The 60948-nt window shown below is 42.4% G+C and overlaps 1 long non-coding RNA gene across 1 annotated transcript; it reads left to right on the forward strand.

Moving 5' to 3' along the window:
* The first annotated feature begins 15343 nt into the window (after positions 1 to 15343).
* Positions 15344 to 56986, forward strand: LOC142140337 (uncharacterized). Its single transcript, XR_012688417.1, has 5 exons — positions 15344 to 15408; positions 32986 to 33015; positions 33092 to 33121; positions 53230 to 53296; positions 56802 to 56986. It is a non-coding gene; the product is annotated as an uncharacterized LOC142140337 (long non-coding RNA).
* Positions 56987 to 60948: the final 3962 nt, after the last annotated feature.

A 60948-nucleotide genomic window follows, 5' to 3' on the forward strand; every position in this document is an offset into this window, starting at 1 on the left:
CCCCCCTTTATCTTTCCTGTTTCAGGTTCTCCAGCATTATGATGCCAACTTTATATTAACAACACTTACCTCTCACGTGTGGTTACATTTGATCACTATATTTTCAATATTTGATTATTCCTTTCAATGGTTTCATCATTAGATCATCTTGATCTATTAGTATGACACATGGGTATTATCTATACTTACCGGAATGTAGATTTATAAATATTTCATATATATTTTTTCCATCACCCACATGATTAGATTTTTTAATAATATAATTATTGCATATAATGGAGTATATAATATGTAAGGGCTCACTATTGTTAACATTCATACATTCATGACTTCACAGGAATAGCTAATCGGTATAAATCCTATTAATTATATGAATGGCATCTCTTTCTTGATAGTTTTTACCTCTGGACTACATCTGATAAAGTTTCTGACAATATTAGCAATCGTAACAGTAAGGATTGCTTCTGTTTACTTTTATTCTTAGTTTCTTCATTATCACTGTATCACGGCAATTTAGGGGCGGAGCCTAACCGCTCTAACTCCCCTCCATTGGTCAATAGACATGTCCATCAATGCCACTCATGCTGTGGCGTGATTGGCTGAACTTTACAGCGTCATTTCAGGGGCTGATCTGATTGACTATTTAAGGCATACGAACAAGAGGCTCTGGTTAGCCTTGATAAAGCTGTTCAGCGAAATGCGCGTTGGCGTTTCTTAGCTCAGTGTTCTAAACATGTACAATCAATAGACAACGCTCCCACCATTCTCCCCTACCTTTGATTTACAAATTAGCTGTTTCAGATATATAGGGCATTTAGGGAGAAACAGTGTAGGTTATTCAGCGTTCCTAACTTCAGGGTCCCCACGCTATTCCCTGAGTTTGTCTATATAGACACACTTTGTTCTCATATTAGACTTCTAGAGACTTATATATTAGAGTCAGTACGATATGATATAGGATAGACCTGAGATTTATTACACCAGCTACCACTAGGGGGACTGCTTTGTAATGTTTATAGGCATCTCTCCAAAGATATTCTTTACCATTTGAAATAAACTATACAATCAGGGGCTCTCTCTGATAGGTCACTCATTATCCCAATATCGTTAACTATGATACATTAGCTAGTCATCATTATAACCTCTACCAAGGGGATTCCTCTGATCTATATTGGCATCTTTTTAGATCCTATATATTGCTTAAGATACCTAGGAGTCATTATTGTTAATAGGGAATCCTTCTCAATAGTGGAATTTACTATTTCGATATCTACTAATATATTATAATAGCGATATCCTCCATTTTTGAGTTTATTATCTATTATATGACCACTGAGCTAAGTTTGCAGTGGATCTGCAAATTTAACAATTATTGTTTTTATTTTTGGTTTTTAATATTTCGCCAGCTTTTGGGTTTAGGATGAAATATTTATTCATAATTTTAAGGTATATCAATAAAAAAAATTTTTATTTTACATACACACTCATCCATCGTCTCTGAATGCCCCTCAGTCACCTACTTTTCTTCTCTCTGATATTTCACTATATTATTGGTATATAGGGTGCACCGCTCAGGATGTTCTGTACTACAATTCAATCATCCTGATTGATAGGCCATAATATTTAGAGCCTATTATTAGACTTTGGTATGAAACTTACCTAGTGCGGATATCTTTTCTCTTCTATAAACTCTGTATATCTGTAAGTGAGAAAAAGTTCATATAGAAAATGCCTACCACAGCTGGGATTCCCAGATGATCTAATTACATACTAAAACCTTATAGAAGCAGGCACATTCAGGATTTAGGCATGCTTAAGGTATTATTTAGAAAATCATGTTCACAACAAAATAAAAGGCTACCACATTCCCCGTATTAAGCTCCCCTATTGGTACTAATATTTCTTGAGTCTGCTTCACTTTTGATAAGAACACTGAGTCACTCTTATAAAATTTGAAGATGGTATGATGAGAGGACCGGAGGGCTGCACTGCAAAACTGGTCCACCAAGACCCCTTGACACAGCCCCTGGGTGACCAACTGAATTGTATAAGCCATGGTCCATGGTTAGGATTACTGATTGGATCAAAGTTTTGATCCAAAGATAGAGACTGAACGGAGACACATAAACCTTCTTATGGACCTTGGAAGTACAAATAGGAAGTCTGACTCCTGCATTGAGGAGAATCATCTGCATGTCACGGGCACTAGGAGTCTTTGCCCAGGATATCACCAGATGATGTACTTACCAGAGTGATATAGTTGGTACTATGGTTCTCTGGTAGCAGGGTGACAACGGAACAGGAGAAACAGCAGATGGTGAGAGAATGCTCGAGGAAAGTCTATGACTAGCAGCACTGGTAATGAGTAGATGAATGTACACGAGGAACCAGATGGACAAGGGAACGTGAGGAAAGTCAGTGGTCTGCGTATAGCAAGTTGTACCACTGCTATAGTGAGGAGGAATGTCCAGGAGTAGCGAGGAGGTAGTGAGAGTCAGCGGTCTGCGTATAGCAAGTTGTACCGCTGTCTATAGTGAAGGAATGGAATCCAGGTGAAAGTAGGTAACGGGGAAGTCAGTGGTCTGCGTATAGCAAGTTGTACCACTGCTTATGTGAGAGGATACTTGAAACTGGTGTCACAGGGAACAGGAGTCAGTGGTCTGCGTCAGCAAGTTGTACCACTGCTATATATATGTGAGGAGGGGCACGAGGAGATGAATGTAAAGCAGAGTATACACGGGGCACACAGAACTTGATCCCACGATGATATCCACAATACAACGATAACTGACAAGCACTGCTTGAATATACAAAGTCACAATAGCTATCCAGGCAATAGGAAACAAAGTCAATGGTAACAATAGCTTCAGTGGATAGGAGGCTCCGGAGGAGAACACAACTCAGTCCAGATGGATATGCAATACACAAGCAAAGTCAATAGAAGTATGCATACCGCGGTTCAGGAGAGCAGGCTGTCAGAGAGACGTGCAGGGATACCTGAACGGCTGAAGGCCGGCAGGAGGAGAGACCACTGGAGGGTGGAAGCGGTAATCAGGTTGGTGCAGCGCACGGCAGGTAATCCAGAATCCACAAAGCAATACTCAGGAAGCAGTAGTAAGTGGAACTGGAAACATGAAGAACACGGGAGAGTTGAGGCTGTCTGGTATCCAGTAGTAGAGGTGGAGGCAGCGGAGAGCTGACACGATAAACCCTGGAGAGTTGAGACGATCAGGAACTCTGTAGTAGTAACGGAGGCAGCGGATAGGAATCAGCTGAGTGCAGGCACGATGAACACAGGAGAGTTGAAGTAAACAGGAACTCTGTAGTAGTAACGGAGGCAGCGGATAGGAATCAGCTGAGTGCAGGCACGATGAACACAGGAGAGTTGAAGTGAACAGGAACTCTGTAGAAGTAACGGAGGCAGCGGATAGGAATCAGCTGAGTGCAGGCACGATGAACACAGGACAGTTGAAGTGAACAGAAACTCTGTAGTAGTAACGGAGGCAGCGGATAGGAGTCAGCTGAGTGCAGGCACGATGAACACAGGAGAGTTGAAGTGAACAGGAACTCTGTAGAAGTAACGGAGGCAGCGGATAGGAATCAGCTGCGTGCAGGCACGAGGAACACAGGAGAGTTGAAGTGGTCTGGAAACCACAATAGAAGTAACGGAGGCAGCGGATAGGAATCAGCTGCGTGCAGGCACGAGGAACACAGGAGAGTTGAAGTGGTCTGGAAACCACAATAGAAGTAAACAGGAATCAGCAGGAGCTGAATACACGAGGAACACAGGAACACCTTCAGAGGCTCATGGGGAATGAGACTCCAAGATCAGACAACGAGGTAATGATCACAGGTGGTTTAAATAGGGAGGGTTGCCTGATCATCCAATCAATTAAAAGCAACAGGTACTGAAGGCTTGATAAGGGCTGCACATGCGCAGACCATCAGGATGGCGGACGGGCACGGTTCCTGAACACACGGGAAATGGCACTCACAGTCCGGTGAGTGACACTGCATGTAATGCACAACATCTAGATGACCTGCTCCTTTCTCATTCTGAGGATGATGGTGCAGAAATGGCAAGACCAACTCTAGGTTAATATGGAGCAACCTTGGAATGAAAGGAAGGCAAGTCCTAAGGACTCATGTTCCTTGAGACATCTGAAGGTAAAGTCCAGGCAGGGCCAGATTAAGGGCCACATGGGCCTGGGGCTGAAAATTATAAAGAGTCTATTGTTGGCCCATCAGAGGTGTGGCCAACTGTGTGTGGGCATGGAAGGCATAGCTGGCACTTCCCTCCAGCCATCTACATCTCCCTCCCATCCTCCCTTATATAAAAAGAGTGCACCACTAACTGGCTTATACAGCATGTTTGTAAAGTGAAGAGTGGAAATACATCCCAGCTGTCCCTCATGTCAGGACAAGCTCCTGGATAATCAGGATAGTACCCTAAAGTCAGGACTTTCCTGATGGAATCGGGACAGTGGAGACGTAAAGGTATGTTATTTTATTGACCATTGAAGACAAAAATGCAAACAATGTTTTTTATTGAGACAAACAAACTGTGCAGTTAATGCGTCAGAACGTGATTATCAGCTGTCAATTTCATGCCACCTAACACCTTAAATGGCCAAAAAGGAATGTATAAGATTTGTTATATATAACTATTCTATACACATGGGCTGTTCACACATGCATATTATATTATATTTTCACATATCCTTTGCTGGGCCTGTTGTCACATATCCCCTGATGTCACATATCCCATGTTAAAAATAAATTGTTCCTACCTGTTGTGTTAAGCGCCACTGACATCTATCTGGGACTGGGTGGAAGTTGGTATAGCACAAGTCTCACACAGCCTCTGTAGGCAGAGCCACCACCCCACTGAGCAGCAGGCAGCCTCGCGATTGTTTGCCTATTGCTCTCCAATGATGGTACCGCCCCCTGGCAACCAGGGAAGCCTCACCCCCCCCCCCACATCGCCCGAACCCTCCTCCCCATGCCAGGTGCCCTCACAAAAAAAACAACATTTTTTTACTCCTGGCTGGCCAGGTCCTTTTTCTGTGGAGAGGCTTGCGGCTGCAGAACCCATCAGGCCCATTGATAATCTGGTCCTGTGTCCAAGCCAGACACAAGAGGGAAAAAATGCAAGCAGATTGTAAAAAGAATCTTGTTCGAAATCTTGTCCCTTACACCAGGAAAAATAGAATTTTCAAATGTCTGTGAAGATGAGGGCTTAATCTTAATGACATATTCAGTGATAAGCTCCCTCCTACAAAATCATGGACTCAATAGCTATGCTGCTAAAACCTGATAGATTCTGAAGAAATATTCTTGCAAAAAAAGATCCAGTCAGAGGTTGAGATTTCAAGGCAAGTTGAGTGATTTAACCAGAATCAATGAACAGCAACTGAATACCATCCAGTTTGACCTTCTGAAATTTCAGAAGAGTCAGAAGGCACAGCTAGATAAATGGAAACAACCAGAGAAATCCAAAGGTGTTGGTGAGACAAGCGGCATGATCTTAGACAGTGAACCCAGACCTAAGCAAGAATACAGAAGTATTCAGAGTGTAGAGACTATGTGCCATTCTATTAATTGGTTACTGCTGCTGCCTTTCTGTTGTCCTCCCCAGAATGTAACTTGCAGAGATAGGTGAGACAAACTGATCCGACCACCTAAAAGTCAAAATTGCCTCGCCCATGGCATAAAAGACTGTGATTGCCTCCATCAGTATGCAGACAGAGGAAGTCACCGTTATGGCATCCTCCATCTGTGTACTGAACTTAAAGTTTCAAGTAAGTGGAGTCCAGGAGCTCAGAGCCAAATAGATGCCCTTAATTCCCAAATATTGATGGTGAAGCAAAACAGTCCCTCACCTACGGAGGCTGGTTTCAGTAGTATTAGTTGTGACTGTGGTACAATTTAGAACCATGCTATTTAGAAAGTGAGATGGCTTCATCACCTTAAGTTGAGAAAGGCTGGAATCAATTGGCAGACGCAAGCTGCCTGTGAGATTTGGTCCATGACAACAATGCATTCTCGCGGTGGCACATAGGGAGATTCACATATGGACTGCCTCCAGCTTTGAAACCGTAGTTTCCACTACCTCCTGTTATGGCAACCAGTGCGGCATAAACTTATAGAACTAGTAGCAGAGGTCTTCACCTTTAGCAGCCGCCTTTCCCGTAGAGACTGGTTATGCTCACAGGTACTCAGATGCCCCCAGGACTTAAACTGAAAGTAGTATAAGTTTATATTCACACAGCCGCATACAGGTACAGGAGGTAGCACACAGGGTGGAGGCAGGCCAGAGATCTGCGGACTGGACGGAGCACCGGAGGAGATGTTAGGTACCCGCAGGTTCACCGGCAAAGGTTCAGAATCTGGGTACAGGCAATAGGTCAGGGTCACAGGCAAGGTTCAGAATCCAGGGACAGGCAGAGGTCATACACAGGCAATCAATCTAAGGTTCAACACCAAACAAAAGTACAGGAGCAGGCAGCAATACAGGGAACAGGACGCTATAACCGGCAGTGAGGTTCAGTCCTCACTGCCTTAAGTACTGCTAAGAACCAATCAGAGCAGAGCCCTGAAAAGCACCTCCAGGATTACTTAATTAATGAATGGCCCTGCCAGCCAATGCAGTGCCCAGCTGCATAGTAATCAGCCAGATGGCTACAACAAAAGTAATCCTCCAATCAGCCAATAGGAGGCTGACCTAACTAACCCTATGCACACGCGCCCGGCTATTTGGCAGCTGGCCGGGCGCGGCGGCAGGGAGATGCATGCGTCCTGGTTGTTCCCTAGGCAGCCAGGAAGCGGAGACCGGAAGTGACGTCCCGGTCATCATAGGGACGCCAGAGAGCAGGGACGGGGAGGCGCGGCGGAGCCCACGTCCGCCGCCGCTCTTGACAGTGCCCCCCCCCCTTGCGGAGGGGTCAAAGAACCCCCACATTTATGCTTCATAGGAAATCTCTTAAAAAATTCCTTAACGAGTTTCTCAGCGTGGAGACGCCTCTGCGGTATCCAACATTGCTCCTCAGGGCCATACCCCTTCCAATGTACAAGAAACTGGACTTGGCCTTGAACTTTCCTTGAGTCAAGGATCTTTTCTATGATGAATTCATGGTTTCTGTCCACAAGCAGAGGCCGAGGTCTGTTAAAAGAAGGCTGGTTGAGCTTGCTAGGAGACACAGCTTTTTTTAGGAGGGAGCAATGGAATGTGCAGGGTATTTTTAAAGAAGGTGGTATTTTAAGCCTGAATGCCACTGGGTTTATCCGTTTCTCAATCGTAAATGGTCCAATGTATCGGGGTCCCAGATTCCTGCAGGGTTGTCTCAATTTGATGTTCTGTGTGGACAACCAGACTCGATTCCCCACTTTCAATAAACACGGACCACAATGACGATCAGCGAATGATTTGGATTTGTGAGAAGCTTGACAGTGCAGAATGCACCTTCTTCCAGACAGACCTTAGCCTAGATGTGAAGGGAGGCGTCCCGGAATTACCAACGGAAACAGTAGAAGAGAGAGAGAGTTAGCTTTCGGGTGGAATCCAAGGTTACAGAAGAACGGGGAAATCTGTGTTGCGGAATGGAATTATTGTATGGAAACTCCGCCCAAGATAAGAGAGAGGACCAGTTATCATGCAACTTGGAGACATAAATGCGCAGGAACTGTTCCAAGGATTGGTTGGTTCTTTCCGTCTTACCATTCGACTAAGGGTGGTAAGCAGAGGACAAACTGATTTTAATTCCGAGGGAATTGCAAAAGGACCTCCAGAATTGTGCAATAAACTGGGACCCTCAATCCGAGACAATGTCTTCAGGAAGGCCGTGGAGACGGAAGATATGTGTAATGAACAAGGTGGCCAAGCTTCTTGCATCTGGCAGTTCGGGTAAGGGTATAAAGTGTGCCATTTTGCTGAATCGGTCCACGACCACCCAAATGGTGTTATGACCCGACAACAATGGGAGATCGACAATAAAGTCCATCGAAATATGGCTCCAAGGCCTGCTTGGAGTCGGCAAGGATAACAATTGACCAGAAGGATGGTTTCTAGAAGATTTATTTCTGGCACTTTCTGGGCAGGCGCGTAGATAGCTTTCTGCATCAAAAGATAAGTGTCATGGCCACCAGTGCGGCATAAACACATAGAACAGGTAAACGAGGTCTTCACCTTTAGCAGCCGCCTTTCCCTTAGAGACTGGTTATGCTCACAGGTACTCAGATGCCCCCAGGTTTTATGCTCAGAGTAGTATGTGTTTATGCTTACACGGTAGCGCACAGGTATAGGAGGCTGCACACGGAGTAGCGACAGGCTAGATGTCAGCGGACTGGGCTGGGCACCAGAGGATATGTCAGGTATAGGCAGAAAGGTCAAGCTCACAGGCACAGGTTCAGGATCCAGGGACAAGCGTAAGATCAGGGTCACTAGTAGAGGTTCAGAATCCGGGTTCAGGCAATAGATCAGGGTCAGAAGCACAGGTTCAGAATCCAGGAACAGGCAAAGGTCATACATGTGGAAGAGCACTCTGGACTCCAACAGATGATCTCCTCTTTTTTCCAATCAATAGTAGGATTATGACTTTGCAGCCAATACCCTGAGATTAAAGGAACAGAGGGACAGGTGATCAGGAAGAAAGAGACCTCAGTATGGAGAGCTCCTACAGACAGATGAACCAATGGAATCTTGGCGAGTATCCTTCCCCCAATCAAGGGGTTTCCATCCAGACCACAGATGGTAATGTTCAACCCCAGTGTGACTTCAGGAATGCCAAGCGTCTTGGCCAGGTGGATGTCCAGAAAGTTACCTGCCGCACTGCTGTCGAGGAAGGCTGTCACCTCCGTGGACTTATCGCGGAAGACTAGACGTCCAGGGACCAACAAAGAGTTTTCTGAAGAGACAACTTGAAGACCTAAGCGCACCTCTTCGCCAGCGCTTAGGTTCTGGCGTTTCCCAACTTGCTAGGACAGGAATGAACTAGGTGGCCTGAATGGCCACAATACAAACAGAGACCTAGTGAGCGTCGTCTGGAACGTTCCTCGGGAGGCAGACGGTAAACGCCCAACTGCATGGATTCAGGGGAATCTAGAAGAGTAGAACCTAGACTTGGGTGGTGAGCAAGGAGGTATAGATGACTCTCGTTCAGTTTTCTTCTCTCTGATTCGACGATCAATCTTGATGACAAGCTGCATCAAATCTTCAAGTGAGGCCGGCACAGGATACTGAACTAGGGAGTTCTTGATTTGCTCTGTAAGACCCAAGCTGAACTGACTCTGCAGCGCTGGTCAGTTGTCCATCGACGGAATTCTGCCGAATACTCCTCAGCAGAACGACGTCCTTGCCTTAATGCCCGAAGATGGGACTCAGCTGAGGCCACTCTGTCTGGGTCGTCGTATAGCAGACCCAAGGCCTGGAAGAAGGCATCCACGGTTTGTAAGGATGGACTCATTGGCGGAAGAGAGAAGGCCCAGGACTGGGGATCACCCTGGAGTAGAGAGATTACAATCCCGACTCTCTCCTGTTCAGAGCCAGAGGAGCGTGGTCTCAGGCGAAAGTATATCCTGCAACTCTCCTTAAAGTTGTGGAAAGCGGACCTGCTTCCCGAGAATCGGTCGGGCAAATTCACTTTTGGCTCTGGAGAGGCACCAGAGGAGACCTGCTGAGGCTGCGGGTTTCTGGAGGCCTCTTCTTGTACTGACAGGCGATGGGATAGACCCTGTACAACTTGAGATATAGGCTGGATCTGATTAGCCAGAACCTGGGCAGGAGAAAGGTTCGGGTAACTGTTATCCATGGCAGGATTACCTCCAATCTTCACTGGTTATAATGTTACGGCAACCAGTGCGCCATAAACTTATAGAACTAGTAGCAGAGGTCTTCACCTTTAGCAGCCGCTTTTCCCATAGAGACTGGTTATGCTCACAGTTACTCAGATGCCCCCAGGACTTAAACTCAAAGTAGGATAAGTTTATACTCACACGGCCGCGTACAGGTACAGGAGGTTGCACACAGAGTGGAGGCAGGCCAGAGATCTGGGGACTGGACGGAGCACTGGAGGAGATGTTATACCCGCATGGTCACCGCCAAAGGTTCAGAGTCCAGGAACAGGCAATAGGTCAGGGTCACAGGCAACGTTTCAGAATCCGGGTACAGGCAATAGGTCAGGGTTACAGGCAAGGTTCAGAATCCAGGGACAGGCAGAGGTCATACAGAGGCAATCAATCTAAGGTTCAACACCAAACAAAATTACAGGAGCAGGCAGCAATACTGGGAACAGGACGCTATAACCGGCAGTGAGGTTCAGTCCTCACTGCCTTAAATACTGCTAAGAACCAATCAGAGCAGAGCCCTGAAAAGCACCCCCATGTTTACTTAGTTAATGAATGGCCCTGCCAGCTAATGCAGTGTCCAGCTGCATAGTAATCAGCCAGATGGCTGCAACAAAAGTAATCCTCCAATCAGCCAATAGGAGGCTGACCTAACTAACCCTGTGCGCGTGTGCCTGGCTGTTTGGCAGCTGGCCGGGTGCGGTGGCAGGGAGATGCAGGCGTCCCGGTTGTTCCCTAGGCAACTGAGACGCAGGGACCAGAAGTGACGTCCTGGTCGTCTTAGCGACAGCCGGGACGCCAGAGAGCAGGGACAGGGAGTCGCGGCGGTACCCGCGACCGCTGCGGCTCCTGACACCTTCAAGCAATACAATAATTTTTTTCAACATTTGTCACACAAGAATTGAGCCATAGCACATTACAAGATACTACTGCATTTGTGGACACCCAAGCCATCAGTCTCCTGGAGCCAGTGACAATTGCTCCTTAGAAGTAGGGCAAAAGCTGCAGGTTCACTCTGGGCATATTATCCTGTAAGCACTACATAAATTGCTTCTCCCACTTGACTGTTGCTTTAGTGACCAAGTCAGTCACAAAGGCCAGTCTGAGGGATGACTTACTAGTAGTGAAGAAGCTTTTGAACTGATCCTCTAGCCTTTTATCTGGTAATGGCAATGATTGGCTTTAAAATCCTGAGCCTAGTGCTGGGCTCAGTCACTCACACATACACTTAAATATTTCTGCTCATCCACTCTGAACACACTCCCACAGCAGCACCAACACATAGACCCAAACACACTCTTTCTACATTCACTGTCACGTCAAGAAACTCTTTATTCTCATCTATTACAGTACCTATACCTACTGTTTCTCTCATTTTTCTTTGTCAGCCACGGAAAGTGAATAAAGAAGCACATGTGGCACACAAACAGTAAATATTAATATCAAAGATAAATAATAAAACATATGAATTGAATGTCTCTTTGCAGCCCAGTGCTTGCTCAGCTGCCGGGAACTGTCATTTCTCGCTTGTGATGGAGATCTGCTGACCAGACCTTAACCTGAGGTCTAGGACCCTGCCACAACTGAACTCAATGAGAGAACCAGCCACTCACTGCACCAGACTGCCCTGGGGATTTCCAGTACTCTCCTTCACTCAACACCAACGGCCTTCTTGGCCTCTACTCTACAGTCCAGACTCTCCATTGCTCCGCCACATCCATTGCAAACACACCACTGTAGACTGTACTTGGTAGGCCTTGGGGCAAACCACCCCTGCTCACACCGCTTCCAGGATCCTGCCAATAGAATGCCATCTGTAGCAGTGAAGCTTATACATCCTGGTCCAGGACAAATTGAGACCCCGGCTGTGGCCTACACCATCTGAAGCTAATCTGTCTCAGCCGTGCCTGTAACCTGCTCTGGGCCCGTGCTGTGTCTGTCTGAATCTCCACACTACGTCTAATCCCCTGCACCATCGTCGCCCCTGCACTTGTACCAGACACCATTTTGACCTCTGTAAATCTAGGCCTCTGTACCAGCTGAACCTTCCAGGACTCTGTACCATCTAGACCTCTGCACCATCATGACCCTATCTAGAATGTAGTATGGTGCATCCTGGCCTCAGCATGTTACAGACCTCAGCACCATAGTAGATGCCACTATGCCTATGGTCCAAATTGTTCCTATTGTCTATTATTACCCCTCCCTTTAGAATATAAGTTCTCACAGGCAGGATCCTTTACACTATGGGGGGAATTCAATTCCCCCAGATTAGCGTTGAGATAACTCTATTAGCGTTATTACGGTAAAATCAACCCGGCTTCCTACTTGCAGCTAAGGGAGCTGCGAGCTAAAAGCCAGCTTTCAAATTACCGTAATAACGGTATTTAAGCGCACTATTACCATAATAACGGTAATAGTGCACAGGCCGCGTTACTTTTTACATTAACGCGGCCAATTGAATTCCCCCCTATGTCTCTTGTCAGCCACTCCTTGTCTTACTCGCTTGTCACTGTCCTGATTTTTTTCTGTATGTAATGCAATTAGTTGTGTTAATTGTACCCATACATTTATTATTCTCCATATCTGTGTCCATGTATGCTTGCTTTTCTCATGTATGTCTTTTTGCATAATTTGTTATGTACTTTGGTAACTTGTAGCTGATTGTTCATTGTATAACTATGTATCGAGTAATTATTGTTTAAATTTCTAAATGTGTACTCTATGCACCCCCTGTGTATTGCAGTGCGGACACTTTGTGGTGCTTTACATAGAAATAATAGCAACAAAGATCAGCACGCATAAGTAAGACAAGACAGACACACAAGTGAGAGCAGCAGAATATATATAAACACTAAGAACAGAGCATTTAGGAATAAAACTCTGTGATCTGGAAGCTTCCGTCTGCTAGTGGTTTTATTAGTATCATATCTTATCTTCCCTGTTGAACTGCAGTAAATTACATATACACTGCCAATATGATCTCACAGTTATCTTGTTAGTAAAAGATAGCCTTATATAACTGCACTGTATGTTTTTAAGTATTGTCATGTGTTCATGATAACTGAGTAATTGACTAGTCCTCACATAATACATTGTGGTTAAGTTATTGATAGAAATGTGTCCAATTAAACAATTGAGTTTTATCATGGATAAATATTGTGGGTTGCTTAGCTGGCTTACTAAGGATTGTGTTTTACCTAGATATAGTTAGAAAGCTGCATAAGTAACCTGGGCACAATTTGTTAATCGTTATATGCATTTTAGAATAACTGTGTACTATAGCTTCTGCAACAGTGTACCGCTTGCACATTGCGGCATTAGTAAGATATAATAATATTGAACATAACAACTCATTTTAAATACTTTTTTTTTATTATTATTATTATTAATTTTTATTTATAAGGCGCCACTAGGTATCCGTGGCGCCGTACAGGGACATACAGAGACGCGATACAGGGTGAGACAGCACGGTACAGTTAACAAAAAGCACAGTAACTCAGAAGCTCAAAGTACAGCTAGATGAAAGGTGAGAGCCCCCTGCGGTGAAGCTAGAGGGGCAGGAGGACCCCACGGAAGAGACAAGGAGCTGGAGAGCAGAGTTAAGGTGGTGGAGAACAGGAGGAGAGGAGGCCCTGCTCAAAGGAGCGTACAATCTAAGGGGAGGGTAGGACGGACAGAGACACAAGGGTGGGAGGAGGAAAGGGGGAGAACGGAGAGAGGGAGAGGGGGGAGAGGAGAATTAAGAGGAGGGAGGCAGGAGGAGGGCAGGATAGGGACGGCGGTAGGTGGGAGGCTGGAAGGAGGTCGGTTAGGTGGGGGACTGGAAGGCTTTGAGGAAGAGGTGGGTTTTTAAGGCCCGTTTGAAGCTGGACAAGTTGGGGGATGTTCTGATGGAGCGGGGGAGCTGGTTCCAGTGAAGGGGGGCAGCGCGGGAGAAGTCTTGGATGCGAGCATGGGAGGAGGTGACCAGGGGGGAGGTGAGGCGACGGTCATTAGCCGAACGCAGAGGGCGGGATGGAGCGTGGATGGAAATAAGGTTGGAGATGTAGGGAGCAGTGGAGTTGGAGAGAGCCTTCATTCAAATAGCATGTAGAAAGAGGCAAAAAGTTCTTAGTTGTAATCCCATGTTGGTTGTTACCATGTCTAAAGCTGTTCCTGTCAGATGCTGGAATTTGCTAGATGCCTGAACTTAAGTAGCTTCAAACTTGCTCAGTACATGTGGTTTTGAATGCAAAACAACCATATTTTACAAAGTTAACATTCTATTATTATTGTCATTGATTTGTAAGCCACAGTGTTCCGCTGTGCCAGATAGTGGGGAAAACAGAGTACACATAAAACAGTGACATATAAGGTAGACATAATAAATGCAGACATGAAAACTAAAGGTTGGAGACCCTTGCCTGTGAGATTACAATCTAGTGTTCATCATTCTGTACTAGCATCAGTTATTATTTGCCTATAGTAGCCTCTTTTCCTATTTTTAGCCTTATCTAGAGTTAACTACAAAAAATGCAGCCAATTGTAGAAAGTAAAGAGAAAATCATGTAAGACATATCTCATTTGCTTCTTACTGAGCTACCAGTGGCTGAACTACAATTGGTGCTGCGGGTGCCTTGCACCGGGATCCATGGAGATATTGGGGCCTGCTGCATGGCAGATGAAAAAGGTCGGGGCCCCGTTTTCCTCCCCACCTCCCTGCGCTGGGGCCAACAGCTTGTTAGTTCCACCTCTGGGAGCTACGGCACATATTTGCAATGGGTGTTCTACAGTTACGTGTGCATGTCCTTGATCTGCCTCTCCAGGTGCAGAGGGCTGCAAGTTATTTGCTGCTCAAAATTTGCTTGAAATTTTTATGTTCCTCAGTTGGACTTACTTCTGACACTAAATTAGGTCCTTTGATGGAATCTTTGGAAATTTTGTTGCTCCTAGGAATTAGCAACACTTGTGGGGGTTCCCTAGGGTTGGTGCCTCAGTTATTAATCTCTGATAACCTGATTTCCTTACAGTCGACTTGAGAGGATGAAATGAAACGCAAACGAGTAGTTGTAGTTTCAGAATCAGCTCTGAGGGACTTCTCAGACTGTTCCTTTATTTATACCTAAGCTCAAGCATTAACTGGTTAAAAACAAGTACATATAAGGAAATCTCTTGAGCTCAGCAAATCTTTTTTTGCAACAATAAGTACATATAAGGCAATATCCTTTGTCCAGTACTGCGAAATGTCTTTCAAGCCCTTGTTTTTAGTCTTGCATCCTGTTATTGTCTCTGTTCCATGGGAAACACTTGTTTTTTTCTTCACTCTTATGGCAATGGCGTAGTTCTCATATCTGTAGTTATAGCTTTTTAAGGTATTTCACAGATATATTTGTACCTTTAGTAGCTATTCATTGTTTTATACTCTCACAATCCCCTCTTTTTATCCCACTAAACAAATATACATGTGTTTCCTGACCCTTCCTTTCATGTCATGATACAGGGTTACCTTTTTATTCCTTCTGCTTTTACCCAGATTTTGACCTGATATCTCCATGTGAGTCAAGAATCAGTCATTCACCAGAGAAGGTACCCTTACATCATTTATTCTTTCCCTAGCAGTATTTCACTGCAGTATACATATGTCATTCTTGCTTGATAGGGGGTTTTCCGTTTGCATGAGGTACATACTTTTTCAGTTTGATTAAAATATGTTGTTATTGAAGTCATAGCCTGATTAACCATTTTTCTAAACTTACAGGACAAATAACAATTCCACACAATTAACAGGATTAAAACCACTATTATTACCAGTATTGGATGGAGCATTATAATACCTGTTGCAGTGGGGGAGTTACCTGTGAACACATTCCACTAATGGTGTTGCAGGTTATCTTTTAATTGATGAGCTACATATTTTAATTCCTGTACTTCTATTATCGTCTGCATTTGTGCATGATTCACTGAATAGTTTTCTTGTGCCAAATGCTCTGCCAGGCGCTGGGTATTGTTTATTACATTGATTCTCCCCTGAAGATTAATAGTCAAGTTTAATTGGGATAAATTGCTGATATATTGTCTTTCCTATCCTTGTAGAATATATAGGTCTCATTTCTCCATAGTAGACGAGTAACATTTTGGATGCATCCTGATAATGGATTAGTCAAGTTATACATTCCTGTAGTTTGTTTATCATGGGTTACTAAGCACACTATTTGTGGTGCTACTTCTATAAACATCATTTATCCTGTTATAGAGCTCCCAATTACATACACTAGTCGGATGTTCTCAGGGCCGGTGCTAGGGTCCTTGGCGCCCTAGGCACACTTTCAAAATCCGCCCCCCCCCCCCCCCTCCCCCAGGCACACTTTCAAAATCCGCACCCCCTCCCCCCCAGCAGACTTTCAAAATCCGTGCCCCCCGCCCCGGCACACTTTTAAAATCGGCACCCCCCGCCCCCCCGTCTTTCCTTACCTTAACTTGCCTCCATAAAGCTGCTCCTCTCTGCTCCGTCTCCTCCCCTCCACTCACTGACACTGTCGGGCCGTGATGATGATGTCACGCCCGACAGTCAGTGAGTGGAGGGGAGGAGACGGAGCGCCCCATCAGCTGTTGGAGGGGAGGGCGGCGGTGGTGATCCATAGCCCCTTCCCCCTCCCCGTGGATTTATCTGAAGCTGTGCGGCGGCCGTGGAAAGTATGCTCAGCGGTCGCCGCACAGTTTTAAAGTAGTTTTAATTCTGTGGCGCCCTCCAGAGCCCGGCGCTCTAGGCAACTGCCTAACCTTGCCTAATGGGAGCGCCGGGCCTGGATGTTCTAGCTTACAAGGTTCATAAATTTGAGTGTTTTGAGAGCACACTATTCTATTGCCTGTATCTGAACACAATCCTAAGTTATGTGTGTTGTTTTTATCATCTATATACTCCCCTTTTTATCTGCGGGGTCCATAAATGTGTTCCACTGACCTGGGTATAAAGTGGGAAAGGTAATTTGAGAAATTTACACATTGTCTCGGTTCTGCACACTTCAAACCCATTCCATTGGTTTGGATCCATAACTGCATAGCTACAGTAAACATATTTCTATATACCAGTTCATTGTTAGTTATTAGTTGAGTTTGAGCGTTACTCTTTTGTATTTTCTGACACAGTGCCTTAATTGAACATTCAGTCCAGTTAAACATCAGGGAGATATTTACATCTATTCCTAAGGAATTGAAAAACGTTGCATTAAATATCTGCATATATTCTTTGTCCCATAATATTAGCTTCTGCAAAGGCATGAAAAGTGTCGGCATCCACTATGCCTGCAAGGTGATTACCTTGTTTTTATCTTCTCCTGCTGCACTCATTTTATTACTCAATGTCTCTATGTCTATACTGTTAAGTACCCCCATTCCAGTACCTGTTGCCTCCAATAATGTATCATACCACTCCCTTTTCTTCGTATTTTGATATGTGATATTGAAAGTGTGCTGGGTTGTATATTTCCTAATACCTATATTTCTGCAAGTAGAGGGCACCTTGATTAGAGTATCATTAATGACTCTTGGCTTGGGGTCTAATATGTATAGTTTATCCATGAGTACATACTCCCCTGGTATCACAGTACTGTTGGTACAAACCATCATCAAATCCCCTATTCCCTTCCATGCCCTTCCTATTGGTACTGTATTATTATTGGAGCCATTTACACACTTGAGGGCTTCTACCCATGCTTGGTTATACCCTTTTAATTTGACAAACAGTTCAGTGCAGCATATGTTGGGAGTACTATTAGTCATGATCATAGTATCATTTTCCCCTGGTGCCCAAAAATAATGGGGTTCATTCTTCCCTGCCGTTCCTACAAACCCAAGGCCACCAGTAAATGTAAAGTTTAACCTACAACAGGGATATGGAATCTTTCTTCTGCTTCTTCCTGTCCCTACGTTTACCTTCACATTGTTTTTGATTACTTGTTTTATCCCTGATGTGAATGTGTTGCGGAATTAGTGGCGCTATATAAATAAATGATGATAATGATGATGATGATGATGATCCCTGCACATTTGGTTAAGTTTGCCTTCTGAACTTTATTTATTGTCGTATACATCTGTATATACATTATTTGTACTGTTACTATTGCTATGCACATTATCACAAGAAAAGGATTCATGGTGCTTCAATTTTCACTGTAAGTATTTTGCAGTGAGACGCATGGACCTTGGTGTCTCTTCCTCCTAACTTAACAGAAGTTGGAGTGGTCAAGATTACTTGGTATGGACCATCAAATATGGGTTACAAAGTTTTCCTCATGTGCCTTTTTAGATAGATCCAATCTCCTGGCTGCAAGGCATGGGTTCCTGTATCGTTATTTGGATCTGGAATGGAGGAGAAAACTTGAGAGTGCACGTTAGTCATTATCTTTGTAAGCTGTTTTAAATAATCATTTAGATCTGCATGATTATGTTGCAATTGCTGAGGGAAATAACATCCTGTCTTGGGTCCCCCCAAACAATATTTCATAAGGGGACAACTTATGCTTCTTTACTGGTGTTGTTCTAACTGAATATAGAATTAAAGGTCGACAATCTAGCCAGGTTTTTCCTGTTTCTGCAATCATTTTCTGAATTTTTAACTTTAATGTGCCATTTAATCTTTCCACTTTTCCACTTGCCTGAGGCAAATAGGGAGTATGAAAGTCTTGCCGTATCCCCATGTCCTTCATTATATTTTGCATTACTTCCTCTGTAAAGTGTGATCCTTGGTCTGATTCTATTGTTTCAGGTATTCCAAACCTGCAAATTACTTCACTTTATCAGTTTCTTGGCAGTGTTTTTAGCTGTTGCCTTAGCCTTTGCCCATGCCTCTGGCCAATTTCAGAATAGATCTGTACACACAAGGACATTCTCATATGTTCCTACCCTAGGTAGCTGTATATAGTCAATCTGCAATCTCTGAAATGCGTACAATGGCTTTGGTGTGTTCTTCTGTGGTGTTTTCACTTCCTGACCTGGATTGTATTTTTTCGCATATCACACAGGTTGCTGCATATGCCGTAGCAGCTGCATTGAATCCTAGTGCTATCCAATGTCCTAACACAATATTGGTCATAGTTTCTTTAGAATTGTGGACCAACCCGTGTGCCAATTGAGTCATCATAGGGTATAGGCTTATGGGTAGACAATACTGTCGAAGTCAGCAAATTGGATAAAGTCATTTCAATTAAAGTCTAGCAAACTTGGTTGTCTTTGTCTGAAAAGATGCATACGGTACGCTATGACGTACAAGGGCACGCTACGGCGTGAAAGGGCGTACGCATCCACTACACGTGGCAGCAACAGTAATCGGTCTTTTACCATACATTCGCACAAACACGCATACTTATAAAATAGTACACATTAATGGTAATTGCAACACATAGTCAGTTATGTCGAAATATAGTGGTACTTATATGTTATATCAGAGTTACATGCATATTAGTGAAATACACGGAATGGGTTAAAGGAATAACATCATGAGTGGTTTCATAATGAACCTTATTACATATCCTACTGTTTGGTTCACTCTGCGAGGGAATCGCAGAGTGCATACGCAAGTTATGAATGATAGGGAATTATGAACTACTTAAGACTAAGGAATCCGGGCGGGAAGAGCAGAGCATACCCCCTGCAGAGATGACCCCCTCCTTTGGATTCCTTAGGATGAACCAGCCAATGATTGACGACCCCTTGGACATTCCTGAGACCCGGACCAATAGATGCAAGCTATACCATCTTCATTGTATTACTGTATTTGATTGTGTATATAAGCAGCAGCTTGGGATCCAGAGGGCAGACATCTTGTCCCCAGACTTCAGGATTGAATGACTGCACTGGATCCAGAGCGCCTGCGATAAGTAACGGCTGTATTTACTATTACTTCGCTTGAGCATATTTTTCCACTTATTGCGAATAAATCTTTGTGCTTTGGAAACACAAATCGAGGTTAGACAATCGTTATTGGTTAGCGACGATACGCACATAACAATTGGGGGCTCGTGAGCTTTGGAGGTTTCGTTGCCGATGATACGCAAGACCAACGGATTTCGGTTCCTCAACAAAGGGTGGAGACGCGTCATAAACGGGTAAGAACGCATGGTGTTCAAAACCTGAATTTTACTCTGTGTTGCGAAACCGAATGTCCGTTTTGCATTATCTAGGGCACGCTAACTAGAACCTAGGGACAAAAGAGAAAACTGTTTCTTTTTTCTGTCATTGTGCGTTTTAACTGTATTGCATTGTTTAGCGTATGTGTACTTCCTGCTGTGCGTACGCGAACTTCCGGTAAACTTGCCACGTGGTTAAACAATCGTTTTGATAGTTATTATACATGCATAGTATAATTACTTGTGAAAGCCTCTGAGACATTATTACTATTGTTGGGAACTTTTGATTTTCTGCGCAGAAAAGGTGTATAGTGTGTGATGTTGTAACGTAGATACACTGTTTTATTGTTGAGGTGCTCAGTTGCTGTCTGACGAGGCGGATTGCCCAACTGAAGGACGGTATACAGGGCAGGTATACCGAATGCGAAAACTGGGTTTTCGCAAAGCGCTACCAATAGATCGCAAGGTTTGCTAATAATTAGTATTGGTAGGCAGTGCGATCCGGTCGCACCGTTAGTGCGAATTGGTGAAGCAGCTAGGAGGAATTATACTGGAAAGGCAGGTTGATTGTATCGACTTTGCGCTCCCAGCGATAATAAACTCAGCAGATTTTTGTGGTTGAGCCAGGGTATCGAGGAGCTGATAGCCCTTGGGGCCCACAGTGATATTTCTGTATTAGGGACCCTCGCCAGGGGCGAGAAAAGCGAGTGAGCGCGGCTAAAGGAAATACGTTCACCGAGCATTATAGATCTCTAGCGGTGAGTATAGCAACAGAGTTGAAATTATTAGGTGGAAAGAACAGAGCATTGCGGTGTGTCTGTATTTCACATTTGGCCGGAAGGAACAGAGCATTGCGGTGTGTCTGTGTTCCGGGTAGAAGGTATATTGTTCAACATGGGTGCTAAGCATACGCTAGAGATGGTCAGTGTACTGCCTAAGGAAGGCCCTATTTGGTTCAGCGAGGTTTCTCATGTGTAAGAAATATGGTGCATACGCAACTGTGTATTGTGACACGTGGGTCGGGATGACCAAAGCTTGTGATAGGCCTTTCCCAACAATAGGGAGTTTTAATGCAGAGGTACTAAATACTGTAAAAGATAAAATATGGTTGATCAAGTCAACGAAAAAGAGAAATGGACATAATGATTGTTTAAAATTGTGGCAAATGGAAGGTAACACGTGGCAGAGCAGCGAATGCAAACCGGAAATAGGTGTGGCGAAAAGCGCGCGCGAGGCGGATGTAACCATTGAGAACTCAGCGCAAGCGCGCACCCGCCACCTTATGTGGCGGGAGGGGTAAGTACAGCCGTTGTTAAAACTGAAAATAGAAAAATTACTAAGTTGTACCCTGTTTTAAATCAGTTTCAATCAAGTGTATCTGAAAATGAAGATTAACCCACTGTGATTTCGGCCATTGCCCATGCTGTTAATGTACTAAAGGCTCAGCGCAAGTATGAGAAAATGGCTGAGATAGGTGAGAGTAGCGTGATCACTAGGAGTGAAAGTGTTCTAAATCTAGGGCCTGTAAATCCTGTAGCGTCCCCTGAAGTTAGTGTACCAGAGGGTGTGTTCCCGGTCCGCACAATATCGGTTCCCAATGGGAAACCAGATAAGGATGGTGTAGTTCCTTTAAGAAATGTTACTATGCATTGTCCCTGGACTAGATCAGAATTACGTTCCATTATGACTGAATTCCCGGACCCTAGAAAGGAGTTAGCTAAATGTCAGAAATTTGTTAAAGACTTAGGGAATGCTCACGAACCAACCAGTAAGGATTGGCGGGTAGTGTTGAGGGCGTGTCTTCCTCCCAATACTAACATACAAAAATTTATTGGAGATTGTTTGTTGGAGGAAGATGACACCTTGACTGATGAGATTAACCAACGGAATATAGAACAAATTGTCAAACACTTAGCCATCTGTTTTCCAGTAGTGGTAAATTGGAGTAAGATTTTCACCATTAAACAAAAGGATAGTGAAACTGCCTCAGATTACTTTGCTAGAGCTATAACAGCGATCGCACGATTTACTGGGATATCCAACATAAGTGAGGACCCACATCACAGAGAGGTAGCTGTAGGGGTACTGATGGATGGCCTTAGGGAAAATTTAAAGACGAGAGTACAAACCACATTACCTAATTGGAGAGGCGTCACGGTAGACTTCCTTAGGGAGTCTGCTGTGGAGCATGACAAGAACCTTTTTAGAAAAAGGGAAGAGAAAAGTGATAAGTTAATGACGGTAAGTATACAGGCTCTAGAAGGGGTGCACACACGACCACCAGCATACAACCCATATAACAGGAAACCTAAAGTGATCAGGTGTTTCAACTGTAATGAGGAAGGACATTACAGGAGAGATTGTAATAAAGAAAGACTCAATACACATAGGGGTGGGTCACATAGATATCCTCCAAGAAAGGATTCACATAGACTAGAAGACTCACATCTACCCGCGCATATTACGGCAGCAAATGCTGCGCGGGAAATCAATAGTCAGCGCTAGGGGTCAGGTCATACCTGTAGTCTACAGCCAGTGAGGTTAACTGAGAGTCAGAGTAAAGAACCAACAATGATAGTTGACATAGTTGGCAGGAAACAAACTTTTCTTGTAGATACAGGGGCGGCCCGATCTGTGATAACCTCTCCTTTCAATCTACAGATGACCAGCAAAACTATTCCAGCTATGGGGGTGACGGGAAAAGTGTTACATTATCCTCTAACTAAACCCGCCGAAGTTACTATCGGGCCTCTGCATACTAAGCATTTGTTTCTCTTGGCTGCAGCGGCTCCTACTAACTTGCTAGGGAGAGACTTGTTATGTAAAATGGGATGTGTCATATACTGTACTTCAGATGGTGTGTTCCTAGATATACCCGAGAAGGTTGCACATGAGGTACAGGACATATTGGACACCCCTCAAAGGTTAATGTTACACTCTCCTGTTATAGAACAAAGTCCATCTCAAGTAAAGGGGATGTTGCTGGAAATACCAGGTTCCCTATGGACCAGAGATGGACAGGACACTGGACTGATGGCAAACGTAGCCCCTGTCATGGTCAATCTAAAAAGTGGTAGGATAGCTCCAAAAATCCCACAGTATCCATTAAAACCGGAGGTGGAACTAGGGGTATATCCTGTTATTGAGAGGCTGTTACAACAAGGGATTTTAATTCGTACAGCCAGTACAGCAAATAGTCCCATTTTCCCTGTGAAGAAGAGTGGGGGGAGGGGCTATAGATTAGTCCAGGACTTAAGGGGAATTAACAAAGTTGTTGAGAGCCAATTTTCCGTAGTGCCGAATCCAGCTGTTATCCTCATGCAGATTCCACCGTCTGCCAGTCATTTTACTGTCATTGATCTATGTTCTGCTTTCTTCTCAGTCCCTCTTCACCCTGACTGCCAATACCTTTTTGCATTCTCCTACAGGGGAGTGCAATACACATGGACCAGACTACCCCAGGGGTTCATTGACAGCCCCAGTATTTTCTCCCAAGCCTTACATGACTGTTTGCAATCCTTTCAACCCCACAATGGGTCTGTTCTAATTCAATATGTGGACGATTTGTTGTTGTGCTCTGATTCTTTTATGTCATGCTTACATGATACTAAATTGTTGTTGCTTCATCTTTCACAAACAGGGCACAAGGTGGCAAAGGATAAATTACAGCCATGTCAGACTAAGGTCAAATACTTAGGACACTGCCTCACTAAGGGGCTAAGACACCTGACAACCGACAGAATTGAGGCCATACAACACATGACCCTGCCGCAGAGCCAGAAGCAGATTCGTACTTTCTTGGGGATGTGTGGATACTGTAGGTCCTGGATCCCAGGTTTTTCTATTCTGGCATTACCATTGCAGGAGCTAGTCTCTTCCTCAAAACCAGAACGTGTTGTACACACAGAAGAGTCAGAGCAAGCGTTCTTTAATCTTAAAGATAGTCTGACAAGAGCACCTGCATTGGGAATGCCTGATTATGAAAAGCCTTTTGAGCTATTTTGTACAGAAGCTGATGGCTGTGCAGCAGGTGTCCTCGCACAGAAACATGGTGACGCTAGCAGACCGGTAGCATACTACAGTGCACAATTAGACAATGTGGCAAGGTCACTCCCAACATGTCTCAGAAGTGTAGCAGCAACGGCCCTTCTAGTAAGTAAGAGCGAGGATGTAGTATTAGGACATAATTCAACCATCTATACACCCCATGCTGTATCAGCTCTGTTAAATTCAGCCCAAACCAGACATGTTTCTTCAGCTAGATTCACAAAGTGGGAACTAGCCCTGATGGCACCCTCAAACATCACCATCAAATGATGTAGCACCCTAAATCCAGCTACATACCTTCCGTATGTGTCTCAAGAGACACAAAGGGTGGGAGGTGAGGAGACCCTGGTTGATGATGAGTTAGGCAAGAATACTGACACGCATGACTGTATGGAACACCTGAATCAGACCTTTACTGCAAGGCCCGACATACGTGACACCCCCTTAGAAAATGTAGATTTTACGTTTTATACAGACGGAAGTTGCCATAGACAGACAGAGACAGGAGAGCTATGTACTGGTTATGCTGTTGTAGACGATCAGAATGTGGTAGAAGCTGAACCCCTTGGTCCACCTCACTCAGCCCAGGTGGCGGAACTAGTAGCACTAAAGAGAGCGTGTGAACTGGCAGAGGGTAAATCAGCCAATATATATACTGACTCTAGGTACGCCTTCGGGGTAGTGCACGATTTTGGGGCCCTTTGGCATCTTAGAAACTTTACGACAGCAGCAGGTACACCAGTGGCACACTCACAACACATAAAAGGACTTCTGACAGCGATACAGTTACCCAGAACAGTAGTCGTCATAAAGTGCAAAGCCCATACCTTTGAAGAAGACCCAGTGTCATTGGGCAACAACAGGGCAGACGAAGCTGCTAAATGGGCAGCAGGGCAACCTATGACTATATCGACCGAGACTATGATGGTTTTTCAGACATTAGACATGCAGAAATTAATTGAAATGCAAGATTTGTGTTCCCTGCAGGAAAAGGCGGTCTGGAAGGCGAAGGGATGTGGTCAAGAGTCCTCAGGACTCTGGAGGGATGGACAAGGTAAGCCTGTAGCTCCCCGAACATACTATCCAAGCCTGGCTGAAGCAGCACACGGCCTGACTCACCTGGGTAAAGAAGGTATGCGCAAACTGGTGAGAGCATACTGGTGTGCTCCCGGATTTTCCTCTCAGGCTGGTAAGAAAGCAATGTCATGTCTTATTTGTTTGAGGAAAAATGTTGGGAAAACTATTCCAACTGAGCCATCCCACATCCCTCCTACAGACGGACCTTTTCAGGTAATACAAATTGACTATATCCAATTACCACCGTGCAGGAATCTAAAGTATGTGTTAGTGTGTATTGATGTGTTTTCCGGTTGGGTAGAAGCATATCCGGCAGCCACTAATACTGCTGTGTTCACTGCAAAGAAAATCGTACAAGACTTTGTGTGTAGGTTCGGTATCCCTAGAATCATTGAAAGTGATAGGGGTACCCATTTTACTGGTGATGTCTTCCAAAATATGTGTAAACTCATGGGAATCAGTAGCAGACTTCACACCCCTTACCGACCACAAGCCAGTGGTAAGGTGGAGAGAATAAACGGTACTATCAAGAACAAACTAGGTAAGATAATGGCTGAAACTGGGTTGGCATGGCCTGAGGCTTTGCCGTTGGTCCTCCACAGCATTCGAACCACTCCTAGACCTCCTCTTAATCTGTCCCCCTTTGAGATACTGTTCGGACGACAACCTCATTTGATCGTGAGTCCACAAGACGACTTAAAGTGTAATAATGAAGTGACTGTACAATATCTTATAAAAATGAGTAGACAGCTGAAACAACAACAACAACTAAAAATGCTGTCACCTGGTATGCCAGAAACGAACTGTCATGATGTTGAACCTGGAGACTATGTTATGATCCGCAATTTCTTACGTTCATGTTGTTTAACAGACCGTTGGGAAGGCCCGTACCAAGTGCTGCTGACCAGTACTACATCACTGAAGGTTGCAGAGAGAGACACTTGGGTCCATTCCACCCACTGCAGGAGAGTCCATAATCCGGAGAAAGTGCAAGACAAGACTCAGACCGACGACATAGAACTGTCACTTGTGAACCTGTTCCGGGAGACCTAAAGCCTGCAGTTGAGACACCTGAACCAGAGACGTTGCCTCAGAACTATCTTTCCAGCGATGGAGTGGCGGTTTTTGTTTTTCTTTTGTTCCAGGATTTTCCTTGTTTTTACTTTTTCTAGGACATTCTATTTTTGTGAAGGAGAATGGAGGACGGAGGAGAGTTCTGGGAGTGATACGGATGAAATGGAGGCCGAAGAAAAGTTAATAGGATATCCTGAGCAGCCCATTATCAAACTTGGTCCAGGGGTTATGAAAAGGTCTGCTAGCTCAGGAACTCGGAGGCAGTGTGAGGGGCTATTGTCTGATGAGTATTGTATCTGCAAGTTCTGCAACTCCCTAGTTGAAGAGAGATGCATCCAACGATGCCAGTCCCCCAGTACTCTGAATATAGGCGGGCATCCTTTGGAGGATTATCACTCCCTGGTGGGTAAGGTACTAAACCAAACCGAGTGTTGGGTGTGCTCTCATGTGCCTCAAGGGCAGTATAACATAGGACTAGTGCCATTCCCTTTAAACATATCCGAAGTACTCGAATTAAGGGGTGGGAGGCCCATAGAAGGGAGGTACAATGACACTAGGTCCCCTAGTCTGACGCTTCGACAATACTCCATAGGCCGATCTTTGCTGTGCCTAAACATATCTCATGCAAAGCGCCTGGAGAATTGGGAGGCTGACCTATCAGATCAGACAATGGCTCGCCACACTCATTTTAGAGAGAGACTCACAAGGTCACTACTAGGCAGGAATGCTGATGGAAGTCACAAGTTAGGGCGTATAACCAAACATAAGAAGGTATCTATTGGAAAAGTCTCTACAGATAAATGTGAAAATGTCATTAATGCCGACACATGTCTAGAGCAGATGGAGACACTAGGCACGGGTAGTTTTATCAAAACTCTGTGTGACATAATTCATGGGCATACTGTCCCTTATGTTCTCCCTGAGGATGTGTATTTTGTTTGTGGAAGAAAAGCTTATTCCTGGGTGACTCCGAGTTCCAAGGGCTTGTGTTTCTTAGCTAAACTGGTTCCTGAAATCATGACTATTACTCATGAAGAAATGGTAGATATTCACAAGACTACATCACCACCATACATACACACACAGTATGAACACCGTGGCAAGAGAAATATGATTCCTGGTGAGGAACCCATAGCTACAAAATTGATTAGTGAAACTGCTGGTTTCCAAGTTATGGTTGCTCTAGATCTCACCAGGACCGCTCGGGGAACATTAAACTTTAAATATATCCAAGACCTAGCTAAATTAATAGATAATATCACCGAGATGTATGATGACACTTTCAGGTATACTGGAAGGGAGCTACAAGCGTACAAGAAGGAGTTGGTGCAACATAGACTGGTACTAAATTATCTCACCTCTATTACTGGTGGGTACTGTGTGACACTGGCCACCCAGTTCGGTGTCAAATGTTGCACGTACATTACTAATAATACGGAAGACCCTAAAGAGGTTATAGACCGGAAGATGGATGAAATTTTGCAGCTGAAATGGGAATTTCGAAAGAGCCATAATTCTTCGTTATATGAGGTCGGGGAAAAGGTGGCGGGTTGGTTCTCATGGTTGAACCCAGCAAAATGGTTCTCCGGTCTGGGGGAGTGGGTACAGGAAATGATTGCGAGTGTAGGTAAGCTCCTTCTCCTTATACTGGGTGTCATCTTAGCAATTGGTTTAGTTGTCAAATGTGTTCCTACTGTGTTGAAGTGTGGAAAACGGTCTCATGGGAGTAACACTGAGAAAGAGACTGAAAGGGTGGTACCAGATACTGAGATCATGGTCTGTGAAGAAGTATTGTATAATCCTGAACTTGAAACGGTGATTGGGTGATAGTTTATTACACTATCAAAGGGTGGAACTGTCGAAGTCAGCAAATTGGATAAAGTCATTTCAATTAAAGTCTAGCAAACTTGGTTGTCTTTGTCTGAAAAGATGCGTACGGTACGCTATGATGTACAAGGGCACGCTACGGCGTGAAAGGGCGTACGCATCCACTACACGTGGCAGCAACAGTAATCGGTCTTTTACCATACATTCGCACAAACACGCATACTTATAAAATAGTACACATTAATGGTAATTGCAACACATAGTCAGTTATGTCGAAATATAGTGGTATTTATATGTTATATCAGAGTTACATGCATATTAGTGAAATACACGGAATGGGTTAAAGGAATAACATCATGAGTGGTATCATAATGAACCTTATTACATATCCTACTGTTTGGTTCACTCTGCGAGGGAATCGCAGAGTGCATACGCAAGTTATGAATGATAGGGAATTATGAACTACTTAAGACTAAGGAATCCGGGCGGGAAGAGCAGAGCATACCCCCTGCAGAGATGACCCCCTCCTTTGGATTCCTTAGGATGAACCAGCCAATGATTGACGACCCCTTGGACATTCCTGAGACCCGGACCAATAGATGCAAGCTATACCATCTTCATTGTATTACTGTATTTGATTGTGTATATAAGCAGCAGCTTGGGATCCAGAGGGCAGACATCTTGTCCCCAGACTTCAGGATTGAATGACTGCACTGGATCCAGAGCGCCTGCGATAAGTAACGGCTGTATTTACTATTACTTCGCTTGAGCATATTTTTCCACTTATTGCGAATAAATCTTTGTGCTTTGGAAACACAAATCGAGGTTCGACAATCGTTATTGGTTAGCGACGATACGCACATAACAATACTTATCATCTGTTCTCCAGAGTCCTCCCTAACATGTGGCACCTTCCTTTTCCCATGCTTTTTTGTCTATTGAGGAGACTTTTTCCTGGAACTTCTGCAATATTTCAAGGGTTACAGGCTCTACAGGGATTTCACCCTGCGTCACGTGACAGACCTACACCCTGGGCATAAGGGCTGCCTGTTTAGCAGCAACATCTGCCTTTGCATTTCCCCTAGCCTTCCTAATATTTTCTCTAGTGTGTGCCTGGACTTTCAATATGGCTACCTTTCTGGGTAGCTGCAAAGCTCTAAACAGAGCCCTTATTTGTTCTGCATGCTTGATGGGTTTTCCTGCCGACCTCACAAGGTCCCTGCTCTTCCATATTGGCCCATCCTATAAGTCATGGGCCATCCCATATGTGTATATGTTAGCTGTTTGATTTTTTTGCCATTATACATGCCTCAGTGAGTGCATGCAACTCCGTCTCCTGTGCTGAGCAGGAGGGTGGGAGTGGTTGTTGTATCAAGGTCTCTCACAGCACACCCTGTGCGAAGTGACCCTTCATTATAATACCTGGAACCGTCAACAAATAAGTTCCAATCTGCATTAGGTATAGGGATATCTTGCACATTTTCTGACTCCTTAATTTCTAGTTTCATTAGTTCGACATAGTCATGTGACTCAGAAAAGGAAAGATTTTTGTGTGTATTTTGACTGGTGCTGATACATTCCTCCCTTCCTGATTCATCAATGGTGTGTGGGTCCCCACTAGACATGGGCGGGCTCGGTTTCCTTGATACCGAAACCACCCGAACTTCAGGGTTCCGAGTACCGAGCCGAGTTGGCTCAGTACTCTCGCGCCTATTCAGATTCCAAAACGAGGCAAAACGTCATCGTGACATCGTCGGTTCTCGGATCTCGCGAGTTTTGGAATCAAAAAATACCCGCCTCCATGGCGATCTAGCGCCATTTGAGAGAGGGACAGAGAAGGGTTAGTTCACAGTATAGAGCAAGCAAAGTGATAGAGTAGAAATAGGAGGGTGGTAATTTTTCTGAATCTGCACTACAAAGTGTTTGGGGTCTCATATGCACCCTTATAAAAGAGCTGAATTTTCTGAGTGCTGAAATCCTAATATAGCACTGTATTTTTCTGAATTTGCACTACAAAGTGTAGGGTCTAACATACACCCAAAGACAAGTGCTCAATTGCTAAGAGTCAGTGATTAGAAAGCAGGCTTGTCTGTAGAATTTGCAGGCAAATTCTACTGCGTTATATAGGTAACACCTAAAGAGAAGAGCTCCATTGCTAATTGTAATTGCTGAAATTAGAAATTATAGGCCTGCCCGGCGTGGTCTAAATCTGCAGTTACATTTTATTGTACCATAGCTCATACAGGAGAAACAGGAGGGGTGGCATTGTTCTTGTCATTCTCCAGTCTCAGTCATGATGATGCTAATCCTTCTACCACATGTACTAAAGTCTATGTTCAAGTACATACTGTTTTTAAGTCAGGGAAACAAAAATGTAAATAAAAATCTTTTGCTTTTTTTTTTTTTTTAAACTCTTTATTTTCCACAAAAACATAAGTTCCAAACATTACACAGTAATAATACTGAGACAGTAGGTTTAAAACAGGTCAATGATGATAACCAAAGTAGTATTCCAACATAAAGCATAGTACTGAAAACATTATACCTTTCTTATTGGGAAAACTCTAATTTTGAAAGTAAGTACCCAAAGGTCAGTAAGCGAGAGGAGGGAAATACCCTGCTTGGTTCTGTGGTTTGTTATGGGTTTGTTGTAAATTGATCTATGAAGATGCTAAATGAAAGTAAATGACCTGATCCAACTATGAGCGGAATAAGTCTCTATTGTTATGAAACATCGTATCGTTGCTAATTCCTTTTCATTTTTTATTAAAAGATAATAAAGTAGAAAGAGGGTAGGAGAGGAAGAGGGTAAAGGGGGAGAAGAACAGAGAGGAAGGGAAAAAGTAAAAAAGGAATAGAGTGGGAGGGAAAAGTTAAAGCAATCCTCCTTCGAGGTTCTGTAACATCAGCCCCCTTGAGAGTATATGTAAGCTAACCTGGTAAATATATCTGTAATACGGTTTTCTAAGTGGCGGGCATTGATGTTTGATGGAAAGAGTACCAAGGATCCCATACCTTATGAAAGCTTGGAACTTTGTCGGAAGTTAGAACAGAAAGAAAAGAATAAGAGGTTTTAAGTGTGATGCACTAATCACTCCATATCCGCATTAGTTATCCAGCAAGAGTAATAATCTCTAAATAATAAAACTTAACCTTTATTGAATTAATTATAAAATAAACAGCGAAATATGTAACCAGATTAAAATTGTAATAATTAAATATTGTATAAAAACTGGCTATGCCTTAGATGTCTCTTAGTATTTAACCACTGGGGATAGAATATCATAACTGGATACTGTTCAAATAAATAATATCCGAGAGCTTAACTCTTCTCTGATATACAAACCCCTTTCAATTGTGCAATTGCAGTATAAGTATTATAATCAAGAAAATTATGCAAATAGATATAGATCTTTTTCCCGTGAGTTCATATCTCATGAATTGCAGCGTGAATACTGTGATTAGAAGCTGCTATGCAAACGGATACAAGTCTCTCATGTGTGGATTGATTACTCATCTATTATTGCCAATTTGGTTATACTTTGTTACAATTGTTATATCAGATATATCAAACAGCGTGTGGCCTGAGTCATCTGAGAATCATAGAAACGGCAACCTATTTCTTGTGCCGTGTAGATTCCTAAATTTACATTCAATAATATCCACATATGTGTTCTAAAGGGGTCAGTTACACATTTTATATTGTGACTAACCCATTTTTTATATGTCTCGTTGTTTAGTTCTTTTACTTATTTTAGTTATTATAATGAGTGTAATTAGTGGCTTATTTCTGATAAGACTGATCCACTTAGATGTTGTACCGATAATGTCACGGCAACGGAGTTACTAGCGAGTATTAAGTTAAAAGATTAATCCATGCGGGATACTATATCTAATAGGTCTATTCTTGGATCTAAACTGCAGCTGCTGCTAAATTGTCTTGGACATTTTACTAAGGCATAGTCAGTGAAACCAACGCGCGTTTCGCTGATATGCTTGTTCACGGCAAACCCGTTACTCTGGACGAGCGGGGTTTTTAAACTCTGATTGACCAATCAGTGATTACTAATACGATCTCTCCTGATTGGTTGTTAACTTGAGATGGGGCTACTATTTATCTTATATTTTTTATGGTAATGGTATGTCATTTCTAAATATCTTCTTCCATCTAATGTGCACTGGGAATGATAGGATTTAATATATGGTTATGTTTAGATATTAATGATAAGAGATTTGAGATATAAATGAGTGCATAGCAATTATTATAAGATCCTAAATGAGAATTATGTTTATGCAGACATAGACATAAGTAGAAATAAATATGGATTATAAAAAAGTGAGTGATATTCGGATTTTAATCAGGGAGTACAATAAAAGGACAATTAGATTTACCCTCTAAACTATTTTTATTAATAATAATAAATTGTAGTATACAGTACAATCAGAACCAAAATATCTTAGTGTTATGAATAAATTATATATATAAATTATTCATTAGAGTGAATTAAATATGTGTAAAGTTAACCTTAATTGAAGAAATGTATAAAAGTTGTATTACAAAAATTAAATAACATAGTGAATTAAGTGTTAGGAAAATTTTATCTGATTATAAAATAATGAAAAATATAATAGTATTGGTGTTAAAATAAAATCAGAGCCCTAAGGTCATTATTTTTAAGTTAAACTATGCTTACTATAGCATTATATAAGTTTTTTTGTCAAAGATTTAATGTGTGATTATTAAATTTGCATGTGATCATTGTATTGGAGTCTATTTTAATTACTTATTCTTATATGTATTTTTGGACTGCAATCTTATATAAGTTCCGATATCTGAAATTGATAGGACAGCAATTTTCTATCCTAATTAACTTTGCACCTTAAATTAATCAATACAGTCTATCTATATTAATATAACATATTTTATATATATGTGATCTTTAAGTTTCTATTTCTATGTGAATGTCTATTATTTATGTTATGTATTATTATTATTATATAATTTTATTAGCAGATCATCACAAGCATTAACAACCCATCCCAGGTATGTATATAGAGATTTATTTTCTTTATTTCTTTTTGTGTGATATTAATTTTCTGTTTTTTACTTTTTATTTTAGGATAAATCCAACAAGAACAATCCGCTCCAGGTATACAAATAAATATCAGATTTTAAAGGAACATAATGTAATTTATTTTCTCCTCCAGATCCACTGGATCTTTTACATATTTTTCATTCTTACTTTGTTATTTTTGGAATAATTCCAATGTGGACAGTTCACTCTGGGTATGTAAATAAATATTACATTTTAAAGTGTAATTCACATTTTCATTTAAGCCTGTTGGTTGCATAGAATTCATTAGGAAGATCATTCTCGCTTCCCTTTTAAGTAGCTCTTTTTTTATATTGCTCCCCCTAATGCATAATTTGACTTTTTCCATACCAAAGGCTATCAGTTGATCAGGATTGCTCTGATGTATTTTTTGGAAGTGTCTTGCCACTGTTGTTAATTTTTTCAATTTTCTAGTGTCTTGTTCAGCATTTCTAATATTGCCTGCATGTTTCAATAATCTCTGCTTTAGGGGTCGACTAGTCATCCCTATGTAGTTAATGTTACAAGTACAGGTCAAGCAATAAATTACTGTTCTTGTATCACAATTTATAAATTATTTAATTTGGTGATTTCTGTCTGTAAAGTTTTTAGTTTTTTAATGAATTTGCAGGCTTTACATTTTCCATAGGCGTGACATCCTGTAATTCTATCAATGGTTGGTTGAATCTCAATCCTATTTTCAAAGTGACGTTGCACCAGAAGATCTTTCAGATTTCTTGATCTTCTCCAGCTTGTGGGGATCTTATCACCAATAAATTTCTGATATGTCAGGATCTAATTTTAAAATATGACTATGTTTTTGTAGTATATTCTCTATAGCCTTCCACTGGCTATTAAATTTACTGATGAATCACACTTTTTCATTGGAGACTTCAGTTTTTCTTTTTGGAAAGATTAAGAGATCCCTATTGATTTTTTTCACTTCATTATATGATTTTTTAAGAATTTTATGACTATATCCTCTCCTTTCCAATCTCATTTGGAGTTCTTTTGCCTGTAATTTAAATATATTATCTTGGCTGCAGTTACGTTGAATCCGTAAATATTCCCCTTTTGGGATACCTTTAATGGTAGATGGTAAGTGGGAACTTGTTGCGTGGAGAAGGTTATTTGTGGCGGTTATTTTTCTAAACATATCAGTAGAGAGTTCCATCTTGTCTGTTACATAAATTGTAAGGTTCAGAAAATTGATTTTTGTCCGATTTATATCAAAGCTTAATTTTAGATTTATTTCGTTTTTATTTAATAAATCCATAAATTCAGTAAACATATCTTTTTCACCCTCCAAAATTAGGAAGTCGTCGTCAATAAATCTGAACCACATCGTTATGTATTTCGTAAATTTCTCGTTTTGCTCGATGAAAACCACTTCTCTTTCCCACCACCCCAAATAGATGTTAGCATAGGTGGGGCCACAAGTTGTGCCTCTCAATTGTAGGAAACTCAGGAAAGCATGATACACCAGAGATATCAATCCTGGAGCTCCAGAACGGTCCATACAACTCCTCTCAAAAGGTGTGGGCTTACGAAATTTGGATGATCTACAGAGTGATTGTATAAAGCCTCTTATTTGGACATAAGCAAAATGCAAGGACGAAGGAAGGCCCTTTTTCTCTCTCATATCTGAAAAATTCTGGGGAGCAAATTCTCCAAGAATATGGGTAAACTGAGTGATACCCGCTTCCTGCCAGGGACGCGAATATGATTTGATGTTTCCTATCGGGAAGTCTGGGTGGGCCCACAGCGGGGTAAGTGGAGAAGGTTACGAGGTAAGCTCCCATCTCCTGTGCAGTTTTTCCCATAAGTTGAGTGTGAATAGTATAGAGGGATGTGAGTAAACTGAGGCCGGCCTTTGACTTCTGGGGAGCCAGAGTAGGTAATTCAAATTATGATCTGGTGTGTGTGCATTCTCCAAATCGACCCATCTCTTGTTCCCCGGGGCAGACTGCCAGGAGATGATATGGCTAAGGTTAACTGCATGATAGTAACGTTCAAAGATCGGAAGCCCATATCCCACTGAGTGGGTGGATTTAGCTAAGCAGGACCGTTTTAGTCTCGGCTTTTTTCCTTGCCAAATGAATCTACCACTTATTGATTGCAGGTTCGCTAGAAAAGTGCCTGGAATGGAGATGGGAAGTGTCTGAAACAGATATAAGACTCTGGGTAAAACGTTCATCTTAATTACGCTAATCCTACCAAACCAGGAGACAAAAAGTGGGTCCCATTTTATAAGGTCTCTCTTTATTGATTCAAACAGGGGGGTATAGTTAGCATGAAACAGCTGTTTATATTCTTTCGTAATCTGGACCCCCAAATAACGCAACGCCTTGGGGCGCAATTGGAACCTGAATGAAGATTCAAGTATGTTTTTAGTGACGTTGGGAACTTGAAGTGAAAGGGCTTCCGATTTAGAATTATTTATTTTATAGTCTGACAGGGAGCCATATTCCTTAAGTTCTTCGAGTAAGTTTGGAAGCGAGATTAGGGAATTGGAAAGTGTTAATAGGACTTCATCAGCAAATAACGATATTTTAAAGTGGCGGGGCCCTATCCGAATTCTGTAATATCCGGATTTCGTCTAACGGCAGCAGCCAGTGGTTCAATACACAAGGCATACAATAGGGGAGACAGGGGGCACCCCTGTCTAGTCCCATTGCCTAAGGAGAAAGCCTGGGATAAAAGCCCATTTGTCAACACTGAAGAGGAGGGACGGTGGTATAGAGCCTGAATGGCCGATAGGAAAGCCCCGTTTAACCCAAAGTAGTTAAGTGTACGAAACATGAAAGGCCAAGAAAGCCTGTCGAAGGCCTTTTCGGCGTCAAGGGCCAGAACAACTGATGGAATCTTGTTCTGATTAATGTGGGCAATAATATCTATTGTGCGTCTGGTATTATCTAGGGCCTGTCTAGAGGGGACAAAGCCCACCTGGTCCGGGAAAACTAGTGTTGGCATATAGGCGTTTAAGCGGTTTGCCAGTATTTTAGCGAAAAGTTTAATGTCAGCGTTAATTAGTGGGATAGGGCGGTAGCTGTAACAGCAGGTTGGGTCCTTGTTTGGTTTGGGGATCACCACTATGGTGGAACGGGTGGAATCAGCATGAAATTTACTTCCCATCAACATATAATTAAACAACTGGGTCAGGTGAGGAACTAGCTCTTTGGAGAATGTTTTATAATATAACATCATAAAGCCATCGGGGCCAGGGGCTTTAGAATTCTTTTGTGATTTCAGCACTAGAATTACTTCTTCACTGGAAATAGCTTTATTAAGGGTAGAAGCCTGATGGGAAGATAGTGTGGCTAATGAACATTTATCTAGGTATGAGTTGATGGCTTGGAGGGAAGCTTTCAGGGATGATTGGTCTTTACGGAGGTTATACAAACTTTCATAATAGCTATGTAAAGTTTCATTTATGACCCTGGGATCAAAGGTCAGGTTACCTGTTTTATTTCTGATTGTATTGATTATCTGAGAAGCCCGCTTAACTCGTAATCTCCTGGCCAAGAGTGTATCAGCCTTATTACCCTTCTCGAAAAAAGTTTGGTTAAGCCACCTAAGCTGACGCTCGATTTTTTATGCAAGGATCGATTGGATTTCCCCTCTAGTCTTTTGTATCTGTTGCAATAATGAGTGGGAATTAGACTCCTTATGTAAGGTTTCTAAATTTTTAAGTTGGAGAGTTAGTTTATTAAGAGTCTTGTTCCATTCTTTTTTTCTACGGGAGGCAAATTGAATAATATCCCCTCGGATAACCGCCTTGTGAGCTTCCCAGATTGAGGAGGTCTGAACCTCTGGGTTTGAATTAGTTTTAAAATAATTAGTGATAGAGTCGGCTATAAGATCTTTAAAACCAGGGAGTTTAAGGAAAGTCTCGTTCAGTCTCCAAGAGGATCTGCCCCGAGGATTCTGAAGAAGGTCAACCGAGAGTGAAAGTATGGAGTGATCTGACCATGTGATAGAAACAATATCGGCCTTTTTTATGTGTTGGAAGATATTTGCGCAACCCATGAACATATCTATCCGAGAGTAAGATTGATGGGTGAAAGAATAAAACGTATAATCCCTAGATGTGGGATACAACGCACGCCAAATGTCAAATAGACCGGCCTCAGCTACCTGTTTCTGTAAATTTTTTGTGTGTGGGGATGGTGGGGAGGAATGTCTAGAGGCTGATCTGTCTAAAGAAGGGGACATAACGGTATTGAAGTCGCCCCCTAGTAAGAGCAAGCCCTTACGGGATTTGTGTAATTCAGAGAAAGAGTGTGTAAAAAAAGGCAGTCTGACCTGCATTAGGAGCATAGATATTGGCGAAAGTTATATCAAGATGACCAATCTTTCCCATCAGGATGAGAAACCGGCCTTCTGGGTCATCCTTGATTGCTGACATGACAAAGGGGACAGAATTACGAAGGAGAATGGCAACTCCATTTTTCTTTGTAGAATGAGAGGAGTAGTAGACCGTTGAGTATCTTCTTGAGGACAAGGAGGGATGGCCACCAGCCTTAAAATGGGATTCCTGCAAAAAAAATAATATCTCCTTTAAGTTTCTGAATTGTATGAAATAACATAGATTGTTTTTGTGGGGTGTTAAGCCCTTTAACATTAAGGGAGAGAGTTGTGAGAGACATTTACAAGATTTAATGAAAGGACCTCCTAGTGATAGGATGCAAACTATTAGGTTGTGGTGCCAAGACGGTATGAGGACAGGGAAGACAAGGTAGGAAAGAGGAGGGAAGGAAGGACAGAAAGAAATGAGGGGGTATAAGAATAAATAAAGAAGAAGGGTAAAGGCGTAGACTCAAGCCTCACGGGTAGAGGGGAAGCCTACTGGGTGAGTGCCTAAGAACCAAAGTAAACAAAAAACCTAGGCAAAAAGCGCCTACACATTAATTTATGCCAAGGCACAGAGTGTGGGAGTGCACTTAAATTTTGAACCTTAATATGAGAAATATATAATTCCCAAAGTAAACGGGTGCGTGGCCGAGGGTACAGGAAGGGTCCCTCGCCCATCTATAAATAAAACAATGCAATTAAATATCAGCAAAACTGGTAACCAGGAACAGCTGCACCTAAAATGGTACAGTGAAGAGATTCAACATGAATAAACAACAATAAACACTTTGTAAGCAGAACGTAGCAATATATGACTTTTGCAAGAGATATGGACATTTAAAACCTCCATTAAGGGAGAGTCATGTTTACAAATCAGGGGGGTTGTTGTGATGATAAATTCTGAGAGTCTCCTCCCAGGATCCTGTCAAGGCGAGAGAGATTAAGCCTGTGGATCAGGTCTTGCCTTTCCCTTGGTGCACGAATCGACTCTTGCCGGCCCTCCACTTCGATTATCAGGTGGAAAGGAAATCCCCATCAATATTTATAACCATTTCCTCTGAGGATACATGTCACATCTCTGAGGTTGCGTCTTTTATCGATCGTTGATGGGGCAAAGTTCTTGGAACACTTGTATATGACAACCTTCGAAGACAGTGTAAGAAGAGTTCCTAACTGCGTTAGATATAAGTTCCTTAGTCTTGAAGGATAATAGGCGCAAAATCACATCCCAAGGGGGTTCAGTGTCCTTCGGACGAGGTCTCAAGGCCCTGTGAACTCGCTCTATCTGTATTGGATGGTTGGATAATGTGGAATCCAGGGAAGAGAAGAATTTACTCACATATTCTTCTAAATCCTTTGGCTCGACTGATTCAGGGATATTACGCAATCTAAGGTTGTTACGACGTTCCCTGTTCTCAAATTCTTCAAGCTTGTTTCTCAGGAAGTCATTTTGGAGGGGATTGTGGTATTTGGAGTATCTTGATCGTTCTGTGCCCCCTCGGGCGAGTGAGGAGGGGATGAGGTGGTAGCTTTGTCTTGACGAGAGAAATGATGTGTGAGCTCTCCAGTTGCGCCCCTGAGGCCTCTACCCTCTACCCGCATTCATGTTGAATGCAGTATCCCTGGGAAACCACCTGCCGGTATTGAGTATGTAGCAGACAGACGGGGGGCAAACCCAGGTGGGCTAAGTAGCCATTACAGGTTTAGGGGAAGTAAAATAAGAAGAGAAAAAAGGACAAAAAGTTCTCAAGTGTCCTATGGTAGGTGTCTCCCCTGGGGGGTTCTAATGGCCTTTGTACAGTCCACAGTACTCCTGCTTATGAAACTATGAAGAGGTACTTGCGATTTAGAGGGAGAGTGGTATCCCAAGCTGTAATTCTTCAGGCTGTTCCAAGATGAGTGTTCGCACAGCCGAGGGCAGGTTTTTGGTAGCTGATGTACAGGCAGCGATATCGCGCTGCCAATGGGCTCCGCCCCCCACTGGAAGTTGGGGTTCTCCAGTTACCTCAGACCGGGGATGCCGCCGGAAGTAGGCCCAGACAACGTGGGTCAGGACAAGTTCCAGCCGGGATCAGGCCCGATCCCCAGAACCTCCGCACCGGACCGCAGATCAAATGTCCACAGGGCGAGGCAGTTTAGCCGCACGCCGGGTCTTGAGTAGAGGCACCCAGGTAAGGGGCAGCTAGTGGCAGGGGAATGGCCCGTGGAATTAGGGGGTGTCCATGGGGAGATGTCACTCAAGTATGTCCAGCTATTTAAGGGGGAGGCTGGTTTCAGGCGGGCATGCATGCGGGACCGCACGGATGGCTTTTTTGAGCGGCTCTATTAGTTCTCTAGTGCTACCTCAGTCCAGTCAAAGATGTTTTAAAGCCGAATTTGGACAGCAAGGGGTCTTTTGCCCCGTTTTAAGGGCTTGGTGACCGGAGCTCTCTAAAAGCGTGTCCAACCAATATGGTCCCCAGACCACGCCCCCATATTTTACCTTTTTAAAGAAAAAAAACCTCTCTAAAAAAGGTGAAACTTTACTGTAATGGGTACATGCCAACATGCCATTCTACCCAAAATATTACCAGGCATACCAGCATCAGGTAGCTCCCTTCTCTTAGCTAGATTTCAGCCCCTGCTGCAATCTACACTGTCATCATAATCACCCTCATCATTGTGTACGTCTTCCTCAAACAATAGTAATTCATCCCCGCTGGAATCCACCATCATAGAAGTCTGTGTACTTTGATGTAATTGGCGATAATGGCCTTCCTCATGAAATTTGTAGTTAATTTTATGGCAGAGCTGTCACGATTTTTGGACAATTCTTTTAGAGCAGAGCAAATATCAAAATGTTGTGCTGACTCATCTGCATCACCACTGGGTGTCTTGGGAAAGCTAAGCTTTTCCGAGAAGCAGTTGCCAGAGAAACTGAAGGAGTAGACGTCATTACAAGATGTTGATCGCTCTTGGATCCTGGCGAAGCGAATTAAGTACTTAATCTAAAATTACAATATAGTTAGCAGATTTACTTAGTTTTATTTCATCCGTAAAATTTCTCTATCTGCTTCTCAAAATGTATAATTAAGGCAATAACTTGACTCAATCTAACCGTGTCTGCACTCTCTTCACAGATGACTACTTCGCTGGACTAAAGTACATTCCCCTCAAATTCTAGTCTTCTACATGCTGTTGCAGAATCCCGAAAATGACCCTAACGTTTTCGAGACACAAACAGCATCTCCTGCATGTCATTGTCATTTTTTAAAAGTTCTGTAAGGCCAAGTTGATTGTGCGAGCAACACAAGAAATTAGATGGAATTCTTCCCCCCCCCCCCCCCCCCTCCTGCTGCAATTCTCTAACAATATTGGTGTCGTTATCAGAAATCTCATATCCTCTGGAGAGTCCAAGCAGGATTAGCTATGTTGCAATGACATCCCTTACTTTTTGTAACAGATTGTAATCTGTATGCCTCTTAATAAAGCCACTGACACACAGAGTAGCCTACTTCGGAAAAATGTGACGTACTTTGGTACATGCTGCTGCAATCTCCCACATGCTGTTGGAGAATGGCGGTAAAGTCCAGAAATTTTTCCAGCCACAGACAACATCTCCTGCCCGTCCCTGTCATCATCCTCATCTGCAGCAGCTAATTATATAGCACCAGTAATTTTGCTGCGCTGTACAGAGCAGATGAGAACTAAGCAGAGACCATTATAAGTTAGGTTAGTTATGTAGATAGTTAAAAGATATAGTTCTAAGTTATATTAGCTCACATCAGTCCCTACCCCATTTAACTTTGCCTTGATTACACGTGTTTTTTAATTTACCAAGGAAAATTGTGTTTTTTTACATTTTGGTTTCCCTCACTTTAAGAACACTATGCACCTCAGTCTTTAACATTAACTTTAGCAGATGACATACAGGCATTCCTATCATCAGGACTGGTGCCAGCAGGTGCTTGGTGCTCCTAGTCTGTTCTCAACTGATATGAATCCATATCGATGGCACAGTACAATGTCAGTACACTTTAAAGAACACTGCCAGGCCTATTAATAATGCTATGGCACAATACAATGTGAGTGGAGACCTTGATAAATAAATTCAAGGCCGATTACTTCTGTTGAAGCACTGAACACTGGCAACTATTTGGGGGTGAGCTGTGGCATAAACTTTTGTGCAAAAGTATATGAAAATCATATTGTGACCTGTGATAAAAATTGACTGGAATTTAGTGTTATTTAGGTTGATAATAATGTATGTCACGAACACGCTCCCAGCTGCCGTGACTTTGGGGTGTTTGCTGTATGAGCTCACACACGATTTCAGCCCACAGTCTCTCTCACCTATCACACAGGTTCCAGGCCTACGGAATCGCCCCCAACACAGCGCTCTCACACCCCCAGACACTTCAAGGTTTGCCACCACCTATTGAGTACGGGCAATAGGATCCCAATATACTGTCCCACACTGGCACACAGGCTTCTAGTTATCCACAAACTAACAAGACCCACACCAGCACACACAGGGTTAACTCTTCACACCTCCAGACTGTTACACAAATGTAAATACAAGCACACACAGCTTGTTAATCAAATGTATCAACAAATCGCACACTGGCATTCCAAGGGTTAACCTGGACGAGTAATCTCTTCTAAACAGGCAATGAATTCGTTAGAGTATCAAGGACGCAACTATTATAGATTTAATATACGAAAATACAGGGCATTCAGATATCAAGAAAAATAATGAATAAACAATTAATATATTGACATAACAAGAAAAAACAGTTTAAAATAAAAAGGATTACATTCAGATTTGCACTTACATGGTTTGCATTCTGGCCAAGGGGAATTGGCTAGGAAGATGGACAGCTTATCAATGTAACTTGATTTCCCCAAAAGTCTGACCCTTTGTCCCTCCAGACACAGGTTTATAAGCAAACTCAAATGGGATGGCATTCACAAGGGCAGTGTGAATGCTAATGTGGGGGGCGGAAATGACCCCTGGGTGTCACCTTAGGTTTGTTCAAACTATTCCTAAGTTTTGACCGGTCTTAGCTTTCGTCAGATATCTCCCAGAGACATAACTTTCCCTTCAATAAACCGATCATAATTTCCCACACATTTAAATACCAAATATGATGGGATTACAACAATATCCAATCTCATCCTGAAATACATGTGACTATGGCTGTTCCCTGTGTAGTTAGTATTTATGTTTTAAAACCCTGGTGTGGTTTTTGACCCTCAGTACGGAGTGGCAGAGGGATTTTCCAAAATATGAAAAAGGAAGGCATTTCCTTTCAAGTTCATATTTCTATATACCGGCATAAAGACCATGCAGATTTTTATACAAGAGTCTCCAAGATTCGCACCTAGGCATATGGCTTTCCAATTTACACCCAGGGGTTAGTTTGTGTTTACACTACCTATTGAAAGGAAGTCAATTAGCTAGGGAAATACATGATCAAATACAATGGATGTCTGTGATCTGCATATCTTAAGCTGGTCTCTTCACAAAGGGTTTGCCTAACTCAATTACCTCCTACTGAGCTCATTTGGTCACACATTTATCTGAGTTGAAGATCAGGTTCATTTAGGTATTCATGCAAAGATTTATTTGGGTCCTGACATTCAATATTCTATTTCAACATATCAGATTTATGCTCTCATCCTGACATCTCCCCCTTCAAGAGATGGCATGGGGATTGACTGACAGGTCAGTGCCCAAGATCATCTCATCTAATTTCCCGCTGGGTCCACTGTAATAGCTGCTAGCTGGCTCGCACTAGGGTCTCTGGTGGGATGGGTTAAGGAAGGGTTTAATTACCTCATTTGGCTGAGCCTTCTGATTCTTCCATAGCTGTGGGCTAACCTCTGTATTCTTAAGGGGTCCTATCCCTGCAGCCTGGAGTTTATGCTGGGTCTGAGGGAGTAGTACCCACCCCTTCTGTCCCACTTTGTAAACTCTCTCCCTGGCAGGGGGATCATACCACTGCTTCTGGCTGGTCTGGGCCTGCGTCATGTTCTCATGTACCAACCCTGTTACAGTGTGCCCTTTGTCTCTAATCCTTATGTCCTCTAAGTGAAAGCATGAGGGGAAAAATGGCCTGGGATTCCTGACACTGCACTTCTAGGTGGGGACATACAGTAGCAGGGTTGCTAGACCCCTCAGCTACCCTCTCTGTGTTGCTCACTGACTGAGTCTTCTTGTGGGGGCTGCCTGAAAGAACGCATCCCTCCCCTAGAAATACATCTAAGTGGGAACCCCTTAAGTCTGGCACAGCAGAATACTTACTTCCACTCTGCCCTGCTCCCCAGTTACAACATTCCCTGTCAGTGGGACATACTATGCAATTCTTATCTTGGGGGCTATGGAACAGGACCCTCCCCTCCCCCTTGGACTCATCTATCTGGGGGTGTAGAGTAACAGGGAGTTTGGGACCCTCATCTATCTCTAAGCCGTTAGACGGTTGGCTAAGTGAGTGTGGGCTAGCCACTGACCCCCCTGTCTCTATACAAAACTCAGATGAATGGTCAGAACTCAGATGTAGATCTGAGTGGTGAACATTCGAATTACAGGTCCAAGCAGCAATGTAAGGATTGCTGTCACTCGCTATTTCCCATTGGTCAGGACTATGTGTCTCCCCCACATGCTCAACCGCTCTGTGCGCAGCTGGTTCAGGCACAGAATACACATCTTCACTCTGCCCTCCCTCCCAGTTAACTTGTACAGCATCTTCTGAGCATATTACCTGGGTAGAAACATTGTCTTTATCTAGCACAACATAATTAATCACATGGTCATCTGTCCTATTTCTAGTAAGCATAATATCTACACCAGTATTAATGCCAATATCTGCAATAACAATGTCCGCTGTTCCTATCCCATGACAAGATGTCAGTGTAAAAACAGGTTTGCATTCTAACGCAATACTATTATTGAAATTATCCTCATTATAGGCATTAGGTACAATAAAACATTATCTTTCCTTATCACATCCTGGCACCTGAAAAGAAAAACCGTTGGTATTCTCAGCTGATTCTAACACAGTGACATGTGGGGCATTAAAGTCATTACACATTACACTATTAGGGGTTTCCAAATTAACCCCTATTACCTCAGATTCTTCCCATAAATCATCATAATTGTCAGAGTTAACACTGGCACCTATTAGCTTCTCACCATCACATTTCACTAGCACATTACCAGATGCAAAATGATCACAGAACATTTCAGGTTCTTTACACAAAGTCACATCATTGACAGGTTCAGCATTATCCAATACTACCTGGGCTGAGTCACACGGTGTAACAGAATTAGAGATAGTAGGAACAACATTTGCGGGAACATACTGAGAATTTAACCGTCCAAGATCAGTACCTACTAAAACATTTGTGGGAATATTTTCAGACACTTCCATTTCTCCCACAGAAATAGTCTTCTCAACAATTATGTTCTCTTTAAAATCAGCCTCCTCCAGTAGCAAATTCTGTTCAGCCTCTGGTAGTATGCTGCTAGCATCAACAGCTTCCCCCAGCAGAGTAAATGGGGCCTCTGGATGCAAAATCTCGGTAGCATATTCCATGTGGACTGTAGCTGGCAGGGGCACCCTTTCCTCGTGGGCCACCCCTATAGCCTGGGCGATTGCTGCTCCAGCTTGTGAAAGAAGCTGCTGCAGGCGCTGCCTTTCGTCAGCCACCCGGCGACACTGATCTTGCCAGAATGGGGTATGAAGCCCACCCCGGAAATATACCTCTTCTTGAGCATACTCAAAACACTCCTCTAGGCAGTCCAGCTGTTCCACAAGACTCATCTTGTAGCCCGGAATAAGAACCATCATGCGATACTCGCTGAAAGGATGGATCGGGCTTTCCTGTTCCCAGATGAGGTGTTCGATGATCTCCCCGCGTGTCTTGTTGTGGCAGGAGAAACCTTGCAGCTGACCTTCTTCAATTAGCTCTGCCATACTCATCATGTTAAGTGGATCCTTTGGATCTATGATAATGTACCTACTTGGATCCTCTGGTTCAGTGACAATATCCACACCTTGATCCTCTGGTTCTGTCTTGGTCCCCAGCTCAGGTTCCATATCACATTGCTTCTTTGCATCATCCTCCAATAATGTGCAAACCAGCTCCTTTTTAGTTTTATCTGTCGAGTCGAGACCTCGCTGCTCACACAGGGCAATTAAAACTTCTTTCGCTTTTTTCTTGTAAGCAGCTGCCATCCTAGCAGTTACTTTGCAAAATAAAAGATAGAAAAGAAAAACAGAGAGAAGGGAAGGGAACTGCTTTGCACATATGTCTTCAAAAATTATAAGCCCTGAGCTTTGTCCTTGTAAAACTATTGTATTCCTCGCTAGGTTACAATCAGTTTATAAGTACAAGGGTTAATTGCTTAAACCATGCACTTAATACTCTAAGAAATTAAATCATCCCACCGCTATGCCACCAATTTGTCACGAACACGCTCCCAGCTGCCGTGACTTTGGGGTGTTTGCTGTATGAGGTCACACACGATTTCAGCCCGCAGTCTCTCTCACCTATCACACAGGTTCTAGACCTACGGAATCGCCCCCAACACAGCGCTCTCACACCCCCAGACACTTCAAGGTTTGTCACCACCTACTGAGTACGGGCAATAGGACCCCAATATGCTGTCCCACACTGGCACACAGGCTTCTAGTTATCCACAAACTAACAAGACCCACACCAGCACACACAGGGTTAACTCTTCACACCTCCAGACTGTTACACAAATGTAAATACAAGCACACACAACTTGTTAATCAAATGTATCAACAAATCACACACTGGCATTCCAAGGGTTAACCTGGATGAGCAATCTCTTCTAAACAGGCAATGAATTCGTTAGAGTATCAAGGACGTAACTTATTAAATTATAGATTTGATATACGAAAATACAGGGCATTCAGATATAAATAAAAATAATGAATAAACAATTAATATATTGACATAACAAGCAAAAAACAGTTTAAAATAAAAAGGATTACATTCAGATTTGCACTTACATGGATTGCATTCTGGCCAAGGGGAATTGGCTAGGAATTGGCTAGGAAGATGGACAGCTTATCAGTGTAACTTGATTTCCCCAAAAGTCTGACCCTTTGTCCCTCCAGACACAGGTTTTTAAGCAAACTCAAATGGGGCGGCATTCACAAGGCAGTGTGAATGCTTATGTGGGGGGCGGAAATGTCCCCTGGGTGTCACCTCAGGTTTGTTCAAACTATTCCTAAGTTTTGACCGGTCTTCGCTTTCCTCAGATACCTCCCAGATAACTTTCCCTTCAATAAACTGATCATAATTTCCCGCACATTTAAATACCAAATATGATGAGATTACAACAATATCCAATCTCATCCTGAAATACATGTGACTATGGCTGTTCCCTGTGTAGTTGGTATCTATGTTTTAAAACCCTGGTGTGGTTTTTGTCCCTCAGTACGGAGTGGCAGAGGGATTTTCCAAAATATGAAAAAGGAAGGCATTTCCTTTCAAGTTCATATTTCTATATACCTGCATAAAGACCATGCAGATTTTTATACAAGAATCTCCAAAATTCGCACCTAGGCATATGGCTTTCCAATTTACACCCAGGGGTTAGTTTGTGTTTACACTACCCATTGAAAGGAAGTCAATTAGCTAGGGAAATACATGATCAAATACAATGGATGTCTGTGATCTGCATATCTTAAGCTGGTCTCTTCACAAAGGGTTTGCCTAACTCAATTACTTCCTACTGGGCTCATTTGGTCACACATTTATCTGAGTTGAAGATCAGGTTAATTTAGGTATTCATGCAAAGATTTATTTGGGCCCTGACATTCAATATTCTATTTCAGCATATCAGATTTATGCTCTCATCCTGACAGTGACCTGTGATAAAAATTGACTGGAAATGACGGGAAATTAGTGTTATTTAGGTTAATACTAATGTAGCTACAAAATAATAGCTAAATTATGTAATTTACGCCCAAAAAGTGTAATTTTTCCAAAAAAAGCAAAACAAAACCAAAATACACAAGGGCGGTTTTGGCAAAACCAAAACCCGAAGGTAATCCAGATCCAAAACCAAAATATGGGGGTCAGTGAGCATCTCTAGTCCCCACCGACCTCTCTCCCCTTTGTTGAATCTGCTTCAACTGGGAACAGTGTAGCAGGATTAAAAACTGTACACTTTTTAATTGTTACATGTGCTGGACTTAATGACACCTCGTACTTAGTGAGCTTTGCTGTGGACAGATGCTTAGTTCTTGCTTGGTTTAATATCTCTGTTACTGTATGTGGGACCTGTATCGTTAAGGTGTGGTCTTGTACTATATCTGCCACTTTATCGTTTAACGAGGCTGCAGCTGCCACCACCCTTATGCAGGAGGGTAGGGTATGGATTAATAGCTCTGTAAAGCGGCGATAGCCACAACCCACGCCATGTATAATGCAGTACACATGTGGGGTCCGAGTATTGGTGCTTTAAAACTGGCCATTTTCACTATGTCTATGGAAAATGACGTCATTTAGTACTGTACCTATTTATGACATTCGGATCTTACAAGCGCCGCTTATTGAAACCTTTGGTCAAAGTTAGTATCTTTCATATAGTAAGTAGACTTTTTATAAGTATCGCTGTTATACCAATCGTTATGCTGGGTTCGTTTAAAATGATGCAGGACTGGGCTCCTCTTATGATACTGTCTAGCTGTAATGAGTAGTAAGCCAGCGGTCTCTGTATGTGCGTGTTCCTGTGAAAGGATTCCTTGTGCATGTCCCTTAGATTCATTGCAGAACAAGGTAAATGGCTTATCATATTGTGGTAATCCTAATGCTGGTGCCTGCACAATGGCTTGTTTTAATGTTTCAAATGTTGTTAGTTGTGATTCAGTTAGATATACACTTTTACCTCGCTAGGAGCATCATAGAGGAGTTGCATTAGGAGGGATGCTCTGGCAATCCATTCTGTACAGTACCCTACTAAACCTAGGAATGCCCTTAGTTCCTCGGTATGCTGTGGTGGCTTTACCTTCTAGATTGCAGTTATCCTGTCCTACTGAGGTGTCTGGTACCTTGTGAAATGCAAAGTCCTAAAAATATTAACTTACTCTGTGCTGCTTGTATTTTTGTGGGTGATACCTTGCAATGTTGCTGCCCTAAGAAATGTTATTTAATGATATAGTCTCTTCCTGACACCCCTCAATCGTTTGGCAACACAGTAGTAAGTCATCTACATATCGGAGCAATTGTGTGACTGAATTTTGTTGTCTCCATCCCTGTAATATAAAGTTCATTGCTTCTGAAAATGCTGAGGGTGAGGTGGCTACCCCCTGTGGAAGACTAGTCCAAAAGTATTGTTTTCCCTGATGTGTAAATGCTAACCAAAGCTGGCTGTCATCTGTAAGAGGGACAGAGAAGAATGCATTTGCAAGATCTATATATGATTGAGGAGGGTATGTGGGTTGGGTACAATAAGTGCATCAATCGCCATCCTTTTGTTAATTTCTCTAAGATTGTTAACCATCCTATATTCCTGTGGTTTTTCCAGGTTCTAATTTCTTTTTCACTGGGAAAAGGGGCGTGTTCCAGGGAGACCTGCATTCTCTGAGAACTTTAGCCTGTTGGTATGACACTATCTGTTTGGTTATAGCTGCCTCTTGTTGTTGAGAAAGAGGATATTGCCTAATCTTAACAGGGATGGTATTTTTTTCATTTTTAAATGTACAGGCTGTACTGCCAGTATTCCCACATCTGTACTTCCCCTTGACCACACTTCTTGTGGCACTTTTTCACTGAACGACAGTGGAATTGAGCTTGGTTTTTCTGGGGGAATACTTTGAACTCAATATATGACAGCATTCAGCTGACAACTCTGATTTTCTGTCAGGTAAGTAGTCTGGACCTTCCCTTCCTTGTAAGTTATTTTGGCTTTGATTGCTGACAGTATATCAGCCCCTAATAGAATTACTGGACAGGTAGTTGAGGTTAGAAATTGTACAGGTACCGTCAAAGTCTTATCCTGCAATTTAATAAATACTGGTTCGCTTTGTTTAAGCTGAACTCCATCCCCTGATAAACTTATGCCAGTGATTTTTACCTTATTCATATATCTTTTTGGTATCTCTGAGGCCCTCAATACAGTGCGGTTTGTTCCAGTGTCTACTATGCAATCAATGATTTCCCCTTGGGGTAATTCCAGCTGAATTTTTCCTGTGGGCCCTGGGGTATTAATAGTGGGTTGCTGGGGGCCTGACACTGGGTAGCATATTTCCTATGGGCGGGGGTTGGGTGTGGAGGTAAGGAATGCTGAGACTTCTGGGTTTTGGTGGGTATCTTTCTGCTCCCAGACTTTATATTTCTGACAATCCCTTTTCATATGTCCAGGTTGGTTACAAAAGAAACATAATCCCTTTCTTTTTGCCTCTTCTCCGGTGACTCTCTTTTTCTGATTAAAGTCCTTTGGTTGGGGAGTCTCCTGGACCACATGGACAGTAACCTGAGAGGACTTTTCTTGACTCTCTTTTGCTCTTTTCTCTCATCCTCTATAGCCCTTGATACTTCTTACAGGGAAGCTACTGTCATTGTACTGGCCTCCGGCCTTTTGGCCATTAACTCACTCCTTAGGGACTCTTCGAGTCCCTGTAGGAAAGCTGTATGCAGTAGCCACTGATGGGTTATGTTATCTTCCTGGAATCCCCTATCTAGATGTGCCTGGTGAACTTGATTATAATAATCTTTCACTTACTGATCACTTATCTGTCTACTTTCTGGGATAACTGGCATTCTCTGCTGTTGCGCCTCACACCAGCGTCTCAACCTGGTTAGGAATAGGTTACCAGATTCTTCTGATCACTGTTCTATTCCTATCGGGGCTGCCAGTATTCTATCCCCAATGGATATTGCAAGTATGTCATTTACACTACCCATTCCAATCATCATTTTACAAACTTCTAAGTCTCCCCATGTGGCGGCCCAATTGTCACCAGCCTTTCTATATATTTATTTAAGGCCAGAGGATATTTCCTGTAATCCAGGGTTTTCCTTACTATATCAGTTAATTCTGCCGGTGTCCAAGGTCTATATTTTTCCTGTCTTCGAGTTACTCTTAATCTAGGTGCATCAGGGTGGTTTAGTTGACCAAATTTTGGATTTGTTTCGTGAATTGTCTGTATAGTAACTGGGGACAGTACTATGAGGATATGGGGGTGACCCTGGATACATTGAAGTCTCCCCACAATTACATTTGGTACCCTTGGAGTCAACCTGACCACAATTGCAGATATAAACCTTACTCCTAGTACAGTGTGATGAGGTGACCATAGGGGAGGTTTTCTATTTGAGTTTCCTAGGAGGAAGTCACATGGTTCTCCTTCATCTGATACTTGATTATCACAGTTTGGCCAGGTATTCCCTGCCCCTGGGAAACAGAATACACGAGCTGGACACTTTCACACTCTCACACCCCATGTTCTAAGACTGGTTTATCTTACAGGTGTTGCAAATGGATTATCGGGGGTCAATTGTCCTGAAGTCCCTTCTAATGAGTGATTATGTAGGGCTGATGGTGGTGCACTTGCGGTTGGCTGAGTGGTAGGGGGGTTTACAGTTGTATGTCCCTGGATGTCTTCTAACATCTCCTCATTTACCATTTGTTCTTGTTCTATTTGTCTACATGCCCTTACCCATGCTGATACTTGGTGTTCTTTCTTATTCCTAGTAATCCATATACTATGTTCTTTCTGAAAAGTCTCCCATTTTCTAGGATCCAATGACCCTATATCATTCCTGCTTTCCTGAAGATGATATAGATTCCTCTAATAGCCACATTACCTTCTCTTTCCTTTACTAGATTCACATGAGTCTATGATGTCTGTACCATCATACCTTTACTGCCATGGGCCCCCATTATTGCAGTTATGTGAATACCGCTGCTAGTGTGTCTGCGAAGTGGCTGTTATTCTAATTTTATACACCTTTACAATTAAATGTTGTTTTTATGGATTCTTTGATCAACTTGGGTGCATACTTTCCTGGTATTTTATTTATTGATGAACATGTAAGTGGCCATATCCTTCTAATGTTTTCTAGTAAAAAAATTGTAAATTTTCCACCATCCCAGTCCTACTTGGGTTTTCAGATAGTCTGGACAACCGTGACTTCCAACTATTGCTGTATATATCGTTGGATTATAAATTCCCTGTTTATGTTTACCATATATTACTGAATCAATGTCAGTTCCTATCACCACCATCAATATCTTTTTAATTATTACATTTACAGTCTGGACAACTAAGATTATTTCCTGACATTTATACTCCCCACAGCATGTCTCTAATTCCTTCCAGTCCCCTTGATGTTTTTAGGAGACAATATATTAAGAGTAGTACAATTATTACTATTACAATAATTCCACCAATATACTCAGCTATTTCTTCTGAAGGTGTCATTTAATTTTTCTTAAGACAATAGACAGACCGATCCTCAGATCTCAGGCGCCCCTCAACAAAGGTACGTCCAAGGCAATGCAAAGGACCCTTTCCAGAATCACTGAGCAGCTTTATTTCACACTTTTACCGTGTTACTTAGTTGTTACTTCTTTCAATCTCTTAATAGAGCTGAGGACCCTTAGCTGTAGACTGACAGCTGACCCAGTGGTTGCAGTTTACACAGGGCAAGGGCAAGCCTCTGTTGCGAGTGCAAAGTACAGTCTTTGAGCAGGTCAGTTTTTCAAAGTTATGGTGTCCACTTATATATTATATAATTATATATTATATATAGTCCCCTTATGACATTGTCTCATCAGTACAATGTCACTCAGTCTTTACAGAAGCAAAGAATTTCTTATAGTGACCTCTCAAACCCAGGGATTATCATATACACAGGACAAGGTCAAGCCTCAGTTGGAATATAGAGGAATGCCTTTGATCATCAAGGTCAATTAATAAGTTATGTATTTGTATCCTTTTATATTCAACCTGTATCAACACAAACACATACATTGACTCTTATCTATTTCTCACAAAAACAATTAATTAATAAATCAGGATAACAGGTTATTCAGTAATTGTTCAAATACCCATCCCCTACTGAACCCCACCGTATATGTTACAGGAAGAGCAGATAGAGTAGAGAGGTGCAAATGCACATAATTTCAACTACTCACCGTAAGGATTTGTCTGCCGTTCCCGAAGTTTAAGGAGATATCTGGTCAGTCCTGGGCTGGTACTTGTGGTATTCCGGATGAAGGCCCCAGTAAATGTGGGGGTACAGAGGCTTGGTGCCCCAATTATTGATCTCTGATAACCTGTTTTCCTTACAGTCGAACTGGAGAGGATGAAATGAAACACAAACGAGTAGTTGTAGTTTCAGAATCAGCTCTGAGGGACTTCTCAGACTGTTCCTTTATTTATACCTAAGCTTGAGCATTAACTGGTTAAAAACAAGTACATATAATGAAATCTTTTGAGCTCAGCAAATCTTTCTTTGCAACAATAAGTACATATAAGGCAATAATCTTTGTCCAGTACTGCGAAATGTCTTTCAGGCCCTTGTTTTTAGTCTTGCATCCTGCTATTGTCTATGTTCCATGGGAAACACTTGTTTTTTTTCTTCACTCTTATGTCAAGGGCGTAGTTCTCATATCTGTAGTTATAGTTTTTTAAGGTATTTACACATATATTTGTACCTTTAATAGCTATTCATTGTTTTATACTCTCACAATACCCCCTTTTTATTCCACTAAACATATATACATGTGTTTCCTGATCCTTCCTTTCATGTCATGATACAGGGTTACTTTTTCATTCCTTCAGCTACTTTTACCCAGATTTTGACTTGATGTCTCCATGTGAATAGAGAATCAATCATTCACCAGAAAAGGTACCCTTACTTCATTTATTCTTTCCCTAGCAGTATTTCACTGCAGGATACATATGTCATTTTTTGCTTGATAGGGGTTTTTCCTTTTGCATGAGGTACATACTTTATCAGTTTGATTAAAATATGTTGGTATTGGAGTCATGGCCTGATTAACCATTTTTCTAAACTTACAGGACAAATAATTCCACACAATTAACAGGATTAAAACCACTATTATTACGAGTATTGGATTGAGCTTTTTTTAAGGTATTGCACACATATATTTGTCCCTTTAATAACTATTCATTGTTTTATACTCTCACACACTCATCAGAGAACCATTGGTGAAATAAACAGGTAGTGTGGATTCAAGAGCATGCGTTTACTGTTGGTAAATGGCAAGTGAGTGATATCAAAGGGCAAGCCAGATGTCAGGGACAAAAATAAGTTACACAGTCAGTAAAACTGACTAGATGAGAAATCATGAAACTATACTTAAATTCTGAGGGTAAATGCATAACTAAGTAATAATACATTTTCAACTAGTCTATATACATCAGCTACATAAACTATACTAAGTTTTTAGCAGATTGTTTGTACAGTATGTTGCACTTTAGCAGAGAAGTGCATTCACAGGCTCACTACAAACAATGCAATAAAACACTTTACACACAAAAATTTGGCAGCTGCAATAAAGCCAATTCCAATGCCCTTCCCTGGTTAAAGCAAACAAGCTATAACTAGATTTTTTTTTTTACATATAAAGTGGTTGAATAGGAAATTTAGAAATGGCAGTATGGAAAATGTAGGTGAATGGAATTTGATAGTTTTATAATGAAAGCAGTAGTAGAAGTGGTGGTATTGCATACAGGGCCGCCGAGAGGGGGGGGGAGCGGGTACAGTTTACCCGGGCCCGGCCATGCCAGGGGGCCCGGGCCGGGCCCTCGCTGCTAATTAAATTTATTTTTATTTTTTTATTATTTTTCTCTGTTGCGCTATTTTTTTTAAAACTTTTTTTATTTTTTTTTCCCGCGGGGGGGGGGGGTTCATGGGAGCTGGAAGAAAAAAAAATAAAAATAAAAAATACTCACGTGATCGCGCGGCGCCGTGTCCCTCCTCTCCTCCATTCACACTGACTGCTGGGCGTGACGTCATCAAGTCACGCCTGTCAGTCAGTGAGGAGCGCCGCAGCCAGCAGGAAGAAAGAAGACAGAAGAGGAGACAGAAGAGCAGAAAAGAAAAGAAAGAAGTTGACAAAAGGTAAGTAAAGAAACGGAGAGGCAAGGGGAGGAAAACAGGGAGGGACAGTACTATAAAGAAAGGGGACAGAGAAACAGAGGAGGAAAAAAAGGAGAGAGCCACAGAGTAATAAAAAAAAAAGTGGGAGAGAGGAACAGAGGAGGAAAAAAAGGAGAGAGCCACAGGGGAATAAAAAAAAATTGGGGAGAGAGGAACAGAGGAGGGAAAAAAAGTGGGAGAGAGGAACAGAGGAGGAAAAAAAAGTGGGAGAGAGGAACAGAGGAGGAAAAAAAAGTGGGAGAGAGGAACAGAGGAGGAAAAAAAGGAGAGAGCCACAGGGGAATAAAAAAAAATTGGGGAGAGAGGAACAGAGGAGGGAAAAAAAGTGGGAGAGAGGAACAGAGGAGGAAAAAAAAGTGGGAGAGAGGAACAGAGGAGGAAAAAAAAGTGGGAGAGAGGAACAGAGGAGGAAAAAAAAGTGGGAGAGAGGAACAGAGGAGGAAAAGAAGGAGAGAGCCACAGGGGAATAAAAAAAAATTGGGGAGAGAGGAACAGAGGAGGAAAAAAAAGTGGGAGAGAGGAACAGAGGAGGAAAAAAAAGTGGGAGAGAGGAACAGAGGAGGAAAAAAAAGTGGGAGAGAGGAACAGAGGAGGAAAAGAAGGAGAGAGCCACAGGGGAATAAAAAAAAATTGGGGAGAGAGGAACAGAGGAGGGAAAAAAAGTGGGAGAGAGGAACAGAGGAGGAAAAAAAAGTGGGAGAGAGGAACAGAGGAGGAAAAAAAGGAGAGAGCCACAGGGGAATAAAAAAAAATTGGGGAGAGAGGAACAGAGGAGGGAAAAAAAGTGGGAGAGAGGAACAGAGGAGGAAAAAAAGGAGAGAGCCACAGAGGAATAAAAAAAAATTGGGGAGAGAGGAACAGAGGAGGGAAAAAAAGTGGGAGAGAGGAACAGAGGAGGGAAAAAAAGTGGGAGAGAGGAACAGAGGAGGAAAAAAAAGTGGGAGAGAGGAACAGAGGAGGAAAAAAAAGTGGGAGAGAGGAACAGAGGAGGAAAAAAGTGGGAGAGAGGAACAGAGGAATAAAAAAAGTGGGAGAGAGGCACAAAGTAAAAAAGAAGGGGGAAAAGCAGCATGGAGGTCGCAGTGTGAGCATAAGGGGGTACAGTGTAGTTGTGATGAAGGGGCACAGTATTGTGTGTGTGATGGCACAGGGGGCTTGTTGCAATGTAGTGTGTGTGAGGTAGGTGGCGGCTAATTAATGGGCGCTATTTTGTTTGTAGGGTGATGGTGAGGCAATTTAATAGTAGGGACTATTAATTTAAGATGGGGTGGTTTGGGGGCTATTGAATCTTGGGGTGAGTTTAGGGAGAATGAGGTCTATTTATTAAATGTGACTATGAATTATTTAATGGCAGTGATGGTTGCGGGAAATAGGTATTGCTGGGGCTGTTTGCAGGAAGTGAAATAGGTTTATTTATTAAATGTAAATAGTATTATTTTAATGTTGGGGCTGGAGGAAGGCCTAATTATTAATCGTGGGTGCTATTGATTTAACGCCGGGGCTGGCTGTAATTTTCTAAATGTAGCCATTTTTTTTTCAAAATAGGTCCTTCAACATTTCTGGATCCGGACAAGCCACAACTAAAGAAACCAGCAGCCACAGGTGGAGAAAGTGAGAAGAACAGGTAGGAGAGAGCAGCACAGTGTGTGAAATGTTGTGATTCTAGTAGGGACAATACCAATTTTTGGTGAATGTTGTGCCCAATGTAAGGTGTAGGCCAAGACTGAACTGTTTGTGTACACACTGCATTGTTTGTATACTACACTGTGGTGGTAGATGTCCTGAAAGTCAGGAGTGCTTGAACATATGTGACGCTCCGGCGAATTGAGAGCCTAGTGGTTTTTATGTTAGCCACGCCCCAATGGCACGTTTGCCACGCCCCAAAATGCATGACCACACCTCCCAAAATTTTTGCACCGCCGTTTGGCTAGCTACGCCCCTGAATGCATGACCATACATCTAAATTTTTTTGCGCCGCCGTAAGGCGGCGCAAAAAACTTTTGGGGCTTATTTGACTATGAGGGGGGCCCCATGAATTTGTTGTACCCGGGCCCTGAATTCTTCTTGGCAGCCCTGATTGCATACCACCGTATACCAGCGCACTTTGACTACTGCATATATATTTATATATTTTATACACTAATGTATACTATACTATATTATATATATTATAAACGTATTAATTACTACACTAATAGGCATCCCGTTTCTTCTCTTACATTTTTAGATTTCTTCCTTCCGCCGGACTTACCATCTGGCACGTTAAAGACAGCAGCCACCTTTTTTTTTTTTTACATATGAGGAGGTGTTCTACGGTGTATAGTTTAAAAACTGTCAATCAAGTATAACATTGTATTGAGTGCCATTTATTGCTATCTCTGCCTGTAATCTATATATAAAAAATTAAGCAACTATAGGAAACATGGTATAATCAATCTTAGCAAATATACAAAAAATACAATTATTTGGTAATGTTTGTTCCTATGATATTTATTGATATTAATTAAAGATATTTAATTAATATAGTGTGACCTCTGGTGTTGATGAGGTATGTTTATAACACTTTTTTTATATATATTAATAAACAGTAACATAATATGTCTTTAGTAATTGGGTGTTGTTTTATATTTGTTTATGTGATGTTTCAGACATTTTAAATATAGTATTGCACAGATGCTTAAGAAAGGTCTGTGAACCGAAATTAAATGTAATATGGGTAAATAAAGTCTTTTAGATGCGTTTCGCATAGCAACCAATCAGATTCTAACCATCATTTATATCAATGATGGAAAATAGGCGGCCCTGTTTTATTGTCAGGCGTTTTTCTTATAGCTATAAACAATTGTTTAAAAAGTCTGCTGATAAGTTATTACACATAGGTGTGTTTTTGATTAAATTTATTGTTTAAACTTGTTACTGAGATCAAGGGTAATGTGAGGCCCTTTTGAAGCTTAGGGGGCCGAACTATGTGGCTCCCGATGTGTTTCATATTACCCATCACTAATTTATAGAGTACAGTCTAGAAAATAGCTAGAAAATGATTGGTTGCTATGGGCAACACCTCCAATTTTCCTCTTTAAAAGTTTTAGTAAATCTTCCCCTTGGACATGTACTTTAAAAGCATTTGGTAGTGCTATTAATTCTTGTGGAATACGTTGTTCCAACATCTCTAGAACAGGCACCCCTGCCAAAGAGTTTGTGGACACACAAAAAACTACCGGACTTTTACCCAATACATTTGCTTATTTGTTTGATAATGTCAATTGAATACTTACTGGTGCTTTGCGTTATGTCCTGACTTAATATAAGCTGTGCCTATAACTGAGAGAGCTGGAAAACTGAACATGAGAGACTCAGTTCTTTGGTGCCATAACAGACTACTTTAGGATCTCCTATCATCCTATAGTACTCACAACTATGATCACATTTATGTCTTACATTGCTTTCTAATAAATTGTTCTGTACATATTTATAACAAATTTCTAACTAATATGTATTTTATATTACATTGTTGATCTCTGAGTATTTAAACCTGCTCAGTGCACCTGTTAGGTGCCAGATGTTCAGTCTGAGTGTAGCCAAGCTACTCTGACCATTGGCTCCTGATGTTTGGTTCATAATAGTTGATCCAGCTACATTGTCACCTTTATACTTACCGCTGTTCCAGCTCCAGCATTCTTCCTTTACTTACCTGTGTACTACAGCTGTCCTTATCCAGCCACTTTGTGCCTTGTACTTACCTGGTAACGTATTGTGTCTGCATGGGGGCCGCAACCTGCGTGGTGCTAGCAGCTATTAAAGTAATTTCATCGTTTTCCAATAAGCATTTGTGTGGTTCCAAAGCACAAGCAATTTATTAAGTCAAAGCAAAAGTTTAGTTGTTCAATAAATAAGTACAGTACAGCTGATACCTGATAGATACATACATACATGCGCTGCGCCCGCTGCGCTCTATGCTGGCTCCAGCTAGGCAGTCCTTCAGTCCAGAAGACTGTGGTCAGTGTGACTGTTTAGCTGGTTCCAAGGAGCTGTATATATACACATAGTGATACAGTGAAAACAATACAGATGATGTGGCTTGCTTCTATAGGTCCAGGCTTCAGGAGGGTCCAGTGTAATGCAGGTTATTGGCCAGTTCGAACTAAAATATCCAAAGGTGGGGGTCAGCTCTCCAGATGATGCATACTTAATTTTCCCACCAAGAGCTGTTTCGAACTGGTCTATTAGTATTACACAGACAACATCATTCTAATCATTTGTTCCCTATCATCCATAACTAGCGCACGCAATGTGCGATCCTTTCGGCAAATGAACCGGACAACTGCGGATAAATAGGGGATTAGAATGATAACAAACATGACATGCTTCCCATGACCTGAACTTTAAATATCACTGAAGTGTACATATAACCTTATAATATATAACTATAAACCAAATAACATCTGCTCATAAACGACTGTGGAGTGGAACCATTATAAATATGAAATATATATATAAGTGAATGTGAAAGTGCGAGTTTATGCGTGCATGCTTTATCGTGTGATTGCGCCATAACACGTAACACGTGGCGTACTAATCGCAAGGTATAACAATATCAATATACTTTCTTTCATCCAATTATATGACTTTGACAGCTCCACCCTTTGATAGTACACAAAACTTTCACCCTAAAGATTTTATATGCAGGATCTCAGTACCACATTTCATTGCTCTGTAATGTAAGTCCCCCTTTGTGTATGATTGTGATTGTGCCATAACACGTAACGTACTAATCGCAATCGCACGGTAAAACAATATTAATTCATATACTTTCTTTCATCCAATTATACGACTTTGACACAGCGAAGACCATATCTCCTTGTCGGAGTCACTGGTGAAAACCTATTGCCACTCTGCACCTCAGTTGCAGGCAGTGCCAAACTACACTGACTGCATCAGTCACTAAATTCATGTGTGCGTCTGTCAGTATGATATGTCTTTCGATGGAAGCAGCTGGTAACCCGTCTCCCAAAGATCTGTTGCATGATTTCCGCAGAGGGGAAAAGCAGCAAACAATCAAAACCAGTTGGAGCAATGCCTTCAAGGTTACTCAACCCTAATTGACACACTTCAGTATGTAATGAGCCACCTCGCTAGCCGTGACGGCTAGCCTTTACAAGCCATCGCCTCTTTAAATTTTAGCTGCAAAGTCGCCGATTTCCGGCGACTTGCAGAAATCTGACTTTCAAACATTTACCCCCAGATGTCAAAATGTTGTGCTGGGTCATCTGAATCATTAATGGGTGTCTGAGTTTTGCAAAACACACAACAGTATATAGCACATGTATCACTCATCTCATCTGCTATTCTGTCTGGGATTACTGATATTGTGGTTTCCCTTGACTACCGCTACCGTTTGGTGTGCTCGGCATTCCTTTCTGAGGACATTGACCAGCAGGTGCTGCGCATGTGCAAGCATGGCACTTTCAAACTTCCCCTGGATTCACAATGGCTGACCGAAGGTCAGTTCACTATTTAAAGCACTTCCTCCTACCTTCCATTGTCTCACCCCTGAGAAGACGCTGTTCTATTGGAATCATTTGTATTCGTGTTACCTGTTCTACGATCAAGGCCCATGGCAAACCTGCAGCACATTGCTCATCATCGATCCTGCTTCCAGGCTATACTGCCTCTCAGAACCTCTGCGCTTTAGTTACCTGCAGCTTCCACCTCTCCACTGTATTCGTGTTACCTGTTCCACGATCAAGACCTGTGGAAAACCTGTAGCACATTGCGCATCATCATCGATCCTGCTTCCAGGTTATACTGCCTCTAGGGACCTCAGCGCTTCAGTTACCTGCAGCTTCCACCTCACCATTGTATTCGTGTTACCTGTTCCACGATTAAGACCTGTGGCAAACCTGCAGAACATTGCGCAACATCATCAATCCTGCTTTCAGGCCATACTGCCCATCAGGATCTCAGCGCTCCAGTTACCTACAGCTGTCACTTCTCGGCTGTACTCGTGTTACCTGTACCACGATCAAGATCTGTGGCTAATCTGCAAACCATTGTGTATCATCATCGATCCTGTTTCTAGACTATACTGTCCACGAGGATCTCAGCGCTCCTGTACTCTGCAATTCTTTGTGCATCTTCCTCTAGTTTGGGTCATCCACCTTTCAACCCTGATTGCGGCCTGCTCCTCAGAACACTGCGCATCAGCATCTCTACCTACTAGGATCTCCGCTTTCCAGTCCTGTTTTGCCATTTCATCTTGTTCCTCAGATCGATGTAATTACCTTCCAGTGCTCCAGCTCAGCCTCTCGTCTCATCTGTGTCCGGGTTGTCGTACCCTGCTATGTGCCTCCTGGCCCATATCCTCTTGCGGGGAT

This window comes from Mixophyes fleayi, chromosome 2 (assembly GCF_038048845.1).
Source record: "Mixophyes fleayi isolate aMixFle1 chromosome 2, aMixFle1.hap1, whole genome shotgun sequence".
Lineage (NCBI taxonomy): Eukaryota > Metazoa > Chordata > Amphibia > Anura > Limnodynastidae > Mixophyes > Mixophyes fleayi.